Source organism: Haemaphysalis longicornis, unplaced genomic scaffold (genome assembly GCF_048455015.1).
Source record: "Haemaphysalis longicornis isolate Haplotype H1 unplaced genomic scaffold, Haemaphysalis longicornis Haplotype H1 scaffold_88, whole genome shotgun sequence".
Classification (NCBI taxonomy): Eukaryota; Metazoa; Arthropoda; class Arachnida; order Ixodida; family Ixodidae; genus Haemaphysalis; species Haemaphysalis longicornis.
The window spans coordinates 608,785-680,873 of record NW_027526456.1 but is presented as its reverse complement, the minus strand read 5'-3'; the positions used below and the strand labels follow the sequence as shown (position 1 = coordinate 680,873).

At 45.8% G+C, this 72,089-nt stretch overlaps 1 protein-coding gene across 1 annotated transcript; it reads left to right on the top strand.

Annotated features, from left to right (window-relative positions):
* Nucleotides 1–28,886: 28,886 nt before the first annotated feature.
* On the top strand, nucleotides 28,887–55,443 carry LOC144150974 (uncharacterized). The gene is made up of 5 exons (XM_077682274.1): nucleotides 28,887–29,012; nucleotides 31,181–31,307; nucleotides 46,719–46,858; nucleotides 48,758–48,878; nucleotides 54,532–55,443. Exons 1-5 carry the CDS (start codon nucleotides 28,949–28,951, stop codon nucleotides 54,734–54,736), a joined length of 657 nt encoding a protein of 218 aa, XP_077538400.1. The 5' UTR covers nucleotides 28,887–28,948; the 3' UTR covers nucleotides 54,737–55,443.
* The last annotated feature ends 16,646 nt before the right edge of the window (nucleotides 55,444–72,089 follow it).

Here is a 72,089-nt window from a genome sequence, read left to right as displayed (position 1 = left end):
GGAGTATGTCGGGTGCTCCCTGAACACATTCGTGTGGGAGCGTTGATTTTGGTGCTTTTTATCGCCAGATATTATGCTTCCGGCAGTGTTCATATTCCTATAATATACGTAGTCCGCTGTGAGTTTTTAATTTCTCAGTTTATTTCTCCTCGGGATTATCCTGCACTATATTTAATACAGAAAAATCAAATGTAACGTTAAGGTAGCAACCAGTTTAAATGTTGGAAAAATAACTGGAACGCGTTCCTTTCGCAATGTACTGGCAACGGGAACTCGTTTCAAACTTTGGAAGGAGCGAGGAAAGAGCTTTCGTTCCTGTTTGAGAGGAAAGTGTACGACTATTACTGTCAGGGAGGAAATGATACGACACTGCCGCCCCTCCCTTTTTATCGGGCGCCCACTGCCAGGTGCGGCGTCCGCTGCTTTTTGTGATATTCCGGGTCGCCTATGTAGTGTTCCGTGCGGCCGATGTGGTCGTTATAATTTGTATTTCGCACTATAATTTTTTATTGCAAAATACCCGGCTAGGCCGGACGTAACTCAAATCATTCCGTTGAAGTTATGTCGAATGTGACTTTAAATGGCAATTTCGGGTTCCATCGAACGTAACTGTAGACACTGGCTAAAAGATCCATAGGGAAAAAACGTTAATTTTCAATTTGAGATCTTTCGGAGGTAATTCTAGACACTGCGTAGACAAAAAAAGTGGAATAAGAAATGGAGCTTGCTGGTCAGCAGTTGTGGCATCGAATGACACGAATAAGGCGACGCTCATAAATAATGTACACACACAAGAAAACGACCAAGTACGCATGTACACGGTTGTTATCGTTTTTCGCTGCCTTACCGTTAAACGGATTGCTCAGAATATTTATTCATACTTCAAATCTGCACAGTATGCCCACATTTTGTTATCAATGCTAATGATGCATTCAAAAACTTGTTCCTGCAATCACTGTTGTCTCCTAGTAGCATATCATTGACTCTTGTTTCGCCAGTGCTGATGTTCAGCGTGAACAAGTTGTCGAGAAACGCATTTTTTGAGTTTGAAACGCTTTACTTAGATCACTAGTTTATTAATAACACAAATATGAAAAATACTATACACTACACTCTTAGGCAAAAAGGGCTAAAATAGGGACTAAAATACCGCCGTTATTCTTCGCGGGCGACCGTTCATCTTCAAGAGGAGTATCTGCGGCAGAATGCGTGCCGTGTGCATTAGTGCGGACTAACTGTTCGTCCCCGCCGATCTATAAGGAGTAACGGGAAGACGAAACGCATGAAGTTAGTCTCTTTGCTGCGTCGTTAATCCCCTAATGGCGTCGTCGTTACTCCTTCGTGCATATGCCTGCGAACAGTTTTAGATTTCCGAAACACAAGCCAATGCAGTCAGTGGGTTCTTTAGATGGTACAACGGGAGAAAATATCGATGTTAATTATAAGAAAATCACCTCGGGTTAGTAGAGTGGCAGGTAATGGCAAGGAGCGGCAAAGCGCGATTGCCAGACGCTTCTCGGTGAGGTTATGCCGATACGCTGTGTTTCATACGATTCGTGCGAGGTAATAGCGTCCAGGGGCCGAATTCTCTAAAAAACGGGCGTCGCTTTGAAACGACGGGGTAGCCCCATACAAATGCATGTGTTCTGGGGTTGGGGCCGTCGCTTTGAGGAAGCTGGGCCAGGAGTGTGAGCCGCAGAAAAGCACTGTGGCAAGGGCGCGAAGTGACAAGTGAAACGATGGGGGGCAGTGGGTGTCGCTTCGCGCCCTTGCCACAGTGCTTTTCTGCGGCTCACACTCCTGGCCCAGCTTCCTCAAAGCGACGGCCCCAACCCCAGAACACATGCATTTGTATGGGGCTACCCCGTCGTTTCAAAGCGACGCCCCGTCGTTTTAGAGAATTCGGCCCCAGTACAATATTTCAAGCGCGCCAACAGTCACAAAAATTATTGGCAATAGCAAACGTTGATTCCTAAGCGTAATGAATATGTGTATGTTTAACAGAAGAGAAAAAACGCAGCAGGTGCTGATGACAACTGCAAAATAAAAATTGTCGTTGCCAGTAAGCGTCTCGAAGTTATCTTTTGCACTCGGTACATAATTGCCTTGTGCACCAAAGCTATGACAATGCTGCAACTGCTGTAAGACCCGGTTGCATTTCCCAGTCGCAATCGTCTAGCGACGCGAACTTGAAGAATTCAGGCTAAGGAACACCGAATTTGGTTTCGCCGATGCAGGAAAATATGGTCCGCTTCCCTATTCTGACAATCACACAGGCGACCGCTTTCACACACAATACCTAGTGTACTTAACATATTTATTTTCTTTTATTTATTTAATACATACTGCAGACCACAGTTGTGGTCCTGGCAGGACGAGCACTTGAATAGCACAATAATACAAAAAGAGCAAAAGGGACAAAAAATGAAACGGCGGACATTGCATTGTCAATCCAAGACACAAAGAACAATAACAAAAAACAAAAAACGGAGCTATACAGTATCTAATAAGTATGGCTCAGCAATGGAATTCCAATTAGCCACGGTACGCGGGAAAAATGAAAATTTGTAAGTATCAGTGTGCGCTTGGTATGGTGTTAGCAATCTAGGGTGATGGTGCCGCGTGTGTCTTGTGGTCAGGGCGGATATATACAGAGAGGGGTCGATAGCCAATTCTTGGTTAATAAGTGATCACAGGAAATCGAGACGAAATTTTTGTGTTCTTAACTGAAGCGTGGGCATGTTATTGGCAATCAATTATTCTGAGGGAGAATTCATGCGATGAAATTGAAAAAAAATGAACCTAACAGCTTTCCTCTGAATCTTTTCCAATTTATCAATGTGATTTTTGGTATACGGGTCCCATACTACAGCAGCATACTCAAGTTTTGGTCTAACGTATGAATGGTAGCAAAGAAGTTAAACACTTGTAGGCGAATTACGAAGTTTGTGTCTCAAGAAACACAGTTTTCGAAAAGCGGAGGAGCAGATGTTGTCTATGTGCAAGTTCCAGGAAAGATCATTAGTGAACGTTACGCCTAAGTATTTGAAGCTGTTGACTTGGTTCACCGCGCACGATCCCAGTGTGTACTGAAATACGAATGGAGATTTTTTACGCGTTATGCGGAGGGAAACAGTTTTCTTTGCGTTGACAAACATGCCCCATTCCTTGCACCAACTGTATATATTGTCCAGGTTCGTGTTAAGTTCTATTTGATCTTGCATGCTGGAGATTTCATGGAATAAAATACAGTCATCTGCAAACAGCCGGACATGAGTGGTGGGTGTAACTACAGTGACGATATCATTGATGTATAAAAGAAAAAGCAACGGCCCCAGAACACTACCTTGAGGCACTCCCGATGTGACAGGAAGACAGCTCGAGGCATGACCATCAATAAAAACATACTGCTCGAACACTAAGAAATACTGCTCGAACACTGCTCGAAATACTGCGCGAAATACTGCTCGAAATACTGCTCGAAATACTGCTCGAACACTAAGAAATACTGCTCGAACACTGTATCTAACACTAAGAAAACACTTAGTTTGCGCTAATTTGCGCGGAAAAAAATAAGTCGTCCGATCGCCCAGCTCCCTATCTCAACTAGGCGACGACGAGTTGATTGTGTTTTACGAGAAAAAGCTATGGTTCTGAGGCTCTACTTCGAATCGAACTGATCAATAGTCTCTAAACCTAGCAAAGCGCTAAGCGCAAGGCGCAAAACGCGGTCACGTTCGTTTGCACGGATAGAAATTCGGGCAACAGTTGCAATGGATCTGTTGCGTTATCCGTAGAACTACACGCTGTACACTTGATATATCTACCGCAGCTACGACTCGGCGGCGTGTGTTCCCAGCGGATAGCGAGTCGGGTTCCTTGCGTATATTTCTGGGTGCCGGGGGTTCGATTCCTACCGGAGCCGGAGTTTTTTCTTTTTTCTGCACTCTCAGCAGTTCGTCCCTGGGGACTGTCCAAACGGACCATCCGGGGGGGGGGGGGGGGGGGAGGGGGGACTAACCGGTCGTCCCCTCCCAGTTAGTCCCCAACGAGACTAATGGCTGTGGCGGAGGAAGTTAGTCAACCAAAGGACGAACTGTTAGTCCTTTTTGCCTAAGCGTGTATGGCACTCCGTAACAACTAGAGCAGCACTTTTCTTGCTTTCGATAAAGAAAACTGTTCTATGAAGTCATCAAAGTTTATTTGTACAGTATCTTCTCTTTCCAAACTCAGCAGAGCAACATAAGAAAGTCTGTCGTGGGCCCTTGAGTCCCGAAAATAGGAAAGTATTAGTTTTAGCTTGCTGAAGGACTTTCCACAGCCAGCGATATGGAAACGGCTTCGGCTAACTTTATATGAATTGGAAGGTGAAGGTTCGGGAATATGTTGTCTTCCCCATACTGCATGATAAATTTCAGAAGTTCTTCAGTTTTTGTAATCTCCGGTCAACACACCATGAAGACACCAGTGAGCCATCTAAAGTCTCTTCATAGAGGTCCTGTGCGCTACCGTCGGAACAATAAAACTCGTCAAAAGGGAAACAATTTGTTCTTAGTTTGTTCTCGTCGTCACCGTAGCACAGCTTGTTTAAGTCCAGGAGAAAGGCAAACTTGGCACCGGTACCTTGCAGGCGACTAAACCTCTCGTTCATTTCAGAATGAAGACGGTGGAATGTGGATTTCATGACCCTTTGTATTTTCTCCTTAGCCGTTCACGCCTCTCCTTTCGACTTTTCACCAGCCATTTGGTTTTTTGTTGTTGTTTTTTTCGTCTCAAATGCCTTTCAACACTGACATCCCACTACTCACAACATGAAACCCTTCATCGAGTGACTCACTCACCAGCGTTTCCCTTTCGTCTTCAAACTGTTCTGCAAAAGTGTTCATGCCTAAAGCAGCCTCGTAAAAGTTCATTGTTGAGTCTTGCAGCCTTTAAACACGATCTATTCGAACCAGTATCTTGTTCCAAAAGCCGAGCAAAAGAAAAACATCATATCTTAACATCCGCTGGTGCAATAGCGATCACTTCTCGTTTCACTCGTTTCTTTGTCGTTATTTGGCATAACTTGGAAAAATTCAAGTTTGTCTTCAAGGTAATTAATGACTGGCTATACCGCTTTCACCCTCGCACTCCGTCTCCGACTCATACTTCACAACAAAAGGCACCGCGACTTTTAAATACCAGGATCTATACAATTCCCTGAACGTTGTTCACATCGCATTGTAAGAATACCTACAAAGGGGTAATCGAAATATAAGGGCGCAGGTTGTAAGCACACCCCCCCCCCCTCCTCTCGCCGCTGCTGGAATACAGACGAGAACACCTGGAAACACACGCGAGCAGCACGCACGCACGTCCACTAGATATCATCCCGTGAGGCCTCCCGAACTACTTCATCCGGGCGTAGCAAAGTATTCATACACGTGTGCCGAGCTTCCCGACTAGGATAACAGTTTAACTGCTCAAACAGCGGCTTTGTATCACAAGGATAGCTGTGTGGAAGGCGAGTACAAAGAGAGGGAGACACTCCCGGAGCGCTTCGCTGGGATATGCGGGGGGCGCCGGCGCATCGTGTGTGTCCCTTCTCTTCGCCGTCGTCTGCCGCAGGGCTATCCTTGTGTTACAATGCCGGACGAACAACCCTAAACAAGAACTCTCTCCAACAGTGACTTCTGCAGCTGCGCCGCCCTGCTACCGAAAGATAGCACTGCTGACATTTTTGCCCCTCGGCCACAAGTTGGGCAGACTCGGCTCGGCGCCCCCTCGTAAGTGGCGCCCGGGGCACTTGTACCGCCTGCCCCCCCCCCCCCCTCTTAGTTACGCCACTGCTCGGACAGGGATGCAGTCATAAGAAAACCAGGCTATCCACTAGTGTTGCGACTCTTTAGATGCAGTTGGAGAGGGGAGGATGGAGATGCACCTATTTATTAGGTGTAACGCTTCACCGAAGAGTTCAGGCAGCAAGGGTATTGGGACTGCGGGTCACTCAGTCTGGCCTGAGAACACAGGGCACACACCCCGTCATCTACGAAGAACTTGGCTGGCCAACAAGCACGGCACGTGTCCTCCACTCGGTATTGTATACAGCGCGGCGATTACACACACCGTGAGCAGGAAACCGCCGTTTGACTGATACCCCCGCGATAATATGTTTCCCGGCATATCAGGCGAGAAATTGTGGTGCCAAATTTTCTAACAGAAAGCTATTGACATGGTTCAGAAATCACGGCCGTCTTCCCGGTTTTTTTCCTGGTTGGAATTTGATTCAGTGATTGTAGGGTTTAACGCGCCGACGCGACGTATCGCGCCGTAGTGGAGGGCTCTGTATTAATTTGTACCACCTGGGGATATTTAACATTCGCCGAAATCTCGTATACATGGGCGTGTTTGCTTTTCGCCTCCATCAGAAAAGCGGCCGCCACGCCCGGGACCGGAACCCTCATCCTTGGGCTCAGCAGCAAAACGTCTTAGGTATTGAGCCACTGCTTCGGTTTGGTTGGCGCTTGAACACGTTCGGAGCACACATTCATGTGCCGTTTTACGGAAACGTCTGAGCTGTACTGACTTTGCAGCATTTTGGTCGTGATGGTAGTAATAGGGATAATGGCCGGAGTGCGCTTTGGGCAAGAGGCAGGCGCTGAAGCTCCGCAATAGGAGTATATTTCGAGAACTGGTGTAGGTGTTTCGAAATGGCCAGCAGCTTGCGCGCACTTGCCGCGATGTTGCAGGGGCGTGCGTGAGTGAGTGAAAAACGTTTTATTGAGCCGGTGAAGTGGGAGCGGTTCCCTTGTCCAGGAAGCCATTATCTGAGTGGCCAGCCTTCACTCCTGAGGGCAAAAGTGTCTGGACGTCCAGATCGCTGCTTGTCACCAGGTTCTTCCACAGCTCAAGGGTAGGAAGAGGGACGGAAGATAAATGAGGTAGGGGTTGTGCTTACACTCTAATATGATGTGAGGAAAAGAGTACCAGCTCGTAAGCAGAACTTGCATTCGGCCGGATGCCACATGGCACTGGTCGATGGCCATACAAAAATGACACCAGGGCCCGGGACGGACATTTTTCTTTCTTCTATGGATGGTACCTCCGGCTTCTTTCATCGTGAGGGTGCGGTTTATGGTTTTTGTTCCCGAGTATGGCAGTAGCACTTCTGCGGAGTGATTCCATATGTACTTGTTACTTATTGTTTCAACGATTAAAGGGGTCCTGAAATACCTTCCGCCGATGCATGGATGTACATGTAACCAAATAAGACAATGTATTAGCAATCTCCTCCCGCAAGAATTTTGTTAAAGCGATGAGTATTAGCTGAGAAATCGTAAATCAAAAACCGCGCATTATCGTCGCGCCGCGTTTCCTCCTCTTTTCAACTGTTGACGGCGCGGGAGCACTCCCTCCCATGATGCTGCGCTAGTCAGCGGTGACGTACTTCCGCATTACGCTCCTCCGACTGCCGTCTGCTACGGGCAAGTTTTGTTGACACCATGAATTCCGCACTCCGCTCAAGGATGGATAAGCGAACGAAAAATCTGGCCGCATGTGTGCGGTGGCCTGGCCTTGCCCTTTCGCGGTGTTCGTTGCTGCAGTGCAGCACGTGACTTTTAATCGGCGGCGAACTCGCAGCCGCTGGGGAGGATCTTGCGCTCGGTCCCTTTCATGCACCGCGCACTGTTTATCCAAAAAGCGCCGTATCAGATGTGGCCCCGCTGGTGCCGGGTCTTATTTTGCGGTGGTGGTAATTCCTGCCGGCGCCATGTGAAAAAGACATTTTAAACCGATGCAGAACCCGTGCACAAAACGCTTCAATTATGTGACCAGTTTAGCTTGGGGCGACGCGTGGTGGAGAGCGGCAACGTTGGCAAAACATGCTCCGGCGCGGCTCTGAGCTTCCTAGCGCTGGAGCGAGCGCCTTTCTTTGAGGATCTCAAATATCGGTTGCCTTGGCAACAAGGCACAAACCGCCCCAGAGGTCAGTTACGCTTGCGTGATCCCGGTTCAGCTCGGGGCCCCACCTCGCGACATGTGGGCACTGCAGTCGTACCATTCACTCTCATTAGGAAGTGTGAGATGCGTTTGGCATTACAGGAGGCGATGGTGTGTGTGTTGTGGACGCCTTTGTTTCGCGATGAAATGCGACGTTGTGCTTCTGCGGGTGGATAGTGCTTCCCATGGGCTGGATTATCTTTCTCGAGCGACGTACGACTCAACCTCGCATGGGGTATGTGCAGTGTGCGTGGCTAAAAGCCACCTCGGCTTGCGCGCCAGAGTTAAGTGACTTGCTGTTCGTCCCCGCAAACCGCGCGCGAGGTGAGTGCCGAATTTACGACGGGCAGGAGGAGGCAACCCATCGTCTGTCAATCGCGGTTCAGACTTGCAACGCATGGTGTGACGTTGTGTTCGTTCGAAACGCATCTCTGGATTGTTTTGAAGTGGAAAAAAATGTATCCGTCAAACCCGGGCATTCGGCTGAGGGCGTTCTCTGCGATTGCACGATAGAAGTGCCACGGGGCTTCAACGCTTTCTTTATGGAACGTACTCCGGTAAGAGAATATCCATGTCGTGTTATGGCCGTGTTGCATTCAATACGAACGGTTAAGCGTTTGTTTACACTTGTTTCGTTTGTCGTAAAATGTCCAAGCACTCCGGCACTACGCTGGCAGATCAGCCGGCGAGTCGACGCTGAGCAGACGACTCATCTCTTTGCCGGAAGTGCGTGAAAAAGCCGCCCAATAGCAGGATGTCTAGCTCATGACGAACATCGGGGAATCGATTATGTAGACATGTGAAGATGGCGGCGTCCAAAAACACGAAGGAAAGGGTGAGAAAAAAGCGACAAACTTTGCAACAAAAGTGTGAGCTTTGCGCGCGTAAAAGAGTAATACTTGGCCCAGATGACCTTGACGACCCAATCTAACGATTGCGCTACTTCATTTAGTGTGCTCAAAATGCCTTTCAGGGCCCCTTTAAGCCTTTGTCGGATTTTGAAATACGTGAAGCGGAACACACATCCCAGTCGGAAAACGCAACAGAAAAATACGACAGAATGATCCTGTGAGGGAATGGGACATTATGTAGTCGGTAGTAAACCCTGTAATGCAGTCCGTAGTAAATCCTCTCCTGTATTCTGTAGTAAACCCTGTCCTGTAGCCTGTAGTAAACCCTGTCCTGTAGTCTGTCGTAAATCCTGTCCTGTAGGCTGTAGTAAATCCTGCCCTATAGTCTGTAGAAAATCTTGTTTTTTAGTCTGTAGTAAATCCTGTCATGTCTGTTTTCGTAGTAAATCCTGTCATGTCTGGAATTTCAACTTGTTTTGCATAAGAAATTTACTTGCCGTGATGTTGTTTCTGTTAAGTACCTGAAGTATGTAGGATATGGTTAACAATTTCAATATAAATATGACCAACAAACACAAGCATTTGTGGTGATTTTTGCCTTTCTGGTTCAAGCTTAAAATTGTTTTCAGTGAATAACTGATTTCAGAAAGCTGTATCAAAAGGCAACGTAAGCAATGCAACAAGTGGTACATAAATGCATGCAATACAAAAGTTTGAGGTTATGCAGACTGCACATTCCTGATCACAGTGCAGAAAAAAGCAGTTTGCGGTGCTTATCCGTTTTATTTTCCACTTTTTACAACACTGTTCCTGGGCACTGGCATGGCTTCACTTGCCATGGCTTCACTGTTTGTCATGCAGCTCTCTTGTACTGCCCTCTTATGTTGCTGCTACACGCAATCATTTTTATTTCATTGCCAAACATAAAAACAAAATATGGTGCGTCATTTGTATGCGACATGATCTTGCTGACTTTGAAACGGTCAGAAGTATAATTCCTGTTGGTAGAAACAGCTTTCAACCACACGTCATGCGAAACTGCGCCTGCTGCAAATTCACGGGAACCTTGATGCTGGTACATTGCGGACGCGGAAACTCGAGGATCCGGCAGCCGCTGGAACGTAACGCTGGAACACGCCGGAGACCAAGCCGTCTCCAGCGAATAGCGTGGCCGATGCTCGCACTAGGCCTTTTTTCTTTAATAGCCGTGTAATTGCAAACCCACGTAGCTGTTACCACAAAATACAGGAGTCCTTCCTTCACGGAAACCTCAGTAACGCTACAAAATTTAGGCAGACTCATTTGGGTAGTTTTCAGCTAATTTGTCCGTGCTTTGGAAGCAGGGCCAAATCGCGTCCCATTATCGCGTTCCGTCAATGACGCTCAATCTGTTCATAAAAGCAAATTTATTCTCCCGGATGGAAAAAAAAACATTAAAAGAGCATGGACAATAACCGCTCGAAAATTGGTACCTTATATTAGTTAGACTGATTAAACCACAAGTAAGCAAATATTTCTTTTATACAACAAAGCGTCAGAGAACGTGAGAAAATTAAAATTGAAAGTCAATCTTTAGCTGGAATGCTTGCCTTGGTGAACCTTGATCCGTTGACAATGCATTCGGACATCAAGGCGTGGAAGGGTATCCTGTGGGGAAAAGCGCACGTCTCTATGGTGCTGCACTACCTCCAAGAGAACGCACGCACGATACGTGGCGAAGTCACGCAGGGGTAATTGCAAGTTCAGTCGATTGTCGAAGCACATCGCACGTATTCCAAATCACACTGCTTGCGAGATTCGTCGTATTCACTCGCATCAAAGTGCCAATAATCCCAAGCACCATGGTTAGTCGTCGCTAGAGGCGTCCTCGCTTCGAGATGCTTGAAATCCGGACCACTGATCTTGCTTTTACCATAGCTTCCGAAGCTTCAAATGTTGCTGCTGACACTTCGCGGAGACATAAGATGCATGTTTTTACAAAAACGTTACGCCAGAGTCCTTCAATGCTTTTCTGGTCACGAAACTCCGGCCGAAGTTTCATTCAGGGACAAAAACTGCCGCTAGGATCGCCCCTGTTAACGTGAAGGCTTCGCCAGCGGTCGCGGCGCTTGCTGGCCGGCTGTTTCTCCGTCGGCAACGCGCTTGCTTTCATCTGCTCTTCATTTCCACCTGTAAAAACGCGAGCGATGTGTGCATGTTTTTGAGTCAATTGTTGTCGTGTAGCTCAGCTGTGAACTTCAGACAAGACCACGGGTGTTACTGAGGCGTATATGTTGCAGTGTTCGTTCGTTGCGGCAGGCACCGCTACGCTCTCGCTTTGAGAAGGCGGACATCTGGCGTTTTCAATTTTCGATTAGCCTTTGCAGCCGCCTGCATGATTTCAGTTAACTAGCGCCAGAATTAAATCTGTATTCACCCTGGGCGACATGCTGCACTGAGCAAATAGGTGTGCAAACGTACAGCACGTTGGGTTAGCGCTGTGTTTGCGCTATTTGATAGCGCGCTAATAATGTAAAAAAATAATCTAGATTCGGAAAGTGACCGTTGACAGCAGGAAAAAAAAAACGCTCACGAAATGGAAGCAGCCTAATGGGCGCGCGGAGGGGCCTTGGCAGGAGCAATTTCCTTGAGCTCCTTTCTCGGCTGTCCTCATCAGTATAGGGTGTCAGATAAAAATTCGCAGGCTCAGTGCCTGTCACACCCCTCCCACCCAAACGGCAAGTTAAAAAACATTGATTGATTATGAAATTTAACGTGCCGATGCTACACAGACAATGGGACGCGCGCCGTAGTGTAGCGCTCCGCATTAATTTTAACCACTCGGGTATCTAACTCGCGCCGAAATCTCGAACACACAGGCGGTTTCTCTTTTCGCCTACACCAGAAAAGCTACCGGGTACCCGCGTCCTTGGGCTTATCAGCACAACGCCTTAGCCCCTGGGCAAACGCGGAGGGCAAGTTAAAAAAAAAAAAAAACATGCAGGCAAAGATAGCCATGCCCCGCTTTCCAAATTCAAAATATCTGATTGGATAACCAAAATGTGGCCGCCGTGGATTTTGGTTCCGCCACACAGATGACAGGAAGCTGTCTGACCGCTGGCTGATCGTCGCAGGCAGCTGCCAAGCGCATGCAAAGGACTAGAAAACGTGCCGCGGCTGTGTCGTACAAGTGTTTATTCCCACAAGTTTATGGCAATAGCATGGCGGATGCAGGAAAATAAACAACATCATACAAATATGTGTTACTTGCTAACACAAAACACAACAGTTGGCCTTCACATATTGCATGACAAACAGAACAACTGCTATCCACTAGGCTTGTTGCCACCACTTGCTGGGCAGTTAGCTCGCCGCGTTGCTCGCGTCAGCTTGTTTTTTTCCCTGGTGTAGAAGTGCAGGCGGCACCTCAAAAAAAAAATGAACAACCTCTGCTGTGGTACCCACATAGTGCAACCTACAGCCCACACCAGCAGAGGCAGTGCGGCTGTCGAGCAAAACTTGGTCGACAATGTTCGCATACACATCGGCACATGCAACTGTGTCCACAGTCAGTTCTTCAACATGTCCTTCCACAATGCGCAACAGGCTGAAGAGCTGGGATGAGGGCACTTGCAGGAATCCTCTCGACTTCTTCAGGATTAGGTCAGTTGGCTCTCGTGTCTGGCTCTTCAGTGTTCCCACGCAGTCGGTGCAGCTCAGTGTTGAAAACTTCTTCACCACGTAACCGGCAAGATAATCAAGGATGCACTCTTTGGTGGAGAGCGTATCGTCAGGCACGGATGAAGTGTTCGCTGCGTCTCCGGGCTCCTCAAGAACGTCATCAAAGAGGACTGCCAACATGTCAACCTGAAAATACATTCCAAGTTTCAAATAATTCAATGTATAGGCTGAGATTCATAAATTAAAGTAACACATTATGTTTCACTTGGTTATTTGGTCGTTTGTGTAGTGGAACTGCTCCTGAAAAAAAGAAACTAGAGCTAAGACTAACATAACTGCGATTTCTGTGAGTAAAAAACAAACAAGGGGCACTTTACCTGACTGGAGGCAGGTTTTTTCTTGTCAAAGAGGCCCTGGAGCTTCAGCAACAGCTGGGGTCCATCTCCCTCGACCGATGCCCGTTTTGGTGGCCGAACCAGGTTGTTTACGGAGAGCATCCGATAGATGAACAAGAAATGTTGCACAGTTGGCTGCCCTCCGTCACCAGCAACATGCCTGACGATGCCGAAAAATCTCTAGAAAGAAATGATCAATTTATCGCAAAAATGAGAAATTCATAGCACATTTATACACATAAAAGTAATCATGTTTACCTCCAGAGGATCTTGTCCAAAGTTCCCAACGAGTACGTAATGGAACCCAGATGACAGCAAGCTCTCGATGAGGGCAACTGAGCTATGCAGAGTTATTCTGAGAGCTCCACATGTCTGCTTACTGAGAAAGCAGACTTGCCTCTGAGTCGGTAATGTCTGGATGTATTTTTCCCAGTTGTCCAGCCATGCAATGCTGTCCTTCAACACCTGGAATAAAATTATGCTTCATCTATAGTACACAAAGGGTACTTCATAACACACGTAAGATTCTCACAGCAATGTGTTGTGCTTCGTTGAATCGAACATGGTCTGGCCTCCGGGAGTTCAGGCAGTCGAACAGCTTGTTCAGTGTTCTTGTGAATTGGGATGTTGCAGCCGACCCATGGAGCTTCTTGCAGTCTTCCTGCTCGCTATAGAACTCCATGGCCGAAGCTGTACTCTCACTGAACAGCTGCAAAATGTGTGGCAACAAGGTTTTACGTTAACTTTCCAAAACACGTGTGAGCAGATGTTTTTGAAATACACTTTGCACAGTTGCGTGCATGACTTGCCTGGACAGCCAACTTCACACTCATCTTTTGGAACGCATTGGGAAAAATGTGGGCCTTCGTCAACTTCGGTACAGCCCGGAGCCCAGCCTGTTCCTCCTCGTAGTCCAGTAAGTCCTTGTAGTGACAGTGAAACACCTCATGTCCTTGAGGCAGCTGCAACATAAGGACAAGTGACAAATTTGTTTATAACTGAATAATTTATGTGCAGGTCAAGGCATTCATATGCAACTTTTTTTTTTACTTACCAAAAACTTGCCAACTTTCAGCAAGTTGTTCCTGATGCACTTAAATATGTGCGGGGGATCTATCACTACATGGACTTGCTTGGAGGGCTCACACGGGTGTTCAAAACAAGTTTGAAGCTTGAGAATGTCACCGTTGACACCTTGAGAGAAAAACAGTCTAGTAGTACAGTTTTTCTACTAAATCACTAACCACAGCTAAATAAAATTCGAAAAGACGTACCCAGAGATCTCAAGGCTGATTGGTTTGATGTTGAGTTGTCGCACGTCACTGCGTCAACAACAACACCAGCGTTCGTGAGGTGAACAATGCACTGCAAAAGAAGCTTAGCAACGATTGACCCTGGGGAAGCACCGGAAGCACAAAATGTGCCCACAGTTTGCGACCATCCTCCCAGGAAAGGTCGAAACAGAAAGACCAGCACGTGGTCGCCGTCTTTGCCATGGTCCCCTGGTCGTGTGTGCTCGGCGAAATCCACCTTGCCCAGTAGTGCCATGTCCGACTCGCGAATGTGAATGCTTTTTCTGACGCTCATTTCATCGAACATGAGCACGCCTGCAAAGTTTTGGGTAGGTTAACATCTTGTCTCAATGGCGTTGCTAAATATGATACAATTAAAGAAATGAGTACTGCTTCTTACCTCGACGCTCTCTTTCTGGAACTACCTCTAGCTTTTCACGCAGAACCATGAACAAAGTGCTGTCGAAACCAAAATCGGCTTTCAGGTTTCTGAGGTAGCCATAGAGGGTGCGAGGATTCGGAAGAGGCAGAAATTCATTTTCATGAAGAAAAGTGTACACTGCAGTGGACTTTATCTTTAGCAGCAGGCAGTCATAAATCCACTCCTTTCTGTACCTGGAGAGAAAGGATTGCAAATTTGTTTTCCACTATGAGCTTGTTAGAAACTAGCCATGCAAAGCAAAATATAATGAGAGAATGGTGTTATAAAAACTGCAGACACTATATTTGCCCAAGCAAACCTGCATTTTTTCCCGAAATTACAAAGAACACTACACAAAACAAAATGGCCAAACCGATGTCTGCCTCAATAGCATACTGTTTTTCGGTACATTAGACACAAATACGTGATGATTAAATGAAGGCTACACCTTTGATAACATTTTAAAATGCAAAAGTTGTCATCCAGTAGCGATGCAACGTGTGTGATGGAGTATTTGGAACTTACCGCGCAGCTGTTGCAGACTTCGCGTTGGCTTTCATGAGCCAGTGGTCAAAAATGAGCTTCTCGCGAGCCGAAAGCTTCTGGACGTCTTGATGCGATCTTCTGCTCCTATTCGCTTGTACTGTCAATTTCGCAATCTTCACTTGGCACGAACGCAGTTGCTGTTTAGTGCTTCGAAGCTGGTCTTTTACAGCTTGGAGCTCTGAGATGGAGCAGACATTTCCCTCTGTCTGGCATGCAGCCTCTGTGCAGCCTCCAGTGCTTATCGCCCCACCTGTCAAACGAAGAAATATGGATCAATATTGATAATGCGACATCACGCAGCACACAGGCAATACAGGTTTTCAACATAGTGAAACAAGAAAATAAGGCAACGCGAATGGAGGCTTACCATCATCTCCCGCTGGGTCAGGATCGCAGGTGTCTGTGTTGGAGCTCACAGTAGCTGCAGTCCCATCGTTGTTCGGCGACGAAACGCGACGACGTTTTGCAGGCGGATTCACGCGTTGTGAGCGCGACCGCGGCTTGGGCTTCGTAAGATACGCCGGCAGGTTTTCAAATATCCGGGGTATGGCACCGACGCGGAGCTTGGGCTTCTCGCGCTGCAGAAGCACAGATTGTCCACTTATCTTGAACTCATCGGCTCGAATAATGTCCGTGGGGTCGAAATGTTTCTCGCACACACGAACGGCCTTCGACTCGAAGCTGAAAGCGTCCGTCTCCTGTCGTGGAATGGCTCGCTTCCACCTGTCGCGTTGTTCGCGGTCGCTTGGGAGACAGAACAGCGAAGCTTTTTCCGTTGTACTCCGATAGCCAGAGCGGCAACCAGGTACGCAGCACGTCAGAGGCATGGTAGTTCACATAGTTTGCCCTTCGTGATGAGCGTAGAAAGCTATATCACAGAACAAACGCACCAGCAAGCTCGCGCTCCAATGCACTGCAAATGCGGCCGCCGCCGTCCAAGCCGCCTTCACAAGACTCGTAGCGCCACCGCGCGGGAGATTTGGTCCCCGTATGAAGCTCTCCCATAGCGTGACGGAGAAGTTTCGTGACCAGAAAAGCATTGAAGGACTCTGGTTACGCGAAACTTCAACTAGGCAAAGCGCCGATGTGAAATGTGAACGAGCCACTCGGCCACGCAGCCACCGCGAAATTTTCACCGAAAGACGAAAAGCAGGAGGGAACAAAGGAAGGGTAAGGAGGGAACCGGCCGATCACGAGAACTTGTTTCGCGACCCCTCCTTACCCTTCTCATTTCTTCGAATCGTGGTCTCCCCACCTTGTGAGTAGAGTGTGCATCGAGGCACCCTACCCGCGAGTGCTGTCGCGCGACATCCTTTCAGTGGCGACGATGCTTCCCCGAACTTCCTCCGAAGACTCCGGCTAGAGTGAAAGCGCGTTTTCTTTCTTTCTACATTTATTCTTTATTTAACACATCGTGGTAATGCAATGGGTTCACTGCCGCCGTTTATTTTTCTTTTGACACAGGTTGCTGAAACTGGTTTGCTGGTTTTAAAATCTTATTTTAACTATTTAGGCTTGATTGGACTCATGGCTCGCGTTAAAATAAACAAATTGCTCGCTAAAAAAATAAAACAACAGCACACAGATTGAAAAAATGGGGCTCTCAAAGACACCCAGAAATACATGTCAGAATGTGCACAGCAATTATTACACCACGTCTTCAAAAATCACTTCTTGCTTGTCCTTTATGTGTCCGTTTTGCCGACGGGCTACCCTCATTTCCTGATTCTTTTATCAAATATTGTCCACAGTACAATATATGCAATTGCAATTAACTCAAAGAATCCAAGCAATTTGTGAAGTTCTTTATGCATTCATTTTTTTTGGTTATGCAACTACGCTTACATGTTCCAACGTTGGTGTAATTTGTGCTAAGTTGCGTTGTTAATTGCACATTTGCAGCGAAGTTTTTTTCAAACACGGCCGCAATGCTGATGGCAGCAATGCAACAAACGTTCATACAACAGACGCTTGCAATGCAATTGAACGAAATGACGGTCACTCGTACGCAGCATTGTTTCCGTGCAGCGCATGCTAAAAAAGTGGGATTTCGAGCCACCGCACTGGCCGCAAACACCAAATTTCGGAGCATCTGCGTCGATCGCGGAGCTGGAATACAACCAGTACACCCCTTAACCGGCGCGCGGCATTCCCGTGTCCAGCCCAGCAGCGGCACCATACCATGCCGTACTATCCCGTTCGCGCTATCCCGTTCGCCCTGGCTGAAGCCCTGTCCCCAAGGGAATGTCCCCGTGTTATTCGATGCTCTCCAGCTACTTCCCCGCGTTGCTGGCGTTCAGCGTGGCGTTTTCCGGTGTTTTCCGTTGCCTCCTGCGTATTATATCGCTCTTCTAACACTGGAAAATGCGGTCCCCGCGTTTCTGTAGTCAAGCTCGGCGTTTTCCAGTGTATTTCGTTCTTTCTGGCCTATTCCATCGCTCTCCTAATGCTGGAAAACGCGGGGGATTTCCGACCGGGTAAGTAAGAGATTTTGTAGCAATCCTGAACGGTCTGTCATGTGACACTTTTGCAATGAATCTAAAATTCTCTTTCACACGATAAAAACCTGCAGAACTATAAAGTGATAAGTGATCTATCGCATGGCAGATAGTAATAGTAATTACGGAATGCTTGATGTAGTGGCTGAAGGACAGTCTGTGGTGCAACAGAAATTTGTGTAGTGCCTACAGGGTGTTGCACAACAAAAAGTTCTGTAGTACAACAGAAATGTCTCATGCGGCAGACATTTTTTAGCTCTACTACAAAGGTTTTTGTAGTGGGACTATTGAATGTCTTTCGCATGATAGATATGTCTGTTGTACTACATAAATTTCCGTCGTACGACAGACATTCTGTCGTCATTCCGCAGAGATTCCTGTCTCACAAGAGACCATCCTGCATTCCCAAAATAAATTCCTGTTGTGCGACAGAAATGCCTGTCGTACGACAGATTTTCTGTATTTGTACTTCAGAAATTCCCGTGGACCGACAGACCACCCTGTAGTCCCGACAGAAATGCCGGTCCTGCGACAGAAATGCCTGTCGTACGACAGATTTTTTGTAGTTGTACTACAGAAATTGCTGTCGCACGACAGACCATCCTGTAGTCCCAACAGAAATCCCTGTCGTGCGACAGAAATTTCTGTTGTACGACAGAAATTCCTGTTTTGTTTTCTGACTGAGATATAGTGCATTGGAGGGGTCATGCTTCTTTTCCGATAGAGGAGGCAGTGGAAAATATTCAGTTTTCACAAACAAAATATTTGATTCCTTGCTATCGTGTGTGCTATACCAGTTTTGACTTGCCACGGTTCGTGTTGCTTTGAATGTACCGTGTAAGGCTGCAAGGGATCACCAGAAAGTACGAATGTTTGTTTTTGAAGTGCGTTTTTTTGGCTTTGTCTAACTTCCCACATGAGTAGGAATTTGGCGTCACCATCGCGAAATACTCGCTTCTTCTCGGACTTCTTTGGTCGTTTGTTCAGTATGATTGCTCAGTAGCTCTGCTCAACTTGAATATCGTCTGAGTCATCATGTTTATTATAGACGCGCTTTGTGGTTCTGGTTATGCGAAAACTATTTGTAACAACAGTCCTAAGTTCTTTTATAAGTTTTCGTTTGCCATCCTAGACTTCACTGTGACTGTGACGATCTAATCATGACTACCGGAATCTCCCTGCGTGCTTAGCCGGTTTGCCAGTTGGCGTATGTTTTTCCTGAACGGAAGGTCTGGAGGCGTATCCTTGGGAACCCATTCTTCTATTTCTTTTGGCTACACCGAGCCTGAAAACCAGCGAGATGCTTTCCTGCTGTGCATTAGATCATATTTGATTATGTCTCGGTTGTATGTTAGTTGAAAAACCGTGCTAAAACTATCGTGCTCGGTTGGACTAAGTCCACCCCTCTGCAAAAAGGCCCAGCTAATTTCTAGTTGCTGTTGTGGGAAAGACCCCTAATTTACACCAAGAGGCGAACTCACAAGACAAATCATAACGTTGTTACTGACAACGTTTATTTAATACGTCATATTCCACCGAACAGAATTCGTCCCCCAATTGTATAGATGAACAAAATTCCCTCATTGTGTTGCATTTCTCCGAAATACATTTCGAGTTCAAAGTATCTAATTAACGTAGATGCTATTTTGCCGGTACATTTACGTAGCGTATAACCACTGCTTGTGAATTAGAACAATCGCGGAATGCTTTAACTAAAAAATGATTATATCGCACCGGTGCAGAAGCAGTACCACGCTATAAACTCTCAATGACCGGTTTGTCGTGATAGAGTCAAAGAAAGGAATAAAGTGCTTACTTATGCAAGAGTTACAATCAGTTGTCACTATGGTGCAAAATTTGTACACAAGAGTTTGTTATTTACTTTAAGCAATAATAACTGTAGCAGCTGGGCGATAACATGGAATCTACGAGGATATGGTGGTAACAAGTATTTTTACGTTACCGACCCTGAGAAACATTTCAAACTAAGCTATCCTGAAGTAGGTTGCGTAAGGGTGCGTGAAGGTTGCGTAAAGCTTCGCTACCTTCAAGTCTTACGCGTTGGTGTGATCGTCCTGCATTTTTTGTTTACTCTTTAAAGTGGGGCCACTGTCTCGACCGGAACACAATTGTTTCAAGCCCAACGATGGGTTTTCGCACAATACGTCTGTGTTCGACCTGCCGCTGCTTTTTCATTGTGCCGTCCTCTTGCACGATATTACGTTTAAGAAATGTGCACTGAAGGTTTTAAAAATTAAAAATCGGTGTATTATACAGCCGACGCATTAGCCAATGTTCATATATTTTGTTTGGGGGTATTTTCAGAAAAACGACAGCAGCAGACGTTGTCTGTAACAGTATTTTCTGGTTGGCGGCAGTGCAGTGACAGCCAACAGGAATGTCGTCACGTTTTCAACCTCGTGGTGAGCAAATAGCACAAAATAAATGCAACTCGGCGCCATGGTAGAGCTATTTGAGAGGCCAAGTTTGGTATGATTTTTTTATTATTCTTACGTTACACTGTGTACTACAGAGAATTCTCAGGATTTTGAAGAGGAAGAAAATCCTGCGTCATCTGCACTTACACGAAACCCTCAGTTGACCGAAGCATGCCGAGTATAAGTGTATTATCGGCGCCTTCGCATTTTTGCCCCCCACCCCAGAGGTGAAAGCGCAACGCTTATCCTGGGGGGGGGGGGGGGGGGGGCAAAACATGCAGTGTATAAATGTGATCTTGGCGCCCCGCTGTGTTTTCCCTATGAGAGAGATGAAACCCGCTTCGAGCACAAATTATGGAAAAATTACTGCTGCCTTTGCGGCCATTTCTTTATAGAATGACATGCCTCTTTCTGTTAAATCGATGTCTACTTTGTCATTATTTAAAAATTCGCTTGAAAGATTTCTGTGAAACTATTAGTTGCCTGTGTATGGGTTTTTTTGGGTGGCTTTGTGATTTTGGTTTTGCAATTCAGATAATTGTATCTTGATTGACAATGTCCGCCACTAAACTAGATGATATTTTCTTCTTTCTTTCTTTTTTTGTTTTTTTCTTTGTGTTGCTTTTTGTTGCCTGATGTGTCACTTAAATTATAATCATTGCTCACCCCAATATATTGTATAATTGATTGCCATTCACTCGTATTACATCTTGCTTGTTTACTCGATCTAACTTATTGTTTGTTGTAATTCATCGACGGTCCCGTTACAGTTTTTAACTTCGGGATCCTCGTCTGCATATTGCTAATGCATTACTACTTTTTTTGAATGGGTAATAAACTAAAACTGAAACTGATAACGTTATCCTTGCAGCGAGCCGAAGAATTCAGTGTATAGGTGCTTTCTTCGCGCCTTGGTGCTTCGCCAACGGAGATGAAACCGTAAGGAGAAACTGGCGGTGGGGCGAAGCATGAAGTGTATAAGTGTATTCTTTGCGCTTTGGAATTTTTCGCACGGAGAGGAAACGGCTGGGTAGGGAGAGGTATACGGCTTTCCGTAGGTGTCGGGTCTTTGAAGCCCACAGCGTTCTAGCTGTAGGCGTTGGAAAGCGAGTGTCCCCGTGTGTTCTTTTAGCACGTGTTCGTCCCACTTAGATAAAACGTTCTCGGGCGAAGTGTGGCAAAACGAGTGCCCCGGTGTTTTAGTACCGTGACTACATGGTATTGCGACGCCATGACACCCCGAAAGCCCCAGGCCCTAACAAAATGGCCCCTAAAATCATCCGCTCCCATAAAAGCAGGAACAACGATCAAAGGGCGTTCGGGCCTCGTTGACACAACCGCGCTTGTGCATTCCAATGCGACAGGCTGGGTTACCTAAATACATCAAATAAACTTAAAGTGAGAAAACGGAAGAGCAGAGGAAGAGTGCTTAGCTTATTAGATATTGTCTACAATTCTGCACAATGGTTGGGTATCAGGTTCATTTAAAATTGACCCTAAATATGCATGACAGCTACTCCAGCTCGCAATGTTTCATGAAAATTGGAATATTCTATTCGTGGTTCATTTAAAAGATACTGAGCAATGCCTGAAGTATTTTCAATGCCTTAAAGCTGCTCCTCTTATTCCTAGGGAACTCCCCCTCTTTTTCATTCGCACAATTGGGACTAAGAAAAGGTCTTGCTGGAGCAGTATAGAACGACGGGTCTGCACACCTGTCCCTAATAGACACCCAAAGGCCAGCGCCCTGTTTGTTTTAGAGCCCAGATCATCATCTCGACCTCAGTTCATCGTGCCCCTTCCACTTCCCCCAACAGGCATCGAACACTCCGTACCAATACAGGGTTTTCTTTGCCTACCTCCATCGATGCCCCCTCTCTTCCCCTCTCTGCTTGGATCAGTATTATTTCACTTTGTTAAATGTTTCATTTGACAACTTCGGCCCAGCGACAAATCCTAAAGAAAACGCCGCTGCTTCAAATCATGGTGCGAGGGTGGCGAAAAAGCCGGGCTGACGGCCCGTTTCTCGTCGTCAGAGACCTAGCTGTTACACCTACATGGATTTCCGAAGTTGCCGCGGAAAGGTCTCTTTTACTGGTAGGCCCGGATCATACTGCATGGAGCCTTTCACGTCTCTCACAATGTGGACCACATTAGCACGCGCTGGAACCTGCCGCAAACAGCTTGGCGAACTCGGCGCGAACCGGCGAATTGAAGAGAATGCAAGAGATCCCGCCACGACCGCGGGGCGGAGGGTTCTCGAAAGTGGAGTTGGACGATTCCGGGCGCTCTACACGAGGCGCACGCTCCCGTGCCCTGGATATTTTTCTTCTTTCTGCAACCCCCTCACGTGGCGGAAGCCCACGCGCATTCTTGGACGTCGCCGGATGCTACTCACGAGACCCACGCTGATGTGCGCTCGGTATTTCTATTACTGAACGCCGCAACACGGAGCTCATAAACACCTCTGCTGTTTAAAAATCCTCTGCTGTTCAAGCAACCTAGCTACGTTGCTAGTTTTCTTACCTAATTTGGAGACAAACGCACCCGATACTTAGTTACTGCTACTTTGAATTTCCGTCTTTATTCTTTTCTCCGTTTTCTTTGGACACGAATAAGACTGCGATAGTTAGGCTGCTGGCAATTCACGCTTCCTCGCAGCCAGAGCTCACCTCCTCGTGCACCCGTCCTCCGCATGGCGGCGTCTGCAGCGGTGATGGCGCACGCACGAGGCGAATTCTCTCTGCATTCTTGCAGGATGCTGGGTTGGCGCTGTGGTTAGAGCACTTGCCATGGCTGCTGCTCTAGAGACCCCATTGCAAATCCCACACTAAACGAATTTATCTTTATTTTCAGCTGTGCATATTTCGATGCCATTCGTGTTGAAGCCTACGTTGACGACGAGGATTACCTATGGGCGGTATTCAATGAGGTCGGCACCGCACATAGGGTGCCGACCAAGGGATCCGGGCCGCCCAACATAGTAATGAAGTTTGTTGCGAAGCAGGTACGAGACAGCATTCTGACTTCGGCCAAGAAAAACAGGCTGAACGTAGGATTGCGTGGGTTCCAAGGAAGTGAGCCAGTCTATATGAATGCCCACCTATGCCCCGAAAATAAGGTCCTGCTCGGCAAGAGCATTCAGGCCAAAAAAGAAAAGAACTGGGAGTTCGCCTGGTTTGCAGACGACAAAGTATTAATGCGGAAATCAGAAAACTCGAAAGTCGTGCAGATTACATGTGAAGATGACCTGTCCAAAATTGTGTGATCGTCGGCACTTAACAACCTAAAGTACCCTAAACTAAAGTCGGCACTTAACAACCCTAAAAAAGTACCTCGGCCATATGGCGGTTCGACAAACTGCGCATGACAACCACAAGCCAAACGATAGTACATCCATCTTTCACAGCAACATTCGTAGCTTAAATAAAAACGCCAACTTGCTTATCGCCTATCTGTCGCAGCACACTACTTCTTTTGATATTATTGCTACATCTGAAACCTGGTTAAAAAAAGCGAGAACATTACGATCCCCGGATACGCTGCCGTGTCAAATCCACGGCTTTCCAGATCAAGGGGAGGGGGTGTAGCCCTCTTTGTTCAAAATCGCCACACGTACCTACAGCTATCGCCGATCATATGCAGTTTCCCAGAAATTGAATCTTTATTTATCAGACTCGGCTGTTCTCTTGTTGTTGGTGTACTTTATCGGCCTCCCAACTCACCCATAGCTGCCTTCTTCGATAAACTTGAAGCTATCTTTCTTTACTTAGCGAATTACAATGACCAAGTAGTTATCGTTGGTGATGTAAACATTTACACCGTTATTACAACTCATAATGAATACACATATCTGCTAGAGTCTCATAATTACTTGAACCTAATTACCATTCCTACGAGACAAACGGCTAAATCTGGAACCTTAATAGACCATGTTTTAACAAATGTACCATCACATGCCAAGGCTGACGTGTATAATGTGCCAATTTCTGATCACCTCCCTATTTCCATGACTATCAAAGACCTGATCCAACCAAAACAACAGAAAACAGCACCTTCAACTAGAGTCGACTATGCTGTAGCACGGAACAAGCTTTTGTCATTAGACACTAATTTAATATACAACGAAGACGTTAACGTCGAATTATGTAACTTGATTGAAAGTCTCACTAGCATCATTGTCAACAGCAGCAAAACTATATCTACTAGGTCTTACCAGGAACCACTGTGCCCATGGATGACTGATTACATCCTCTCCACCCTAAAACAAAAAGACTGCTGGTATCATAAATAAAGAAGAATAAACACAATGGGTATTACCTGCGCAATTATAAAATGTTGCGTAATAAATCAGTGTCGGTTATTAGAATACGCAAAAAAGAATATTATAGCCGTCTTATACAGCACGCAAATGGTAATACTGAAAAAATATGGGAAATAGTTAAAGAAGTTACTGGCAACAGCCCAAAACAGCAGGTTCTGCCGACTTCATAGACATAAGTATTGTTGACAGCTTTAATCTATATTTCACGAGCGTCGGCCGTGCCTTGGCAGCAAAATTTCACAATTCGACTGAGTACCCCTTTCAAGGACACCGTTTAACCAACACTTTTTATGTGTATGACATTGAATCCAAGGATATTTGAAGCTGTTGTATTAAACATGTCTACGAATAAGGCTGCCGGACCAGACCACATCACGGTGCGGTTTCTTAAGGAAAACATAGATATCCTGTGCTTTATCTTATGTAATATTTTCAATCATTCTCTGCATGCTTCTACGTACCCATGTCCTCTAAAAAAAGCTAGGGTCGCACCGATCTATAAAGACGGAGACCCCACTAACCCATCTAGGTATCGGCCAATATCCGTGCTAAGCGTCCTTAACAATCTATATGAGAAAATTCTTGCAACCCGAATACATAAATTCCTAGATAAATACCACATAATTTGCCCACAACAGCACGGTTTTCGTTCCGAGTGCTCAACATCAACCGCGGTGCTGTCTTTAACACAAGCAATTAACTCGGCCCTAAACAATAACAAACTGGTAGCTGTCGTGTACTTAGACTTAAAAAAAGCATTCGACACCGTAGATCACTCCATCCTCTTAGGCAGATTGAAGCACTACGGTTTTAGAGGTACATCTTTCGACCTATTCTCAAGTTATTTTCATGACCGGTACCAGATAGTTCGCATTAACAATGTATGTTCTTTTCCGCAGCCTATAGAAACTGGAGTTCCACAGGGATCAGTCCTTGGGCCCTTATTCTTCTCTTTGTACATAAACGATCTGCCATTATCCTTACACTGCTCTGACTTTTTGATGTACGCTGATGACACAGCTATAATTATTACAGGTAACAATATCGAGGAAATTGAATCTAGAACAAACTCAGAGTTATCAAGAATTTCCAGATGATTTTGTGCCAACAAACTAACAATTAATACCAAGAAAACTAAATCTACAATTTTTCATTCTTGTAACAAGACCGTAAACATTAACTCCATCAATACAGCTATCGACAACCACTCTCTTCTTCACGCAACCTCTTACAAGTACCTTGGCGTTTATTTCGATAACCACTTAAACTGGCAAAACCACGTAACGGAAGTTTGTACTAGGTTGGCGTCCGGATGTTATGCTTTACTGCAGGCCCGTAACTACTTCGATAGAGACATTTTACGAACATTATACTACGCATTCATCCATTCTCACATTACATATTGCATTGAATCTTGGGGATGGACTTATAAGACTTACCTAGAACCTATTCGAAAATTACAGAAACGATCTCTCAAAACAATACCATACTCTAAGCATGATCATCCGAGTAAACCACTGTTTAATGATATGCAAAGTTTACCTTTTGATGCATTGCGTCAAGCAAAGACAGCCAGCTGTGTAAATAATATCATACGGCACAACAACCCTTTCGATGCATCCTTGTTCTACACTACTTCTCGGCCCACTAGAAATGCTGCGTCTGGTAATTTCAATCTGCCCTCCACAAACAACGCGTATGGAGAACGTCAGTTGCCGTTTATTGGAGCAAAAATATGGAACAGCTTGCCATCTGAAATAAAGAAAGCCCAAAATTTTAACATTTCTATAAAAACATTTTTCTAAGCTTGAATGATGCGAGCTAACTTTGCGTTTTTTTGTTTCCTGGCATGTCGTGTTGCAGTCACAGAAATATCATACGTGCTGGATGGTTATTTGGTTTGTGCATTCTTCAAAATCTGTGCCGCTATTCTGGATTGTGAATCTTGTTCTGGCCTAGCAATGAATGTTGTATTTGTTTTGTATTTGGGAATACCGGTACTGGTATTGTTGGCGACCTAAATGTTTCTTAGTTGTTTTTTATGTTATTATGTACACTTTAGAGATTTGCCTGCATTGGTGCACCTTTTGACACTATCGCGATTATAAATTTTATTGTTGTTGGGCACGAAGATTGCATGTTAAAAAAATGCTTGTACTAGTACTGTACAACAGCCTGTGTTTTGGAGTGTTAGTTTCTTTTTTTCTGTAGAAGAAAGCCTGCATCACATACATTTTCTTTTTGGACCCAGAACTAGCCATTGGCTATGGGTTCAAGGAGTCTGATGATCATTTGTATTGTATGATTTGACAAATAAAAAAAAATTAGCGGGAGGTTTCTCCGCCTGACAACATTGAAAACCGCCATGTCGATGGCCACCATTCCAGCGCATGCGCTTTGCGCCCGTGCCTCGAAGAAAAAAAAAACACCAGCGTACATCGTCTGCTGCGTTTCAGCCCGATGGTCGGGGGTGGCTTCAACAGATATAAAATAATCGCAAGTGGTGGCGCTCTAGCTACCCTCGAGCACTTCGAATCCACGGGGGATGAAACCGCGGCTGCGAGCGCCGCGCATCAGCAGCATATGTCCGACACTGCAGTTGGCTGCCTGCCCCGCGATGTCAACGCAAGTGTACTCGCACGGCAACGACGACATTATGTCTGATAAGTGCCCTCAAATACGTGGTTGATTACAAAATCCGAAAAATTTCCTTGGAGGAATTGTTCACACGTACACCGACCTAGCGCTGGCTTTCTCATGAGCTAAATATTTCACACTCAGCCAAACAACTCACGTCGGAAGTTAGAGCGTGGCGGATGACAATCAGGTGATCTTGTGCGGCTACGTCATACGCGTCGGCGGATAGGTATATCGCACTGTGCGGTACTCTACAGCACTTGGCGTCGAGGTATTACTTTGCGTTCAGTGGGCAACGGTTTGAAAATAATGCAGTTCCGGCTGTCAAATGGACCACTGCGCTCAAGGACAAAGCTTTGGGCCACGACTGACTCGCACCTGCAGGTAGGTGTGCGCGGAACCTGGGGTTGCATTGCAGAAAAGGTTGTCACACTCATGAGCGCAATAGTGACTTTTCGCGTAACCATGCTATCGCGGTACAACTGACTATCGAATATCTCGCACACGCCTTACACGGAAATAAAAGGTCACGTCGCGGCCCGCGGTCTGCCTGGCCGCCATGAAAGCATGGAGGAGAGACGCGTGCCTGATCTGGGGGCCGTGTGCACAACGTCGCCTTGGCCACAGACGCTTGGCCACAGATATTGCAGCGCACTCGCATAGTTGCCTGCATAAATTCCACGCCATTGAACACCGGCTATACGATTACGGCTACGGTAACGTTCCATATTTAATAAAACAGCCAGGCCTTGCTTCTTAATGTCTACAAACCCAATTAGCATGTCTACGAACCCAACGCACATCGAAGGCAGCGCTTACAAGACTGTGATATGACGGTAGGCGACCTTCGACAAGACGCACGGTCCGGAAGCTGCACCATGGAAGGCTTTCGCATCCGCTGTCGGAAGCCGATCAGCTTTCGACAGCGGGCACCAAGCACCCTCGACCAGGAACTAGGTCACAGGACATCCGTATACTCTTCAACGTTGCCCCAATCTAGCGCAGCCATCCCAGGTTACGCCGTGTTCACGTCCCACAAACGTTAAGTCGCGTTCGAAAGCCACAGAGTAGTCACAGCGTCAGTAGGCTATTACGCCTCATTAAATTACTGCGGTGTGCTTGCCGTAGCAGTGTAAACAAGGACAATGTGTTCAAAAACACAGATTGAAGGCGGGCCAGTTGGTACATAACTGAGTTATAAAACAGCGCTAGAAACAAGACTACAGAAAGGGCACACAGACAGGGCGCTGATTTCTTGGCGATACTGTAGATAAGGCATGCTAGGTGCTACGATTGTGGTAGTAATGAAGAATACTGTACTTTTTGGAACTGATTGATTGTTTTTTTGTATTCGTTCTTTGTTATATCTTTCTTCACGTGTCACTTTCTTTCTGTATTTATTGCCCGTTCAGTGACAATAAACTCAGTTGTTAGTGAGCACCCTATCTGTGTGCCCTTTCTGTAGTCCTGTTTCTAGCACTGTTTTATAACTGTATTCGAAAAATTAAGGCGAACACGATTATCAGTGAGGCCGCCAGGCACGTTCCTTGTGTAGCACCTATTGCAATTACCGGCTTCTTCGCGGAACCAATGACAGATTTCAGCCGTGTTGCACCTCGAGAAATATTTGATAGCGCTTCTAGGAGCGGTGAGAATTACTCCGTAGGCAGACACCCGGGTTTACCGATCAGGCAGGACGTTGCAACCGCGTACCGGAAGTTCCCGACGCCTGGGTTCCTTTAGGCGTGTGATGTATTGCGCTTCCAGCTGCCTGTCACAGTGTCTTGTCAGTTCACAAGTAGATTGGCATCCGTTAAAGATTACGCACTGAAGGTCGGGCATCCTGTCTGGCAGCTTATATTCCTGTGCGTGCAGGTCAGGGCTGTCGTCGTTACAAGAAATCGGTATGGCGTGTTGCAACGTTCGCGTTACAGCGCTCGTCGTTTTATTCGTCGTCTGCGTAACAACAGGTAGGACTTAGGAAATTTTCATTGCAATTCCTGTATACCACCACTGTATTTTCACGCAAGCATTGTGGTTATTTCCGGATTCAAAATAGGGAAAATGAATTTAGTGGAAACAACATCATTTTTCCAAGAAAGTATCAAAATCATACTCCCTTTCTACCAAAAAATATCGTTAAAACACGACGCTTTCCCCCACGCCACTTGAAGGAAAGCCACAGTCTAAAATCCAACCTCTCCATATCTAAACTCCCAACTGGCCAATTTAAAAGCCAGACAGTCACATTCAAAAGCCAACATAAAACTCCACACCACCAACGAATTTATTTCAACACAATCACCGTTAAGGTATTACCAAACTATATTTTGCGTGCTACTGGAGGTCTGTAAAGTATGCAAAACAATCTCACTCTTGTGTTTTGTCGTGCAGGATTGATGCACGCTTTGTGAAATCCATCGCGTGAAGTTGACTTTTCTGCAGTGTGTTTTACTCAGACGCAAATGCCATCAGTGAGGCATAAGAAGCTATGCTTGAAAAAGTTCCTCATGCCGTTGTGTTTCAAACGTTCGAGCGAACCTTCGACACCATTAGTTCGATGAAAAGTGGCCGATTAATTGAACGAACGGGGAGTGCTGTGGCATGGTGGCGGTTGCAATGTGTCCCTCCGTGCAAGTTTCGGCGTCTGTGTGCGACAGTGGTCACAGCATTTTGGATGAAGTTAACTGCTCAGTACGCAATCCTATGCGGCAAAACTGAACCTTGGCTATGAGGTGAGCCGTATGTGAAAGATTCGGGTCAACAATTACGGATTACTGATGGTTTTAACGCGTCCCAATATCTCTAAGTATGGAACATAATCTAGAAACAAAACACTAAAGGCCCGGGGGCCATATCTCCTCACGCATAAGAAAGCCACGGGCCATCGAAAATGATTTGCAGGCCACCTCCAGAGGGCGCCTTTTTAGCTGTGGCGTGGACAATACCCGGCCGTTTTGGCGAGGCCTGGCTCGCCAAACTGCAAAAGAAATGTCAGAGTGCTGTCCTCGGCGGATCTTTTGTGTAGTTTCTTTTTTGAACGTGCATTAGCCTCATCGTGAGAGCATGAACGCTGGAAAAGTTCATTGGCAAGAGGGCGACAAACGAAAGCATTTTTCCCCTAATTCAAAAATTGCGCATATTTAGAACAAAGCATAAGCTTACAGAGCATACTGGCAGACACAGGGTAGTTACAGCATACATTGAATACCCTTTCACGATAATGTGACTCTAAAACAGTTATGTTGCTGCGGAAACTGGTTCTGGCAATATGGATAAAAATGGGCACATTGCTTCAAAAAAAACATTTTGTCACGAATGCGTACTGATCACGAGGGGCATTGTGACCTCACCTTTAGCAATTTTTCTGGGATATTCGGCCATGACCCGGCTGTAAAAGTGTAGAGAATTGCGGATCTGAAAATGAAAGCTTCGGGGTTTGTTGTTCAGGTATCAGTGCATTAGCGCTAATACTTCTAAACATATTTCACCATAACTTATCGCCAGAAATACTTCATGATTAGAGTAAATATGATTACTCGTACTTTGTTTAAACGTTTTTGTGCCATTATGTGAGGGCGTTATGTATGCATGGTTTCTTTGGCCCCGTACGGTGACATTGCATAGCGAGAACTTTATTTCTCGGCCACGTTTGTATTCCCGATTCATTATACACCAGTTGGATGGTCCCCATGGTATAAACATTCCCGCATCACGCATTTCTGTAAACTGCAAACCTTACAGCTCTATAACAGCATTGCATCGTGAAAAAATGAATTCCGAGGACATGGGTACAGATGCTAGTTTACTACCATAGGGGTCAGGGACTGGCTTGGCACGCCGACACGTGATGTCCGTCCACTCAAAGCAGGGCAGGAGAATCAGAAACACGCAAGTTTGCGGCTAATTATTACAAAGAGTTGAGCTAATTTTGTTACCAATTCAGGCTTGTACACCAGGTTGTAATGACCCTTTAGTTGTTATAAACTGATACAAATTTCTACGTTGCAGGTGCATGATAAACACCGTTATTTTTCCTGTGTTGTCGGTGTAGTTTGCATTGTACGTAAAACAGAAGCTTCGACAGACTTCAGCAACTCGCCGCAATTTAGATTAATCGCTACTACCATTTCTCCAGATGGCGCTGTTACCCACACCAACAGCTCATGCAATGAGCTTGATGTTTGGAGCTGTCTGGGAGAACAAGCTAAGTCCATCGTCAAGAAGGGGAACAACTTGACTGCTCTTGTTACGCAAGTCTGCCCGTAAGTAATTTTATTGGTGAGCGTTTGGCTCGTGAAGCGCTTATTGTGCTACTGCTGCAGCTATACTAAAGGGAACACCTTGGCGTGTTGGTGGCAAATGATCAATTGATCAACTCGTTTTCGTTGTTTTGACCGTTTGAAGCGCACCTGTGATGTCGCTTTATACCTTTGTGGTATATTGCTACTTAGCGGCGACATAGAAGAAATCCCGGGACCTATGACCAAGGCCCAAGAAGACAAGTTAAACTTCGTGTCTGATGCAGTTACGCGACTCGAATCAAACCATACAATACATCCCTCCTCGAATCTCCTAATAAAATCTTGCAGAATCGTATCACTTTGAAGAATGACATAGAATTACTAAGCAAGCGGGTTCTGGCGCTCGAGTCAAGAACTGGAGCAGATACGTCCGCCCATCAAACTCAAAACTATGACCAAAACCTTTCCTTTATGCAATCTAAAATTGATAACTGGGAAAACCGGTCACGGCGCGCTAATGTTTTATTCTTTGGCATTGATGACACTGGCAAAGCTGAATCTTGGGATGTGTTTGAAGAACTCGTTAAAACTGTTTGTGCTGACAAACTGGAAGTCACCGTAACATCCGTCGTCAGAGCGCACAGGTAGGGAAAGTTTTCTGCAGACAATAAGCGTCAAATTTAGCGAAAGTTTTCAACGAGAAAGACGTGGAAACTGTTTTAAGCCGTGGTATTAAGTTAAAGGACGCAACTTTTGGAATCTCGCGTGAATATTCTGTAGCCGTTCGTGACGTACGCCGTAAGCTTCTACAGTTTTCAAAAACAGTTAAGAAGCAGGGTGACCGTGTTCGACTCGTATTCACCAAACTTTGGATTAACGACGACGCCTATGTTTGAGATGCTGGTAAAGACCAGACTGTTTGTTAGACCAAAATGAAAAGCGTGAAGTAAACTCCGAAGCATCTCCGCCCACGGGGGAATGACGTGACAACCTCGCTAGTTCTGTTCCAACTCATGCACAGGAGTTATCAACACAAAATCTCCTGTCTTTAAGTACCGGTGTTTCTTTTCTGTACACTAACATTCGGAGTGTCTTATCAAAAAATGTCGCTCTTTCTTCTCTTCTTGATTCCTGTTGCGCAGCTGTACTAGTATTAACTGAAAGGTGGTCGAACGACACGGTTCCTGAGAGCAGCATTCTTGGCAGTGGATCCGACTTCAGCTTTTTTCGCTGCGACAGACTAAACCGTAGGGAAGGGGGTTTTCTCATAGCTGTCAAAAGAGAAATATCTTTGCCGCTTATATCATATTCAATTCTTTTCTTGAATGTGTTTTTGTTTCCATAAAATGTAACGCGTTTCATGTCATAATTGCAGTTTTTTACCGCCCTCCCCATATGTCACCCTCGATCACAGCCGAATTCGTAAAATCCTCGATGAAGCTACCATGCGTTTTCCTAATTCAGTTTTATTAATTTTTGGCTATTTCAACTTCCCGAGCGTTCACTGGTCTTCACTATCCGTAGCATCCAATGAAATCCGGGCAAACTCTTTTCTTCAAACCTGCCTTGACTTCTCCTTAACTCAACTAATCAACTCCCCAACTCGTCGTTCAGCTACGTCTGCAAATATCCTTGACCTAATACTTACTAATCATCCCGACCTTTGTTCCAATATTACTATCTTAGACGGCCTCTCGAATCATGCCATTATAACTGGTAGCATTATTCGTCCCTTTAATTCCAGAAAAACCACTAGTAAAAACATTAGGTGCTACGACAGAGCCGATTTTGATGCCATGAACACTCAACTGTCTTGTTTCTCAGACCAGTTCTTGAATACTTACCATTCACGCTCCACTGAAGAAAATTGGCTCACCTTTAAAAAAAGCATTTATTAATGCGATTGTGTCATGCATTCCGGTCTTAACCATTAAAACAGTTGTGCAGTGCCTTGGTTCACTCGCACACTTCGCCGCTTAAACAATAAGAAAAAGCGTCTTTACCGGCAAGCAGATAAAATCAGACACTCGGTTTCTTGGCTGCGCTATAAAGAGTGTGATAAACAGTATCAATCCCTCCTTAAATCTACTCGTCGCAATTTCTACTCTAACGACTTAACATCCATGATAAGTAACAACCCTCGGAAATTCTGGCGCTTAATCAATCCTGAAAGCCACCCTCACATATCTATTGCAGAACATAACGGCCAAACTGTTCCGGAATCAGAATGCGCGCAGATACTTAACAACTCATTTGTGTCAGTTTTTACTTGCGAAGACGTATCTTCATTACCGATCACACCTGGTTTAATAGAGGGCATGATGCCTGAAATCGTCATTACTGAGGGGGGAATCTTATCTTTACTCAATAAACTTAAAATGTCATCAACATGTGATCATGTGGGCATTAACAATACAGTTCTAAAAAATACTTCCTTAAGCATTGCTCCAGTATTAGCAGCGCTTTTCACTCAGTCCTTATCTGAGGGTTCAGTCCCGCATGACTGGCGTATAGGAAAAATTACACCCTTCTTCAAATCTGGTGGCCGCTCTTCACCACTAAACTACCGACCCATCTCTCTGACTAGCACCATTTGTAAAATTATTGAGCTTATCATACATTCTCAAGTTATTAAGTACCTCGAAGATCATTACGCAATTTTTAAATTCCAACACGGTTTCCGTAAAGGTTACTCGTGTGAGACCCAATTGGCCGGATTTACTAACGATTTATATACTTCAGTAGACTCCCGGTTGCAAGTTGATGCAGTCTTCCTTGATTTCTCTAAAGCCTTCGATCGCGTTCCTCACCATACACACTCCTCAAGCCATCTAAATGTAATCTACATTCTGACGTTCTAGCTTAGATTAAAAATTTACTTACTTCTAGTCTTCAGTTTACATTTGTTAACAATCACGCATCTGCTTCCGCTCAAGTAACATCAGGGGTCCCTCAAGGTAGCGTATTAGGCCCATTACTTTTTCTAGTCTACATTAACGACCTTCCCTCTTGTGTATCATCCCGTGTTCGCCTATTTGCCGATGACCTTGTAATTTACCGTACCATTTCTTCTGATACCGACCGTTGCAGTCTCCAATCTGGCCTTGATACTATTAACGCTTGGTGCTTAAGATGGTTGATGCCCCTAATTTATCTAAAACAAAGCAAATGTCATTTTCCGGTGGAACCCTCCATTTTTCAACTTGTTATACTATAAGTCATAATGCAATATAGGTAACAAACACGTACAAATATCTTGGTCTTCACATCAGAAATGATTTAACATGGCAGCACCATATTAGCGTCATTTTTGCCTCAGCAAACAGCTCTTTAGGACTACTCAGGCGTAATCTGAAACAAGCCCCATCTCATGTAAAAAGACTTGCATACGTCACCCTCCTTCGTCCAAAAATCGAATATGCCTCTGCAATCTGGGATCCTCATCAAACATATCTCACAAAATAACCTCGAGTCATTACAGAATCGTGCTGTTCGCTTCATCTTTTCTGATTATTCTACATTGTCAAGCGTCACAGCAGTAAAACAGCTTGCTGAACTGGATAAGTTATGCGTTCGTCGCACATATTCTCGCCTGTCCCTTTACCATAAAATCTACTTCCACCCAACACTTCACAGCGATTTCTTTCAGCCTCCACCAGCCATTTTTCCACGCAGGGATCATCCCAACAAAGTTACACGACCACTATGTGGCTCGTTCTTGCACGCAAATTCATTCCTGCCCCACACCATATCTGACTGGAACAATTTACCCCCATATTAGCAACTCAAACTGACATAACTAAATTTCAAGCATTGCTTCGCCAATTGTGACGATTTGATTTGTCTTGTTCCTTGAACTGTATTATTGCGCAACCACCGCTCTTCTCTTTTTTTGCCCTTCAACGTTTTTGTGTTTATCACTGTATTTATCTAGTTCCGTTGACTAATTTCCTTGTCATCGGTCAGTGCCTCTTTGCGCAAGCGCAATCCACTTGTGTTATTTTTCCTAAAACACATTGCATTCCTGCCATATATTGTATTACGTAAATTTTCTTTTTTCGTTCTTTTCTATCTGTCTTCTTCTTTTGCACCGAAGTTTTCTTGTTTCCTTCTTCACTATTTCTTCTCCCATTTTTTTCTATTTTTTTACATGTGTATTTTCATTGTCTGGATGCCCCCCCCCCCCCTTATGTAATACCCTCCATTGAATTCCTTTAGGGGTACTGTGAAATAAATAAATAATAAAAGACCGCGTAGCTGAAACACAACGATATATATATATATATATATATATATATATATATATATATATATATATATATATATAGTATAAGTAAAGAGTCGGATACACAGCAACAACAATAACAAAGAATGTTTACTTACGTAGCGGCAACGGGACTTGCCTTCATCAGAGTACAGTTACATGATTTTCCTGTCACAGACATTTGGAACACATTTCATATATATATTTGCAGAAAACTGTGAGAAGTTTAACTCTTTAAGTTTAAGTTTAACTGTGAGAAGTCTAACTGTGAGAAGGAAGATGTTTCGAAAACGGAGAGTATGCATACAGTCGGGCTAAGCCTGTGTTACAACAATAACAACAACAACAAAAAGAGAGAAAGGAGAGAGGGAGGGAGACAGAGAGGAAGGGGTCGTATTTACAAGGCCGCGGTCAAGGTTGCTCCAGGACGGGGCAACGTACCTGGCATGGGCTGCAAGTGCGGAAGACTAAACAATCCCGGTTTCAAAAGGAAGGGAAACGTGTACAATAGGGTATTCAGTGGTTGCAGAGACTGGTTCCGAGGGATCCATACAGGCATGAATGAAGAATGTGTTTTGGGTGTGCCTCTCGCGGATGGACAGAATAGACACAGTACACAAAAGAGCATTGCACAAGAGCTAGCAACTGAACAGGAAATAGGTAGGGTCCATAGATAACAAAGGGTTAAATATTTCTAAGTGGTGGGGGGAACGCGGCCTCCTTCCCAAGGACAAATCGCATTGTTAAGTCTCATTAGGCTAATAGAGCCAAACTTATAAATGAGATAAGATTCCCGAACATCGCGGTCGTGGTGGGTTTTCAAAGCGGATTCTAAAATTGTTGCTTTATGATGTACAAATGCATGACCGGGACCGTTAACATGTCTTGACAGGGCAAATAAGGGCAACTTTTTGCATGAGAGCGGTTATTATTGAATCGTATTGGGAAGGGCGTTTCAGTTTGGCCGATATATTGCTGCCTACAAACAGTGCACTCTAGAAGGTATACGACATTAGCAGAGTCACAGTTGAAGTTACCCTCTATATATACAAAGTAGTCTCAAGCCGTGCTGGTGGCACACTGTGTGGTGGTCATGTGTGGGCATACTTTACATCGAGGTTTTTTACAGGGCATGCAACCAGTAGTTTCCGGTCTGCTGATACGAGAGTTAGTAAGAAAGCCGCCTAAATTGTTATTACGCCGGTAGACAATGCGTGGTGGTTCGGAGAATATGCCTTTTAAGCGTTCGCTTTGAATTAGAATATTGTTATCACAATATCTTCAAGCAACTATTAAAGTATCGTCAGAAAAACATCTTAAGGCAACAATTTTAGAAGCCGCTTTCAAAACCCACAACGACCGCGAGGTTCAGGACTCTTATCTTATTTATAAGTTTGGGTCAGCGAAGCTTCGTATTAATGAAAGTTAAGTGAAGCTAACGTGCTTATCCCTCGATTAAAATTAGCGACTTCATAATTTTTATCACATTCTTTATTAACCCTACCTTTGTTTCCTTCGTGGGTTTGGATCCCACCTGGCGGGCACTTTTTCTCCACTTTCTTTCTTTCTTTCTTTCCAAATTTTTTTATCTGCTTCAGTGACCTACCACATCCTCCCCTTTGCTTTCCGAGGTTTTCTTGACTGCCAACTATTATTTCTGCGTTATTTTTAACCAGCCCCTCATTTCCTATTCTGATTCGCTACATATATATATATATATATATATATATATATATATATATATATATATATATATATATATATATATATATATATATATATATATATATATATATATATATATATACGTGTAATGGAAATAAGAAATAAGGGATAAGGGTTGGCAGTCAGGAATGCCAAGGAAAACAAAGGGGGAAAATGTGATAGATCACTTTATTAAGCTCGAAACGGGTGCAGAGTTTTGAAAGAAAAAGAAACAGGAGAAAAACATGCCCGTTGGGTGTGATCTGAAAACAAGACGTCTAAAATACGCGTCTGGTGGGATGACCACTTCATTCGCTACACGCATAGTAGGGGTCTCGATTCTGGCAGTCTTGGTGCCATAGGTAGCTTAAGAGTGTTCAACGCTGGTCGACCACTCTCGGCATGTCCTAGACACTCGAGTCACGGCCCGGGGGTTAAAATTAACTTCCCCTTCACCCGGAGATGAATGAATGAAGCCACGTTTATTCCACATTTTAATGTGCCGAGGGCACTGCGGTGGAAAGGACAACCGTGTAATAGCAGAGGGAAAGGGTAGGGCTGCCTCCGTTTTATTAACGGACGTTTAGGAGGCAACTAAGTGTGGACCGCTTGAATCTTGTGGCGGTCGAAGAGCCGATCCCCAAACGGTTGAGCCGTCGGGTCTTCAAGGAACAGAAGGAGTGCTCGCCAGAGCTCGGTCACTAGATCCAGAGGCTTGGGATCCGGACAGCCCATGTCCGGAGAGAAGGCCAGGGTCCCCGTTTTATGGTGGCCAGGCCACGAAGCCTAGCTGGAATGTAGAAGGGGCACTCCAAACACAGGTGATCGAGATCAGCACAGCAGTTGCACGAGGATCAGGTTTCAGTTACGGGCGGTGGTGTGTCACCGTTGTGAAAACGGTTCAGCAAAAAAGAAGTAAGGAGTGTGCCTGTCTGAATTCTCCGAAGGAGAACGAACTCTCTTCCCGGAGCCTATTCCCGGTGAATATTCCCGGTGATATTCACCGGGAATACAGCATTAGGCATTTTCGTGCATATACCTCATCCAAAGACTATGACTGTTCACTCTGCTCTGTACCTGGTCACCTAATTGCTTTTTTTTTATTCCTTAGCGTCTAGCTTAATACTCGCCCTCATCCCTCCAACCTTTGCTTTTTGAATTCAATTTTATTTATTTTATTTCTCTCTTTTTTTTTATTTTTACTTTGCGTGGTCTTGTGCCCCGTACGTCACTCTAACTTTATCTTTTCGTTTTTGAGTTTCAGGACAGGCCTGTTCCAGGAATGTTGCCGTGGGTGACACGTGCCATTTCAGTTGCCGGGTCATTGCTTTTTCTTTTGTGTGTAGGTTTATGTGGTTTCCCTACCTGATTTTGTTCTCCCTTTGTTTTCTTTTTTCCTTGACCTAGTTAGTTTTCCCCCCGTCTCTATCTTTTCTTTTGACCGGAGGCTTGCAGATAGTTTCTGATAAGGACCCCACCCTCACCACCTGGTCTGCTTCCAGCGGTTCTGAGATCCTTTCCCTAAACCCCGCGGAGGGTCAATAAACACCCTCTCATCCTCTCTCCAAAAATTCCACGAATATCAACCACCAGCTGACTTCCGTGTGACCTACTTCACGGCTTAAACTAGACAACCTTCTTGGCCCCTCAATCTCTCCCCCGACACACTCCCAAACAAATCAGCTTGCTCAATCTCCCTTCCATCTTTCCCTCTCCTTTCACCTGGGGTCCTACCCCTATATAAACCGTGCCTGCCAGGCGAGAGATTGCCCTGAGGAAAGCAAGTTCTCTTTGCTGAAACGTAGGCCACAATCGTGCTTTTACCTTGTTCGAAGTTTTTCTTCTCTTATATATATATATATGTATATATATATATATATATATATATATATATATATATATATATATATATATATATATATATATATATATATATATATATATATATATATATATATATATATATATATATATATATATATATATATTGTAAGACCAGTGGTAGCCTCGTTTTTGGAAGTTCGGAGCGCTGAATGCAGTGTCCCAGTGGAAGGCAATCATCACTAGCGCCCGGTTGCGGCCACAGCTTCTTCATCTCTGTATATACTCATCATCACCGATTCTTCTACCTTCTCGAACTATCATCATCGGTAACCTGGTTCGGTCGCCATCTTGCCGCCTTGCAGCTCGGTCTGCGAATAAAGCGGTTTGCGCGTACTGGTCTGCCTTCGCCTACCATCGGCCTTACAAGTGGTGGAAGGTGCGTTTCGGTCCCGTAATCCACCTCTCAAGCTGCCTCACTGGAGCTCCGCTCGGGTCGCCGCCTAATGCCGGAAACTACAGCGATGATGCTGGAATCGGCGAACGCCACGGCTCCACCAACCCCCCAGTGCATCATAACCAGCCCCCAGCGTGACCCTCCTTTCTTCGCTGGCCTTCGTGACGATGATGGCGGCGAGTGGCTGGACAACTACGACAGGGTGAGCGCATTCAACCCCTGGGACGATAACCTCAAGCGGCAATATGTTCCGTTCTCCTTGACCAAGGTTGCCGAGACGTGGTATTTAAATAACCGGCATACCATCACCGACTGGGCCGATTTCGTTGCTCAGTTCCGCCGGATTTTCGGCTCTTCTAAAGCTCGGAGCGACAGCGCGAAAAAGAAACTCGAGACCCGTGTGCAACATGCGCATGAAACGTACACCTCATACATCGAGGACGTTCTGGCGCTGTGTCGTCGCGCCGACAATAACATGCCGGAAGCTGACCGTGTACGCCACGTCCTGAAAGGAATCGGTGAGTTCGCGTTCACCACACTGGCAACGCAGAACCCCACAACCGTCTCGGACGTGATCTCCACTTGTAAGCGTCTCGACGAACTACAGTCAATCCGCCTTCGTCAAGACACGGCTCCTACCCACCATCTGGGAAATGAAGACCTGCGTGCGTTGATACGCTCTATAATTCGCGAGGAGATGCACGCCAATATGTCTCAGTGCACAGACTGTGTTCGCGAAGCTCCTTCTGTGCCTGGCCTACGGGATATCGTTAAGGAGGAGCTCGCGGCTATGCCCGTACTTCCGCCTCCCGCCCAACCTGTTTCTGTGGCAACGCCATCTTACTCGGATGTGGCTGGTCGGCATCCTCTACCGCTCACTCCTATTTCGACACAGGCCCCGCCCGGCTATGTGGCCGCCATGCCTCGGTTGCAAACCACGCCGACTTATTTCCCGCCACACCACGACCCCAACGTTGGCCGGCCAGTATGCTATTATTGTGGCATCCGGGGCCACATCTCCCGATTTTGTCGAAGGCGCCAACGTGACGAACGACGCGGCTACGCAGCCTACGAACGCGATTATGTACGCCCGAATTACTTCGACTACGTGCAGCGTACGCAGCCGTCTTTCTCACGCCGTTCACCATCGCCACCCGAGCCACCAACCGACCTTCCTCGTAGGCCGCGCGATACGCGACGCCGCTCACCATCGCCAGGCCGTCGGGCGCTGTCGCCCCTTCGGCCTGCGACCTACGTCACCGACCAGCACTCGGAAAACTAGTTAATGCAGTTTCGGGAGGGGAAACTGCATCACGTGGGAAACTTACAATGCCTCCGGAGCGTCCATCGAACATGTTGTCAGTTTTGGTTGAAGGTGTTTGTGTAGATGCCCTTATTGACACTGGTGCCAGTATTTCGGTGATAAGCATGGAATTGTGTGCACGACTACGCAAGGTCCGAACACCCTACAGTGGACCTTCTTTACATGGCGCCAATAGCAGCATTATCAAGCCATCCGGAGAGTGCACGGTACGAATTTCAGTCGGTCAACTTCGTCATCACGTTCAGTGTGCAGTGTTGTCCCCGTGTGCGCATCACCTTATCTTGGGCTGGGACTTTTTGTCATCCGCATCCGCCGTCATTTCGTGCCAGCAACCGCAAATTGAACTCGCAGATACGGAGGACACCAACATTCTGGAAGAAAAGCCACAACTGAATTTGACAGCAAGTGCCGATTACGTTTTATACCCGGGCCACGATACAATCCTTTCAGTTCACTCAACCCAAATTCGTGATGGTGATGCGTTAATCGTTCCGTCTGCGCGTTTTATTCCCCAAGGAATCATTATCGCGACCTGTTTTGTCCGTTTTGCACGTGGGTCTGCGCCGCTCGTCACTACAAATTCCACTTCTGAGACAGTACTCCTCCCTGAAGGCACCACGCTCGCTTCCGTTGTGGCTGATGACAGTCTGTCTCTGGTTCCCCTCTGCTCTGTGTCTTCCGTTCCCCTGTCTTCAGATTCCGGCCCCTCACGTCCCACCCTGGCAGCCACGATTAGCGAAGACCTCACGGTGTTCGAAACGAGACTCCTACTTGAGCTGCTCGAAAAACACGAAAACTCATTTGACTGCATTTCCGCCAACCTTGGACAGACGTCTGTGGCAGAGCATCGTATTGAGACAGATGGGACTCACATTGTTCGCCGTCGCCCGTACCGTGTGTCGTCGTCGGAACGGGAAGTCATATGAAAACGTCGCGGACATGCTTCAACGAAACGTTATTCGACCTTCCTCGAGCCCGTGGTCTTCTCCTGTTGTTCTGGTGAGAAAAAAAGACGGTTCCGTACGCTTTTGCGTGGACTATCGGGCTTTGAATAAGATTACCCGGAAGGATGTATATCCGATGCCGCGCATAGATGACGCACTGGACCGTCTACAAGGGGCTGAATACTTCTCTAGTCTGGACCTGCGATCTGGCTACTGGCCGATCCCCATGCGCGAGTCTGACAAAGAGAAAACGGCGTTTGCGACTCCAGACGGCTTGTACGAATTTAACGTAATGCCTTTTGGCTTATGCAACGCCCCAGCCACATTCGAGCGCATGATAGATACGGTCCTTCGCGGCCTTAAATGGAAAACATGCCTGTGTTACCTTGACGACATCGTCATCTTTTCGTCAAGTTTCGCGGAACATCTGCAGCGTCTGGACAAGGTGTTGACTTGCCTGGCAAAGGCTGGTCTGACCCTGAACACCAAGAAATGTCGTTTTGCTACCAAATCGATAAAGGTTCTTGGTCACGTCGTCAGCAAAGATGGCATACGCCCCGACCCAGACAAAATTTCTGCTGTAGCCGATTTTCCTCGACCTCAGCAACAAAAGGCGCTGCGTAGTTTTCTCGGCCTGGCGTCCTATTTTCGCCGTTTTGTCCGCAATTTTGCTACTCTCGCTGCACCTCTGAACCAGCTATTAACTTCTGATACCCCCTTCGACTGGAGTGATGGCTGCGAAAAGGCGTTCCAAGACCTCAAGCAAGCGCTTACTTCCGCACCTGTATTATGCCACTTTGATGACTCGAGACCGGCGATCCTCCACACCGACGCTAGTGGGCATGGCATTGGCGCCGTTCTGTTGCAGCGCGATGTTCACCACCGTGAGAGGGTTGTTGCTTATGCCAGCCGCTCTCTAACACGAGCGGAGAATAATTATACGATAACGGAACAGGAGTGTCTGGCCGTCGTGTGGTCTGTGCAAAAGTTTCGGCCATATCTCTACGGCCGACATTTCACCGTCGTCACAGACCATCACGCTCTGTGCTGGCTGTCTTCATTGAAAAACTTGTCGGGATGCCTGGGACGCTGGATTCTGCGATTGCAAGAGTACGACTTTACGGTTACCTACAAGTCCGGACTCAAGCATGTAGACGCAGACGCACTCTCGCGGTGCCCGCTCATGCCGTCTTCAAACGACATGGCGTCACTTTCTCATACACCGCCTTCATCAGTTGCACCTGTCGACTATGCACCGGCTGACGACCGCCGCGACTTGGTCGACCATCAACGAGCAGACAGTTACTGCCGGAAAATAATGGATCAACTCGCTGGTTCGACACGTCCGCCGAATAGCCGCCTACGTCGCCAACTGCGGCAGTTCCAGCTCATAGACGGTGCACTGTATCGCAGAAACCACCACCCAAATGGCGCCACATGGGTCCCAGTTGTGCCTCGTTTTCTCCGGAGTCGCGTCTTGCAAGCTTTTCATGACGACGCCACCGCCGGCCACCTTGGCTTTCAAAAGACGTACGACCGCATTCGAAGTCGCTTCTTTTGGCCAGGACTCTCGTCCAGTGTGGTGAAGTACGTCGCATCTTGTTCACCCTGTCAGCACCGAAAACGCTCTACGGCACCCCCTGTCGGTCTCCTCCAGCCTGTTCCGTGTCCAACTACGCCGTTTGAAGTGGTAGGTATTGATTTGTATGGGCCCTTACCGACGACATCCACTGGTCACCGCTGGATCGCCACGGCCGTTGATCACTTGACTCGCTACGCGGAGACAGCGCCACTTCCCTCGGCTAGCGCTGGCGACGTCGCTGCCTTCTTTTTGAGACACATACTGCTACGACATGGAGCCCCTCGCGTACTGTTAAGTGACCGCGGCAAGATGTTTCTATCTGAGATCCTTGCCGAAGTGCTTCGTGCCTCTAATACCGCCCACAAAATGACATCAAGCTACCATCCACAAACGAACGGGCTCACCGAACGTTTTCACCGCACGCTCTCTGACATGATATCAATGTACATACGCCCTGACCACCGAAATTGGGACACTATATTACCTTCAGTCACCTGTGCCTATAACACGGCAGTTCAAACCACTACAGGGTACGCGCCTTTCTACCTTGTCTACGGCCGTCATCCATCGCACGTGCTTGATACCTGTATCTTTACCGCTCCTGTGTCCGCTTCTGCATCGTTCCCGGAACAATTCGTGTCTCGGATCGACCACTGCCGGCGACTGGCTCGCATGCGCACAGAAGCAAGCCAACAAGACCGCAAAGAACGCTACGACGCTGTTCGCCGGTCCGTTTCTTTCCGACCTGGTGACGAAGTCTTGGTCTGGACACCGGTTCGCTCTCCAGGCCTCTGCGAAAAATTCCTACACCGGTTCCTTGGTCCTTACAAGGTTCTTGAGGCTACCTCTCCGGTGAACTATCGCGTCACCCCCGTTTGTGGAAGTTCGGACCGCCGTCATCGTGGCACGGAGATTGTCCACGTATCCCGCCTCAAGGCTTTCCACCGGCGTAATCCGCAGTAAAACGCGACCAGGCGGCCGCTCCCGCCCCGGGGGGGGGAAAATAGTGTAAGACCAGTGGTAGCCTCGTTTTTGGAAGTTCGGAGCGCTGAATGCAGTGTCCCAGTGGAAGGCAATCATCACTAGCGCCCGGTTGCGGCCACAGCTTCTTCATCTCTGTATATACTCATCATCACCGATTCTTCTACCTTCTCGAACTATCATCATCGGTAACCTGGTTCGGTCGCCATCTTGCCGCCTTGCAGCTCGGTCTGCGAATAAAGCGGTTTGCGCGTACTGGTCTGCCTTCGCCTACCATCGGCCATACAATATATATATATATATATATATATATATATATATATATATATATATATATATATATATATATATATATATATATATATATATTTATATATATATATATATATATATATATTTATATATATATATATATATATATATATATATATATATATATATATATATATATATATATATATATATATATATATATATACACTGAAAGAGAAGACTAATGGGTAACGAACGAAAATTTTCGTTCGTTACCCATTAGTCTTCTCTTTCACTGTATATTTTTTACCGGCCCCATCGTACTTCATTCATACGCTATATATATATATATATATATATATATATATATATATATATATATATATATATATTGTAAGCGCTGGTTAGTGCCCCGACACCAGAGGAATGTGCGTCCGGACAATCCCCCGGTAGTTGTACACAAACGGTATGTGCGAAGTACTAGCAGAAGGGTATGCGCCAGTGGACTCGTACTCCGGAGGCCTGTCTTCCACATGCAATCATGCTTCATCGTCGTCATCGGTTGTCTATCATCATCAACGCCCGTCTTGGTTGTTCTCTGGGGCTCGCTCCCTGTCACGTAGGACAAGGCTCGCCTAATAAAGACGTTCCCCAAGACTACTGGTGCCCGCCTTACAAGATATATATATATATATATATATATATATATATATATATATATATATATATATATATATATATATATATATATATACATACACATATATATATATATAGATATACAAAAAAGGAAGTCCTTTTCCTGAAACGTCAGTAACCTTTTATTTTTATTTTTAATGTCTTTCTTGTGTGTCTCTGTACCTACTTACCTCATTTTTTCGCGCTCTGTGTGAGTTTTTTGTTTCCAAACCATTTATATATATATATATATATATATATATGTATATATATATGGACAGAATACGGGTTGGCAGTCAAGAAAACCTCGGAATGCAAAGGGGAGGTTGTGGTGGGTCATAGAAACAGATGAAGAATTTTTTGAGTCAGAAAGAAAGTGGTGAAACAATGCCCGCCGGGTGGGATCCGAACCCACGACCTCCAGAATACCGGTCTGGTGTGATAACCACTACGCTACCGGCGGGGCTGTTCCCCCACCACTTTCTTGGGTATTTATGTTAGGTATTTTTTGTTTCCTGTACTTGGGGGTGGTGGCCAGCGCCACTCGGACTACTCGGGGTGAAGGGGACCTGCTTTTTAACCCCCGGGCCATGACTCGAGTGCCTACGACATGTACAACATATATATATATATATATATATATATATATATATATATATATATATATATATATATATATATATATACATACACCAGTGTCCTGAACAGAAATAAATACCGGTTTGCAGACCGATTCGGTAGCTTGAACTGCCACGGGTTCAATGATTTTAATATCAGCTGCGACAGACACAAAGATTTAGTAGTTTGTAACGACCACAACAAAAAATACAAACGAAAGAACAGCTCCAATTTCCCTATAACTGTGCTGAAATTTCGAAGTAACCTTTACCCTGTTGGACAATGTATTAGAAAAACACATGAAGTAGTGACGATTCACCAGCTACTTTCTCGCCACTACCATATGTTGTCCTGCGGACTACATAAAGTCACCGCCAAGACAGCGCAGGGTGGGATACATTTTCTGCCGTGTTGTGTCCGCTACATTGCGGAATTTTATAAGAGTTTGCGGCAACGTCACCGGCGCCCATTGAAACTTTAAAAGTTGCCATCGGAGTTTCTTACGTTAAATGTAAAATTCCTCGTGAGTTCAAAATTGTACGAATTATTCTGCGACGTTCCTGAAATTTTTGTCAACAGGGTGCCCGTATAATAACCTTGCAGAGTGTGTAGGATAGAAATATTCTTTCAGTTTACAAGCTAACTTGTTACTAATGAAGTTTTGAAAAAGAGTTACTTTGGGATATTATGAGCAAATGATGAACCAGAAGTAGGTGCCGACATCACTACTCTTGACTAAACTGAAGGCGTTTTGCGTCTCCTTGCAAACAGAGCGTGAGGCAATATTCAAAATGTTTACTTTTTCAGCGGGAACATGACGACTTGCACCCAGATCCAGCCTCTTTCTAATTGCTCGGAAGAATATAGAACAGGTATACTCGCCTTGGAAAACTCCCATAAGAAGGCGGCTGACGCGCTGTGCGAGAATAATGCAGCCCCTTTCAAAGGTAAGAGACATTTGCCTTTGCACGGAGTGGGTATTTATTAACCACGTTCTTTATAAATTACGTGTCAACTTTTTCCGTGGTGCATCCAATTTGACAGATTTGTAAGTTTGTGTGGAACGCCTCAACACCCAGATTTCCACTTTTTAAGATTCCATGGAGCGCGGACAAATTCCAAGCCATTTTCGTCGGCTTTTCGATGTCAAAGCTATGCTGCCGCCAACCGATAGGGGTGCAGTACGAGCAAACGAAATGGGGTGCTTAAGAGGGCAGGCAGGGTAGTTCAATGGTTTCTGTGGTTGCTGTTCTAGGGCCGCCATACACGTGGCGAGAGGAATACGCGGGACTGTTGAAGTCGGCTTGGCGGGCAGAAATGGCGCATAATATTTCTCTGCTTTCAGGCTTTTTCAAGTAAATACTACTTTATGGAACAGACCAACGGTAAAACGTGTGTTCAAGCGAAACTTTCATCCGCCGATAGGTGATGTCTGTGCGCGGAAATGCCCTACAGAATAGGCAACTTTCTCTGACGATGACGATGATCGCTTTGGAAGTGTTGAAAAATTAAAACGCTTCCCTGCGAAGCTTGGCGACAGCTCCGTTAGGCCCCCATCTTCTAATAGTTAATTTGAAGCAAAGGGATGAGGGGCGAACGTGCGATGTATATAGGTTAACTTCATGTCCTGAGGTGAACATCGACAGCCGTAACCTATATCTCGACGTACGATGAGAAGAACGTTGCTCGGTACGCCATATGGCTTTCAGCCACAGGACGCTAGGTTTAGCACGAAATTTTGACGTTCAGCACCTTAGTGATAACGTCACATTTCAAGGTTCAACACTTTGAACCGGTACCTACTCGTAAAATTGCTCACTGTACGCCAAACACCAGGTCTACTGTTAGGCAAAAAGGACCAAAAGTTCGTCTTCTCGATACTGTCTTTGTCACAATCTCTACACCCTTTCTAACTAAATATGAGCGGACGAACGGTTAGTCCGCCACCCTGTTGGTCCGTTCCGATACCCCCCAAGGACGAACTGCTGAAAGGCAGTCGCCGAAAGAATTACAAACAGCTCCAGCCGGGATGAAACCAGCGACTCCCGCAACAGTACCCGAGAAACCCAATACGCTACCTCAAGGCCACGCGGCCAGGCAGCAGATTTGGTAGAAAATATATATTCAAGTGTAAAGCATGCAGTACTTTGCACAGCGTGACGATTCATAGCTGCTAGTGCCCGAAATTCCGGGATTGCATGTATATAAGAAAGAATATCACGAGGCAGACGTCAGTGCTCGAGGCCCGGAGCATGCAGCACATTCTTTTGTAAGGGCACGGATTAACGTGATTCTCTGCAGTGCAAGTGACGGGCAACACGAAAAAGGCTGTACATATCTTCAGTTTCTCAAAAAAGAAAAATAGCTGTACTCGGGTATGGGTAGTGTAAGAGTTACGTATATCGAACCTTTTAATCAAAGAAAAATTTATGCCAATAAGACATTATATTTCACCAGTTCATTTCAAGTTCAAAGCGTCCAGCATTTCAGTTTCGTAAGAGGTGTTCGATGGGAAGTGCGCACAAGGTTCATTCACCCTTATAGCGATACATGGTAGTGTCTTATGATATATTGTACAAGCACCACCTCATATGGATGGAAGAATATGTATTATGGTATCCTTTCTTGCAGACTCAATAGTTTCACCACTTCATAGGAACCGAATGGTGTACAGTTGCTTCTGATTTTAGGCGCTAGAAATGCATGAGCCTCAAAGTAAAAAGTAGAAAATAAAGAACACATTTTGTGTCGTCCTTTTATGTCTACGTGGACTTCAGGGGTGCGCTCAGGAACATTGTTTCCGCTTCTTCTTCAACCGGAACTTGTTTCTTTACTCCTTGGCGCAGATGTGATCCTTACACTGAACTGCTGGAAAATTGAAGACCTCAGAAGCTGCGTTGAGGCAATAAACATTACTACTCCGATACTCGACCTCCTGACTCACAGGCGGAGACAACAGGACTGGGAGTAAGAATAGCTTTTTTTCTTTTGTTATCCCCTTGTCACGGGTATTTTTTGTTGTGGGTGGTGGGGGACGAAATGGTTATTTTAAAGACTTTCTTTTGGTGACTATATATGCAGGGGACTTCGTTTCTGTTACAGTGCTCTCCTATTAATAATGAAAATAGACTGCGTAGGTAACCTAACACTGCACGTGGATCTTAGCCCCATTGTTTTTCCTTTCGTTGAAATGGAAAGGTTTTTAGCTCGGCAACTTATGTTAGCTGGCTTTTCACCACGAGGACTTTGTGACGCTACGACTTTGCGAAACCTAATATTTCTCTTTTTTTCCTAATCAACTATCTTCCATAGTTTGTGTAGCGGTCATATAATACAATGCAATGCAGTGGGTCCTCGCGGGTAGCATGCTGTTTCATAAGAACATTGTGAACAAACAAGTACCACAAGTTTTTAGCAGTTCCAGTGGTGGAATTTATTGAGAAAGCTAGGACACTGGAGATTTATTTTCTGTCAAAAGTAAAAAATGGGATTTCGAGGGGCTTTAACATTCTCCTCTGTGCCTACCTAGGTAATGATAAGTACAGACGTACGAGGAGAGAATGCGGAAATATACTTCCAGGCGAAGCCACAACAGCAGATAACCGACCTTTCTTGTCCACAATGTCAGCCCCGTTCGGAACCAATGTGGCAGCACGTTCACCCTTCATCTTCTGCAATAACTTCCCTGTCTGAACGTGTTGAATATAAACGCGATTATTGTAGTGACTGGAGCTTGCCGTCAAATACACTGTGAGCTCTTCTACCTTCCTTTGGTGTAGCGGTATCAACTACCACTTCTTTACCAGATTGGCAGAACCCGGCTTGTTTGAAAGTTCCGTTAGAAATCTATCTGGCGATGGGAGAGCTTCATGTTATAGCAATGGACAAGATCCCACTGACATTTAGTAGCTTTGCTCGCCTTTAGTATGTTGGCCCTAAAACTGCCATGTCAATATAATTGAAGTCTGTCTCAAGCAGCAGCATGCATCAATCAATCTTGCTTAAATATCAGGATTACCGTTAATTGAAGTGAAGTGGAGCCATGACACAACTTCAAAGGGAAAAACCTAGCATGATGTTTATTCCGGTGCCAGATTTTAAGCCAGCACAGGACATTTCAGATAATGTGAACCAGATCGATCATGACTAAAAACATTTTAAAACTTAGTAAAAGTGAAAACCTGCCCGGGCAGCGAAAACATTCTTTAGGCATTGCATATTACTTCTGGCTTAATGCTTCACTAATTGACACTGAATAATTGTGCGCTCTTGCCAAGGGTTACTAAGTTTACTGCTGCTGCTTGATGTTTACGAAGGTAATTATGTTTCCAATCAGGTCGTTAAAACGCAGTACAGAGAGCAGCTTGCGAATTCCTCGTAATGGTCAGCGAGCCAGCACCATGATTTGTGTATCAGATTTAGACTACGCTCCTTGTGCAGAACTGTCATCTGTTGAATAGGCGGCGAGGCAGCGCCAATGAAGGCCGATTGATAATGAATAACTTCATGGCAGCAAAATTGTGTGGTGTTTTAATACGAACGCGGTGAACGGCCCATTGGGTGAAAAAGGCAACGTTTGTGTTGGTTCTGGCGGAGGCGTTGGAAACGAAGAAAATGTATCGACGCGGCTGAGAAGAGTCGCACGGTTCGATGTTCGTAATATAAAAACACAATGAAAAAAGATTGCACTGCTAGCACCACATGGGTCCCCGCCGAGCCACGTGGAAATCAGAGCGTTCAGCTTCGCGTGTGAGTGCGGGGATCGGTGGCAGCGGTACGTCATATCAAGCATTTGCCACGCTGAGCCCACACGGAGACGTAATAATAGCAGCGGAAAGGTGGAAGGGGTATGCAGAGGCGTTGGAACGTTTAAAGCTATTTCGCATTTTGCAGCTGGTAAGAACTGCCGTCTACAATGTACTTACCAAGGTAATCGCTAACCGAATTTCTGCAACCTTAGATTTCAGTCCACCTAAAGAACAAGCAGGGTACCGAAAATGCTATTCAACAATGAACCATATTCACACGATAAATCAGGTGACAGAGGAGTGGGCTACGGATACTGAACCCCTAAATATAGCCTTCTTAGATTAGGAGAAAGCATTTGACTCGGTCAGAACCTCAGGCAGTCATTCAGGCATTACGGAACCAGGGGGTAAATGAGCATTATGTAAGAATACTAAAGGATATCTACAGTAGGTCCACGGCTACCATCATCCTCCATAGGGAGAGCAGTAAAATACCTATAGGGAAGGGCGTCACACAAGGGGATACAATCTCTGCAATGTTTTTCACAGCATGTTTACAAAAAGTATTCAGAACTTTGGATTGGGAACAGTTGGGATAAGGGTTAATAAAGAATACCTCAGTAACCTCAGATTCGCTGATGACGTTTCCTTGCTAAGTAACTCGGGGGACGAATTGCGAAGCATGCTTTCCGCACTAGGCAAACAGAGTAGAACCGTTTACCTGAAAATTATTACGCAGAAAACCAAAGTAATGATCAATAACCTCGGGACAGCACAGCGGTTTGAGATAGGTGGCGAGGCAGTGGAAGTCGTAAGCGAATATATCTACTTAGGCCAAGTTGTGACCTCGGATCCGAACCATGAGGCAGCGATAATTAAAAGGATAAGAAAGGGGTGGAGTGCATACGGAAGACATTCTCAGATAATGGATGGCAGCCTACCATAGTCCTTGAAGAAAAAAGTGTATATGACAGCTGCATCTTACCGGTACTCACCTACGGGGCAGAAACTTGGAGGCTCACTAAGAGGGTTCAACTTAAATTGAAAACGACTCAGTGGACAGTGGAGCGGAAGATGATAGGTGTAATATTAAAGGACAAGAAGAGAGCGAAGTGGGTCAGGGAACAAACATATTATTAGAAATTAAGAAGAAATGGATGTGGGCAGGGCATGTAATGCGAAGGAAAGATAACCGCTGGTCAGTAAGGGTAACGGAGTGGATCCCTAGAGTTGGCAAGCGTTGCAGGGGCCGGCAGGAAGTTAGAAGGGCAGATGAGATAAAGAAGTTTGCAGGGATAAATTGGCCGCTGTTAGCACAGGACTGGGTTAACTGGAAATTAATGGGAGAAGCCTTTGCACAGAAGTGGGTGTAGATAGGCTGGTGATTATAATTAAGTGCCTGCCGAGATTCCCTTTTCGATAGCAGCTTCCCCATGGTGGCGGAGTTTTCGAACAAAGAGCGGAGTACTTCTTTTTGCAGAATAAAAAGCCAAAAAGTTTCGCCCGATGGCGTGATCTTCTAGCTAGCCATGCGTTGTGAGAAGTAATGAAATGAATATACTAGACCTATTTTACGTGCCCGTGGACGGCGTAGTGCTAGGGCCACAACAGTTTTATCACATTTTTTGAAGAGCTAACTGGACATAAAAAAGCTCACATTGTTCTTTTTTGAGGCCGCTGCCCCAAACTATTGCAAGGATTGCGAGAGAACTGTGTGGCTTCCTTGACGCTCCGACCTAGGGATTGGCCAGGTTCATGCCGGAAAAACACGCGCTTAAGGTGTGTACGAAACAGGAAGCGTTAACATTTAAAAGCACCTTGCGTCCTGCTGTGGGAATCCAATTTATCCTATAGTGCACTATAGTCCAATTTATCCTCTAGGCCGTGGCGCTACATACGGTCTCTTATGACAAGAAGTTCATGCTTTCAACCCGGTAAGGCAAGCTTCATTACAAAGGTTCATGTGCGAACACCACGTCCTAACGATGAGTTTAGCACTCTGTGTTTACCCGATGTGGCAAACCATGGAGTAAATGGGGCTTTCCCACGCAATGGGATTACTTCATAACGAACTCTGAAAGGAAAGCACCTGCCTGCAACATTTCGTTAAGTTTTTATAACGAATACAACCACATAGAAATATATCTAAAAATATGGTCACAATAACATAAGTGGCCTTCACACACAGAGAAAAGTGTCTTCAATGTTCAGCAGTGGACTTACCCCATAACGATGTGGAACGTATCCAGAGGTGTTCTTGAACACGTGTTTGGTGTAGGTAGTGAACCAGAACTGTGGGCACTAAAAGTGCTAAACTATGTGTAACAGAATGCTACAAAGTAGAAATTGCGATAGCCGGGAATGCAATGTAATTCAAGTGAATAAGTTATTGAACTACTGGAAACCATGGTTTATAACTGGCGATAAGTGCCGCCGGAAAAAGGCGTTGCCCACATCCAGTACTTGTTGGAAAGGTACTTTCTAACGAGTACAGTACAGCCGCATCACCTTTCCCGAGATCCTGATGTGAGAAAGTCCCTATAGGTCGCCATCTGTGTAAACGCTTACGGGAAAACAGAAGGGAATATCGTGCACGCGCTCCAAAAAAGAGTTGTATACCACGGCCATTTGTAGGTACAACGTAATTGCAGGCAGCTTTTATCTGCGAATATGGTCCTTTAATGCGAACTATTGGTTGGAAAGGAGTGATTGGTCTCAGAGTCTGATGTAAATACCCACAATCGCCTGGAACTACTTTACATTAGTTGTCTTCACTTCGTTCACATTACCTAAGATAAGCTAGCCTTCCAACCAGGCTTTGATACCGGCATTATTCACAGGTATAAATGAGAGCGCCAGCGCGTGTGTGTGTCACTTCAGGCACCACGGAAACAACGAACAGGGTCTGTGAAGAAGTAGAATTGGAGCGTATTGCAAACACACTCTAGGGAGCAGACACACCACATACTACATCTTATAAAACCACACTTGGAATGATACAGAACTGACTGACACAACAGACACACTGAAGTGACCTTATCAAGCTTATGGATATGTCACACACATGTAACACAGTCGCACCTGCTCCCTGAATCACCAGAGGGCCTATCCGTAATCCACATACTTAGTAAATGCAAGGCACTTGACACAACACGACGCAAACACTTTCCGCAACTATACCCACGACAGATTCTAGGATACCCGACGTACTCTAGAAAGAAAAGTTTTCTAGCTCTACTTGCCAACCACTCGTTCGTGGAGTGCAGACCACAAACCCCCAACGCGTCGGAGGCGGAAGCGCGGGGAGCGAGGGGGGGGGGGGGGGGTGTCATTCACGGGGCACACTAGTGATGGCACCGCGAATTTGAAGCGCTCCCCGCGCGGAAGTGCCTGCTTCGCGGCGTTGAGAGCGGCGTCGGCGGCGTCTGAGGTACGGCTTTGTCGTCTGCTTTAGCGACGGTTCTTTTGGGACAGTTTTGGTGCAGCTTCGCGTTCATTGCGCGGTGCCTTCACACGGCTTTAATAACTTGTTCGACAGCACCTCCAGGGAAACACGCACCCGACGTAATTAAGTGGTCGTGCGGCAAACATACGTTAAGGATTGCTTTGCAGTGCGGGAGAACACACACACACACGCGCGTGCACACACACACCATCATCATCATCGCTATCTTCATCATCATCATCATCAGAATTTGAGACCAGCTGATAGGTGACCAGAAAGGGAGGGCTCTTAGGCAGACGTGAATAGGCACGACAGGATTCGTATTTATATGCCACAAACATTCAACAGGCACTGTCTGCGTTTGTTTACGTTGTTAGAGACAACTTACAGGCGTTAAGTTTCACAATGTGCATTACGACTACCGCAGTCTCTTCAACACCGAGCTTTCCAAGTGCATCGAGGGATCCCGTGAAAACACGACGGATTGCAAGGCTGCTGACTTCGGGCCAGTGAAGAAGGTCATCGACATTTTCTTCACTCAATCCCCACCGCCCAGTAGCGGAAGTGGAGTGACGTCAACAGCTTCCATTTTGACAGCATTTGTCTCCCTTCTCGTGTCGTTAGCCCTTTAACAATGGCACACTTACAGCAGGAGCAAAACTTCCAGAAGCGTCGCCTTCTCTCAAAGTGCGGGTTCCAGGACTGCCACACTGTGATAAGAAACTCAATTGTGCGACAATTCTAACTTGTGTGGGACTTCGGGAGCGCACATAGCTCGGAAGTGCGCGAATTGGGGGAACAAAACCACAATTTACAAAGACTACTTTTCAATGTCTCTTTAGGGACCTAATTCACGGTCATAACGCTCCGATTAGGGGTTTGAAAGGCTAATAATATCTGTCAAGCAATCACAACTACATCATGATTGTTTGAAAGGTACTCTTGCTTGAAAAGCGTCTTTTTTGACAAGGTAGTCTTGCTTGAAAGGCCTCGGGAGAATCGTCTCAGGGCCCCTGGCTGCAGACAGGTAAAACACGCAGGAGCGCATATTTTGATCCGAGCAGAGAATTTTGTGTGGCTGTGTATAAGACACAATACTATTGAAAGGGAACTGCATACATCCCGCTGCCCTCTTTTTGTTGTGTGCTGTTGTCTAGAGTGCTTGGGTAACAGGCAAAACCAAGGAACGTGTGTATCTTTCCGTTAGGACGCGCGAATTATAGTATAAAACGGAGGCAATAATGTGTATGGCCCTGGAGGGGTCGTACGCACGTAAATCACGTATGACGACTCTAACTGCATGCCTGAATTTCATGATATTGGGCTTGAGTTATCACCAGAGATACCGTAATTACCCGATTCTAACGCGCACTTTTTTTCCGGAAAAATAGTTCGAAAAATCGCATGCGCGTTAGAATCGGATACGAAACCGAAACTGCCGAAACAACAGACATTTCGTCCCGCCCATCGCCATCGCCATCTCAAGCAGGCGCCAAAGCTTTTAGCAACGATTTTTCAGACGCAGGAAGCATAGGCATAGTGCCTAGAATATTCTAGGCACTATAGCATAGGCGCCTAAGCTTTTCTATCGGCGTTCACACAAATCGTCAAATCGTTCCACTTGCGCGCTTGATAACAGCATAGGTGGCAGCGGCTCTCACGCGTTCAAAACGAGCGGTCGGCTGAAGCGTGCGCCTCTGGAGAATCTCGCAGGATGGGCGTGCGAGGCATGGGCCACGATCCCATCGATCATGGTTGAACGTTCGTTATGAAGTGTGGCATCGCGAACGCGCTTGGCGGCACCAAGAACGAGATGTTGTGGTCAGCGGAGAGCGACGAGGAGTGAGATGAGTGAGATTATTTCGAAAAATAAATCGCCCGTTTCTCTCGCATTCGTTTTTCTTGCTCACAAAGTTCCGTGCGCGTTACAATCGGAGGTGCAAATTTTTTCGTTTCTTTTGCCAGGAAAATTGCGTGCGCGTTAGAATCGGGTAATTACGGTAATACTGTGTAATTGCGGCTGTATGCCAATATGTTCTTTCTTAGTGACTCAATGTAAAAAAATATTTTGCTTTTGTGCGCTTTGCTGCATCAAAAATTCATGTTACCTCCAGTGGCTGCTTTTAACCGCCTATAGGTTTGTTGTACACACATGTGAATTATTATTGTTTATCTGCAATTTCGATTTATAAAAATGTGAATAAATTATTCATTATACACCTGCGTAGAAGCTGGTCTGTCTTGTTTGTTTCCATAGTGTGTGAGTGGCAAAAAAGTTCATTCGTGTTAAAAGGTAACGGGGTGGCCTTTCTGACTGCGTTCCAGTTGAAACCAGTAGAGCAGCCTTAAACCAGTCTTCTAGTCTCCGAACCTTTCGGTGAGTCAATAGCGCACTGTTTCACCATTAGTAGTAAGGTGGGCGCATTAAAAAATGCTGCTCTACAATTGGCATCAATTTTGGTGTTCCCGATCGCAAATCGCATCATGAATCTTCATAAAAAATTAGGTTGGTATCCTGAAAATTTATTTGGTAATGGTGATCAATCATGGAAACATTCCAGGGGAAAATATTCAAGCTGGGAGAGGTGGTGGTATGTGAGGTGTGTTCGGCGGTTATACTGGGCTGTAGTGCCGGGCTTGGTGGTGAACGTCACCCACCAGAAGCATGCCGGAGTTAATAGGGTTTACTTCTGCCTCTTGGAAGCCGTCGTTTTTGTGCTAGGCGATGCCAATGGAAGTTTGCCAATATAAAAAGCGCCCTCAGTAAAGCCCATTAATGAGCGTTCGAAAAGAGCTGTGAAGAGATCGACTGCAACCATATGCAATCCATTATGATCGGATTGAAGAAAAAATTACACTGCCTTCCCCCGCTGCTCACAAAACATGCCAGCAAGAAGGAGATCAGAAAAGAAAAAAAAATGCATTCTACTCCCAGGCCTGTGTCCTCAGCATGGATGTCAATAGGTCGAGCTCAGGAATAGCTACGTCTGATGCACTAAAGCAGTTTTCAAGGGCGGCGAATCTCCACCAGTGCGGTGTCACAATCACATATGCACCAAGAAGTCAAGAAAAAAATTTCGGCTGAAGAACAAGCGGAAATAGTGTTCTTGGGGGCAGCCCTAAATTACACGTAGATATAAAAATTACGCCCACCTGCCCTCGCGGGAACCCTGGTGGGATGCGACGCTGAAGGGGGTTACATTGTGCGTTTCCGTTGGGTCGATTACTCGAATTGCGTGAGCAATCGTCGGGTAATGCGAGAGAGAGAGAGTGAGAGAGAGAGAGCAACCGTAGCGCGGACGACCGTCGACTGAGAGACCAGCCGGAGCGCGGTACTCCGCTTATATGCGCAGCGCACCCGAAGGAGAGGAGACCGCGGAGAGAGAGGGCGCTGCACATGCGCACAGTGCGCTTGCGCCGCGCGCAGAGCCACCCACCGGCGGAGTGAGAGAGCTGCGCTGCACTGCGCGCGCCACGGATGTTGGGAAGAGAGGGCGCGCTATCATGGCGAGAGGAGAGGGGGTGAGCGGAGGAGAGACGCAGCTGTGCGGACGCGGACAACGACGACGCGGGAAGGACAGGGCCGACGGCAAGAGATGCGCCTCTCAGCGTCGCATCTAAAAAGGCAACGCATACTGCGTTCGTTAGCGGGTACTTCATACGAAAGAACTCTTACATTGCAACCGCCCAAAAACCAGAAAACCCTTAACACAACTCTGTGCCTACGCAGTGATGACACAATCGAGTCTGCTAAGCAACGATAATATTGTACAAAAGTCCTCGTCTCTATAAGATGGTACTTGTGCAATATCTCATCAGACGCGGCAAGATATCCATATAAGGGTTTCGCCCATTTTTCGGCTCAACCTTTGCACTGCGAACGGCGCAATGTGCACTGCGAAAGGCGTTTGGCCACGTTCGCAGTGCACATTCCAGTGCCGTGTTAGGGTCTCGTCAGCGTTCTCATTCCCGTTTCGTACACTTTGTACAGAATGGCGGTATCAAGGACAAGCTTTAAAACGTGCAAGCTTGAGCACTGCCAGTTCACGCGAATTTCCGGCGAAGTTTCAGGGGATGTCGCGCGACCCTGGTGGTTCGCCATAAAAAAAACACATCTGGAAATGAGACGCAGCTTTTTCGGAGATTCCGTAAGGATGATACCTCTTGATTTTTCCTACCCGAGGGAGTGGTCTATGGTTTTGTTTTCTTGTCTTGAGTATGGCAGCAGCACTTCTGCCGAGTGATTCTATATGCATTTGTTACTTATTTTTTCAGCAATTAGGCCTTTGTCGGAGCATCCAAATCTGTGAAGCAGAACACACATGTTGTGCCTTAAGTGGTCTGGCTGCCTTCCGGGTGAAGGAGGCAGTGTAAAATATTCAGTTTCCACAATACCAATATTTTAGTCCTGGTTATCGCATGCACTAACCTAGTTTTGCCTCTTGCCTTGTTTCTGGTAGCTTTGAACGTCCCGATTAAGGCTACAATGCACCGCAAGAAATTCCGAATTTTTGTTTCTGAAGTACGTAAAGCCTGAAGCTAAGCAAAGCGTGAAAACGGGTTGTTTAGCCTCCCACTTGAGTAGGAATTTGGCATCACCAATGGGAATATCCGCTTCTTCTGGGTTTGGTTTGGTCGTTTGCTACGTATCCCTTCTCAGTTGCTCTGCTCACCTTGAATATCGTCTATGTCACCTGTACGGGGGACATCATTTTTTTCAGGTTCTGGTCGTGCGAAAGCTATTTGTTACTTTAGGCCTAAGTTCTTTTTTGTGTTCATTTTGCGATCCTAGACTTCATTGTTATTGTGATGATCTAATCATGACTACCTGAGTTTCCCTGCGTGTTTAGCCACTTAACGTCTTGGTGTTTCCTTTTCGTGAAGTAAGATCCGAAGCCTTATTCATTCGAACCCTCTTTTGCATTCGGTTGCTCTGCACCGAGTCTGAAAACCAGGGGGATGCCCTCATGCTGGGCAGTAAACCAGGCGTCCCGCGCTTGATCGTATCTGGCTTGCATTACCACTCTGGGCGCTGTTCGTTGATATCTCACACTAAACCTATCGTGCTCCGTTGGACTATGTCCGGCACTCGGCAAAAAGGGCGGATGAATTTCTAGTTGCTGTAGTCGGGAAAGAACTGCACAAGTATTGCACCAATTGGTGCACGTTGCGGCGTGGGTAACACTCGAAGGATCCTCGACACAGGGCAGCCGTGGCAACGGCGCCGGAAAGAGCGGCAGGTTAGAGGCAAGGACTACGGGCGGTAATCCTCAGGGGTGGTTTACTACCAAGACAACCCTAGCCCTCCTGTCTTCTGCATCGTCGACGGGTAGTTACCAAGACCATCCTAGCGCTCCCGTCTTCTGTGTCGTGGACGGGCTTCGCGTTGCTTAAAGGGACAGACAACCGATTTTTGTCGGGTATATATTCTCTATCCCAAATCAAAGGGCATCACTTAAAGCACCTTGACGAGAAACGGTTTTGCTGATAACGCTCTAGAACTTCTTAAATCGAATTTTCTGATATACGAGCCGTATGTGTCCCTCCCAAAACTAATGCTGGCAACCATGATATAGAGTAGCTCGGCAACATACTTTTGTCCGTATGCGAAATAAAAAACGATATCTAAAAACTTGTTCCCAGGTAAAAAAGTGTAAATCGCAGGCTTTCCTGTTCCTTTAGGTGTTTTTTTAAAGGTTAAGTCTCCTGCCACGCGCGTGGCACGAGCTGCGCCCCCCTGGCAACAGCTGCTGCCACGCAGAAGTGACGTCAAGCTAAAGTAATCACGTGACTTCCTGTGACGTCACAAAACAAACGTCATATTTACGTCATTTGATCATGCCAGTTGACGACGGCAGCCGGGTGTTCGCGTCTTGTGTCCCGATGTTCTCCGCCCGTGGTTCGAATGGCAGGCCTGACGCATCGTTACGTCGTTATCTCCCTGTACAGCAGCTGCCTCGCGGCGCTTTTTTCTTGTTGGGAGGTGTGCTTGTAATTATTTAGATTGGGTATTTTTTGTGAACTTGCTGTTGCACGTCTTGGTAAGCCTAACGCATTTTTTCTGCACGCTGCTTCGCCCCGCTTTTTACATGCTCCTAGAACTGTACTGTTGTCGTTTAATATTTTGTAAGCTTCACGTTGTTTTGCAGTTCGCGTGCTATTTGCTTTACGCGCCTGCATTTGTTGTCTACTTGTGCCTCGCTTCTTCCATGCCAAGCCTTGTGTTCTGATTCTGGAGTGGTGGCTCAATTATAAAAGTAGGGATCAGTATTTTCCATCGCGTCGCGCCGTAGCGAGCGACGTAGTGTCAGCGTGTGCACGAATCGAGTGTCGTCAGGTAGCGCACGGCATCATCGAACGCAATCCGATCTCGCATGTAGCTTCTGCAATTTTTCCCCCGGGGCAGTAGTACTGTCGCCGAGAAATGTATCCTGACTATTCCACAGAAACGATCTGTGCACGTAGCGCTGCAGAATCCGTGCAGGGAGCGCAGTTGCACTTCCGTGGGTGGAGCCCAACTGCCCGTCCAAAGATATATCTATTCAAGATACCACTGAAACCATTCGCTGACTGGTTGGCTTCTTGTGCAAGGAGGCTCAAGCTCCAACTGTGCAAGCATGGGAGAAGTGCAGCCGATAAGATCGCCGTGTGAGCCAAGTTTGGAACTTCTGCTAATAGTCCTTTAAAAGTCTGGTGTGCATAAGGTTAACAAGTGACAATTCAGTTATTGTTCATCTATGCTCAGATTTGTTGCTTAGTACCATTGTGCTTTCAACTTAGGAAGTCTTAATGAAATGATAGGCAAGGCTTAAAATTACTGCTTGGCTCTTATTTCCCTTTCCTTCGCTCCAGTACCTTTCGCCTCCTCTAACCTGGTTAGGCAACAGAACTTCCTCCTGCGTCTGCTTTGAGTATGTATTTTGATAGGCTCGTTCCTTCTTTACTCTTGTGTTTGGCTTGGTTGGAATTGAACATAACCAGGCACAGTATTTTCATTCACTCTCAGCAGGATGGGCTAATGATGATGAGAGCTTATCTCGGAGGCTTGCAGTCTTTGCACAAATTCCAAGTGGCTGTGACATCTATATGCCCATCCCAAGCACTCTGCGGAGTTCAACTTGACACTAATGCTTGTATTCGCAACTGGTGAAGCGTGCTTAAGCGTCTACTGTCAAAGCCTTTGGGGTAGTGAACAGGAAGAGTTTCCAATTGTGAGGGGACGTTTCACATTCTATTGCTTTTTAACTCCGCACTGTGTAAACTGTTTTGGAAAATTGCTCAAGTGAATTTACTTAGTGGTAAGGGGCTTTATAAAATGTCCCAACAATGATGCAAGTCTCGTCAGAAGCCAGCTGCTAGAAAACACATTCACGGGTTGTGTGTTGTGTGCTCATTAGCTGTTTCTTTTTCTTCCACAAAACGGGCACTTAAACAATCCTTTAAGCCAACAGGCTTAAAAAATAGTTTATCAAGTACAACTTCGGGGTAATGGTTGGTGTCGAGCGTGACATTGCCCACTCCCGAGAGTACTTCTTAATACCTTGTGCAAGAACTGGAGCCAAGGCCACGTGCATGGATGTGAATGTCTGTCGGTGTTTGTGAAAGTTGCAGTACAGCTGGAAGGTGTATGGATCATGGGTGGCTTTAACAATAAAATGACTGCTGAACGTACTTTTGCTCTGGTATCAATGAGCAGCATGTGAGCATTGATAAGTGCTTCACTGTTGACATTTTTGTTACACAAAAGCAGGCCATGTTAAGGCCCCCTGGCAAATATTCATGAAAAACACTGGACCAAAAAGCTGCCAACACATGGAAACCATGTTGATCACGGCACCTTTCCTAGTACTTCAGTACCGTTTATCAGTGCTGTGTTTTTTCCCCCCAGCTAGTAAACTATCCCAGCGTTGCACCTTAAGCCAGAAATCAAACACTTGCTTGTCAATGACAAGTGATCTGCCAAACTTCCGTGTCTATGCAAAAAGTGAGTAGCTCTACTTTCTCTGCACTGTTTGTGCTGTGAAGTTCCATTTCTAAACAAAATGCCAGGGTTCTTCTGGAAGATGCACAGCATTAAAACCCCAACAAAAAAGGAATAAGCACGCGATACTTTCTTGCACTACACTAGAGCCCTGCGGGAAAGCCAAACCAGCAAGTGATCTTTTTCTACAAAGCGCTGCAGAGGAGCCAAGAAATGAATGAATGAATGACATTTATTAAGATGGGGGAGGCCACATGGCCGTAGTTGGGGAAGGGGAAGAAGGGAGGAGGGGGAGGTGATCACTCAAGCGTTAGAGATTACTTGTCGGAGATAGATGATCAGTGATTTCTTTGGGAGGGGGATTGTAAACCCCATCTCACACTACCCTTGCCAGGCCACTCTTAATAGAAAACACACCTAGAGCATGAAAAAGATTCCTTTTTGCGGACACCAAAGCTACGCTGGAAAGCCAAAATGTGTGGTGTCTGTTAATGCAGATTAGCTGCAAGACGGGCATGTTCACGCAAAGATTTATGAACCAGGCTGGCGGGGTAACAAAATCATTGAATGAGGTTACAACAAAATGTGTTATGAAAAATGATATAATACTGTTTGCTATAAATAGCAATTAAAGGTATAAAATGGTTCTGACACCAATTAAATGGCCTGTTGGAAATCATTGGCAAAACCTAGAGAGCAACATTTCATACAGCTGCAATTGAGAAATAGTAAAGCGTGGTTGGGGCCTGAATTCAGCAGGCATGCTCCAGCTGAGAATGTATAATTGCAGAGCAAAACAATTATAAAGGCCTAGGGAAAAGGTGAGCTTAGTTGAGTTTACCACCAAGGCATTTGGTAGAGAGAATAGTTACAAAAATAAAGAAGCAACATGGGAAGCTTTATTTTCCCTGATTTAAGTTTATCAGCACTGAGCTTCATGTTCTGCATGTCCCATTGAAGAATGTTACACCTGCATGCACTCGGCACATCACATTTTACGGTATAACACAGTTTACTTCGAACATAGGTAAATAAGAGAATATTGCATAAGCAGTTCATTTATACGTGAAATAGAAACAGCAGGGTTTTTAAAACGAAGCCCGGAAGTGTGCTGAATGAAAGGGACCAATGATGAGTTTATGTTGTCACTAATAACAAATTTCAACGACCATGTCAGAAACAAACCCCTTCCATGGAGGGACTGTGTGTAATCAAGATTTTTTTGATAAAAGGTTGTAAATGCCCTGTAAATGTATGTCAAAAGGTATTTTAACGCCCTAGTCGTGGCCTGTGAGTCATCGGCGCTTTTTTCTGGTTTAGATGATCAAGGGCTGTTGTACGGGATCCACCTTCTCTTCTCACTTTGGTCACCATCTTTCTTAGTCACTGCATTCATGTGCTTGGTCAGGGAGCTAGCAAGCGAGGACGACAGTCGGCACCAACTATCAGCTGAGTTCCTTCAGGCTGGGACAATTGCTGGAGAGGCTAAACAATGTTTTCAAAATCCCTGAGAGCTTTCACTTTTTGTTTTGTTAAAGAACATTTAGGCAACCCTTCAACTGTCCGAAATAACAAAAATGACTATTGTGCCCGTTAAATAGTTAATCTACGCACAGTGAACGATGGCACAAAATCTATCAATGTGAACCTACCCTTTGAACCTGCTTAATATTTAGCAGAGACTCACTCCATTCATTAGCTGTTTTATGGCGCTGTGGGTGGGCTACTGGTTTCCACCTATGGAGCCTGTGGGCCGCACTAGTTTCCAGTCGTCCTGGCAAATGTTTTTGGAGACTAGCACTACCCTGCAGTGTACGAGCCATGGATTCCTTGGGTTGGCCATGTGAAATTCTAGTGAATCGTTACAAGCCACCAAAGAAAGTGAGCATGTTTATCGACCACTGTTTTGTGGCCATGAAAAGTTTCGTTCATTAATTAAAAAGACTAACAAATGAGATCAATTTTATTGCAAACTTCAAACAAATAACTGGTATTACAGAAAATGTGTAAAGCAGCTGGAGCTCCATAGCCACTTTCCAGCTATTTCTCCATGCCATCAGAGAATCTTGTTTGTGCGACTAACAGATACCGACCTATTCCACTGCAAAGAAACATAACTTGGCGATTGCAGTGGGGCCTCTAGTTCCGTTTGATCATATCACTTGAGTGTTTACGTACAGTTAACATACTGATGACTGTGTTTATAGTGCATGCACATATAACATCAATGTAGTTTGAAATTGGGATCTTTTGCACCATTTCTTTTTGTTAAATTCGCCCCATGATAGCCTTGACGTTTGCCTATCAATTACATTTGCAGCATGCTCGCTGCTTATACCTGTTTACACAAACAATCCGTAGATGCTTTCACATTCCAGGCACATCTTAAGATTCTCTTTGACGTTGCTTATTGAGCCTGTGCAAAACCCATAGGTTTTCATATGCTGGAGTGCATGTAGGTGTATTAAACATGATGGCCGGCCAAGCGTATACCCTTCCTATTGCCGTCTCTACAGCCTCTTCTCTGACCCTATCGTCTGGGTGTGTGTCCTGAATTAACTTCCTTTGCATGAGGGACTCAGTCAAGTCTGGCCAACATAGCGTACACCACGGTACAGTGAGACGTGAAAGTTATACCAGTGCAGTGGCTATGAGATGAAGCGTCTAGCTAGTCTACCTTTTGAAGGTCGCAGGTCCTAAACTGTTGTAGAATCATGTATCCTACTACGAAATATTTGGTTTCTACTAGGAAATCTTTTTAAGCGCTGGATATCACGCAATTATGATCCTTGTGGCGCATGCTCACAAGACTTTTCTACTCATAAAACGTATCGTGGGTGTAAAACAAATTTTAAGCTACAATTTCGCCCACTAGAAAATAAGAACTTCCCGATTTTCGAGTTTTCCTTGCTAATATTTCAGAAGAGGAGATCTACTGTAGTGGTACGTACGTGGTACATGTGTGGGGACACCAAAGATTACCTTTCCTATTCTCGGCGCAATTGTCTGTAATTGTAATGCGCACATGTGCCTAGTAAAAAACGGTTGCCGCCACTACCCTTCGTCCTCGGCACTGTAAATTCTGATTATCTTTTGGCGCTGCTAAGTTGTCTTCATTTCGAGAACACACACCGCGATTTCAGGTCGCCCATTTAAGCATTCTGGACTTGCCGTGGTGCAAACTGTTGATAGCAGATGCCGCCGCGCCGACATGCGTCGGAAGGTTCACAGAATTACGCTCGGACGGTGTCTTTTCTTGAGTGGAACGTAGCTTGTTCGAACGAGGCCAGTCGGCTGTGCGATGTCGTCTCACGTACGCTGAAACTGTACGCAGGTACCATCGGCGTACACCAAGCATAACCAAGCGGTCACAGGTCAACATTACTCGAGAGCGGCTATTTTGCTGCGGTCTGGAAAGGCTGGCTGGGTCCCCACGCAATACATAATCACAAGCAACTTTCTCACGTTTTCAGATAGTGCTTCTAACAATATGAACTCCGGTTTATCTACGTTGTCGGCCCGAGATATTCGGAGCTTCGTCACGCTTTCGGATACGCGACTCCATGTGCGCGATACGGCAGCTGGCAGCAGCAGCAGCAGCATCGCCGGCTGCTCCCGCAAGAACAAAAATTGTTTGTTTAGAAAAGTTTTAGCAGTTCAATGGTGCGTTATTTTGTACTGCAAATAAAAAAAATGTGTATTTCGGACTACACTACACAAAATAATGACAATTATTAGTGTTATGACGTCATTATGACGTCACGCGTGGCAGCAGCCGTTGCCAGGGGGGCGTGGCTGCTGCCACGCGCGTGGCAGGAGACGCTGCCTTTTTTAAATGCAAGGGTCTATTTTGCACGAATGCGCCATCTGTTGGGGTAGACGATAGGTAGAATCTGGCTTCACGTTGTGGAGGCGGGAAGTTCGATTCTCCCCGGGCGCGACTTTTTCTTTTTTTTTTATGCTGCCGTTGGCGTATTTGGAGACTAAAATCAAATATTTTGGCAGAACAAACGCCCCTGACTCAGGCAGAATCGTCAAAGCTCCTTCGCTGGGTCTGTTTACTGAACGCTGCCGTTGATTCTGGGCATGGTGGCTCAGTTAGCCACACTGAGAGCAACCCAGCGGCGGCGGGCGGCGTGTCTTCAGAATTTTCTAAGTAATGTTTAGAAATACATATACTATTTAAGCTTGTACAAATACTTGTATTAAAAGGTTTTCAATGCGTAAATAAAAGTTTCAGCAGTTACAGTAGCTGCTAGGTTTGCAGGTCACGTGACAGGGACACATATTGTAGTGTCAAGTTTCGACACTACGAACCGCCACCCTTCCGATTTCAGGAAGTTTGCTGCCAAATTAAAATTATTTCCGCCAGTTTGTTTAAAAATTGCTTGTTGTTACCCGGCTATATAAAACGCCGGCTTTCATATGAGCTAGAGAACATATACGCGACAAAAATCGGTTGTCTGTCCCTTTAAGCGGCCAGAGTCCTTCGACTCCGGCGCTACCGGCGAACGATTTTTGTCGAGGCTAGTTTAGACGAGCCCGGTTCCTTCACTCCTGTTCCTCTCGTCGTCGATTCGCTGAGTCCCGCGTCGTTCGCTTCGGACGTCAGTTGCCACCTCTTTTAATGACGTCGTGTCGCTGGCTCCGCCGTCCCCTTTTACGGCAAAGGCGTGGTTAAGCGGGCTTGTTGCTGCATAATTAACATTTGAATAACAGCGCTTAAATGGGACAAAAGATTGACAGTATAGAGTGCTCTGTCCTGTCGGTCTTCTGTTCCGTTTAAGCGCTCTTGTTCAAATGCTAAAACTATTGGACGGCCGGGTTTCCGCGTGACCCATGACGTAATGCACATCTGGCTGCTGAACGAGAGTGACGGCACCTCCTCCCCGGCCGCTCGTGTTGTTCAGCGGTTCCCCCTCTCACCAACGTACAAGCAAAATCTTAACGTTGTTACTCCGACACATAATAATGCCTTCATATTCTACCGAATATTATTCGTCCCCCAAAATGTATACATGCCCAAAATTCCCTGATTGTTCTTGCATTTATCTGATATACATTTGCAATTCAAAGTTTGTGATTAACATGCATGTTACTTTTCTTGTAGATTTTACGTAATGTTACACCACTTTCTCTACATTGAACAATGCTCCACCTGAAAAATTTTATATCACACCCGTCCAGAAGCACTACCACGCTTTAAAATCTCAATGGCTGGTCTTTTTGTACTGAAAAACAAGGAAATAAATACAGTTATACAATCGTAAAAACCAGTTGTGTTCAGTACAGTTGAAAATTTATAGGAAAGAATTATTTATTTTCTTAAGGCAATATATAACTGTACCAGCTGAGAGATAATTTGGCATGTACGAGGGAATAGCGAAAACCATTGCTTTTGCGTTACGGAACCTGAAAAACATTCCAAACTAAGCTATCCTAAAATACTTAACAGTACTCAACTGCATAGAAATATAGAGAAATAAAGTCGTCTGAACATCGTGTGAGGCTTACGTATTAGGTTGCTGGGAAACAGTCTTCATTTTTGTGCCACAAAACAAAATTTTTGAAGAAACTAGGCATTTAAACCAGTCACCAGTAGTTGCTGTTTATTGTTTGAGTGTATTTATGCGAACATTGCATGTTGAAAGATTGTTTGCAAATATTTATGCGAGAATTTGTCTGCGATGACTCAATGCAGATACACATTTGCGTTATGAGAAAAATTCACATTTTATTGTCAGACTGAGCATATTCCCTGGGGAGGTATTGAGCTGAGGTGTCTAACCCGCCATACGGCCTCTACGCCACTTGGCGTTTCTTCACAGGCCGCTTGGTGATAGGCTGGTTCGTTACAGAAGAAAATTACTTGTAGGCCGGTTAGATAAATGGGAATGTTCGTCATGCGCGCGACAAAATACTTGCCCACAAGTTGTTTACGGACATACGGGCCTCGGCGAAGCAGATAATATGGCTAATGACCTAAAGGACATAAGCGATCTAGGCAGGTAGCGCGATAAAGGAAATGTAGTGGAAGAGGGGCTGTGAAGAAGAACCTGCGCCTCGCTGTTCGTTATTGCGGCCGCTTTGTGCGTCCTTAAGCCCTCCATAAAACCGGAAAGATATAGTGCGCAACTTTGACACTGCAGGCTACCCAGAATAGATTGTGAGAATCACCTGGTTCCAAGATAAGATGTGTGCTTTTTTTATCCCCGTTCGGCTGTATCGGCTGAACATATCAAGTACTTCAAGATTCAATTCTAATCAGAATGGACAAGTGCGGTGAAGTGGATCGAACCAATATATATGTACAAGAATGACGTCTCTAGAGAGAAAATTGAAGCACGGGCATAACACAACTAAAAACATGATCAAAGCTGGGTAACGAAGATATACCAACGCTTGTCTTTTCGTTGTTCAGTTGTTCAGCGCTGCTTCTGCGTACTTGAGCGTTGCCTAGAGCTCCCTATTAGGACTCTAAAAGACTTAAACGAACGCAACGATCACAAAAGCATGCTCCCTTCAAGAAGTACTTCTCGCTGCGGTCAGACGCAGCGACAAATTAAATAGCTTGGCAATGTTGAGGGTGGCCACCCGGAGTTTATTACGTTGTGTTGCAGAAAGTTACACTAGTAAATGTTCTTATAGCGAAGCTTTCTTACTCTCACTGATGATACATGTTGCGCGAAAACGCCGGTGAAGTAAAGAAAAGTAAAACATGCACGAACGTGTATGACTTGAAGGTAGCGAAGCGGTACGTAAACTTAACGACAATCAAGAAGGTTTAAGTCCACGATTGCAGCCGATTTGCTTTTTCTTCGCTGCCGGAACGGCCTTTACTCCATTATTTTGCTATGAAGTGAGAGTTTCTTTCATTTTTTGAAGATATAATTATTTGACATTACCTCGGAAGGGCACACGCTATGACGTGTCTTTCTCATTTCGAGAAAGTGTTGCCACGATTACAGTGAACGTTGGAGCTTTCTGGCAAATATTGGCCAATCTCCTTAAATAGGTATGCTTGGCTTGACAAACTTGCTCCAGGGATTCTGTGCGGTCGCCGCGGTGCACGCAAACATGACCTTTCGGCATTTTCTTGGCTTTTTGAACTTCTGGGCGGTCGCCGCAACGTTGGACACTCTTCATAAATGGTTATGCTTGGCTTCACAAACGTACTTACGCACGGGCGCTTGGCATTTTTTTGGTTTAGTTAACGGCCGGTCGGTCGCCGCGAGGCCCTCGCTCGCGTTCGCTCACTCGGGACTCTGTTGGTATTTTTAACTGCGGACACGAAATATAACGATTTGCTAAACATCTTTGCTGTTAAAAAATTTGCCGGGAATCTTTCGACGAAACGCGATAGTCGTCTGGCGCCCCTGCCAAGTAAATGCCTCCCTTACTTTTTAGATGCAACGCATCTCTTTAACTCGCCTTGTCCCGCGTTGTTTTCGCGGCGTAGTCCGCATCCCTCCCCTATTCTCCTCGCCGCGGCAGCTGCGCGCTCCACCGCTCTCTCCGCAGCGCCATCTGTGCATCAGCGTTGTCAGCGCGCAGCTTGCGCTCGGCTGCGCTCGCTCCCATCACCGTGCCAGCTGTGCGTTAGCGCGCAGCTTGCGCTCGGTTAAAAATTTACACCATCTTCCCCCGAGGGTAACCATGGGGTAGATGCGACGCATCGGGGGTGAACATGCTGCGTAAATAGGATACACAACAACAGCAATCCACACGCTGACATCGCTAACATAACGGAAACGCAACGGCAACCCCCGATGCGTTGCATCTACCCCATAGTTCCCCTCGCGAAAAGATGGTGTAAACTTTTCTCCTCATCTCATGCTCTACCTCTCCCATTTCGCTCCTCCCAAGATAAACACTCTTTCTGGAAGATATCCACTATCTGTGTCTGGCATATTTCTAGAGTTCCACGGGCTAATGTGCCCACTTCGCAAAATTCACAATTCTATGAGTTAGAAACGTGACCATTGAAGAGAAATCCACGACACCTTAACAATATGCCACCTGAATAGAACAGCTAAACTTGATACACGTAATTCGCCTCAAACAACAAAAAGGCGAACGCGATAAAATATACGCAAATGCGATAAACAGTAACGAAGTTGTTAGTAGGTGTCGCCAGCCTGTCAGCTTCAAAGCTTGTGAGAAGACTACGTGGTCAGAGAAAATTGTTTTTGCAAAGTTCGCTGGTCAGACTCAGATTCTCTGCGGGAAAAAATGAACCGCTTGCTAATATGTCATTTGCTGCACTGTTGCACTAATCTGACAGTAAAAGGAGGCCGCTAAACGTTTGAAACTAACATTTTCATGGTAAAAGACTTATTTCCTATGCGGCTGAGGTGCTGCTGAGAAGCACGAGACGTCTTCACCTGGGAGTCGCCCTCACGCCAGCTGTAACGAGGTACTGGACTCCTCAATACCATGCCCCATACAACTCCACTTGACCCTTTTGCCCCGCTCCAGTTGACCAGGCCACAGCAGAGCACCTGGTGTGGAGTTGCCTTGCTCTGCAAAGCCTATGCGCTGTGCACATCGCCACCTGCGGCCCGCGCCCCGGACGTCCGCCACACTTCATGGCGTGGATACAAGGACCACATCATGGCCCCCTGCTCCGATTCTTTCGGGAATCCAGGTTGTATCTGTACATTTAATTTCCCCTTATGCGAAATAGCAAACTTCCGCAATAAAAAAAAGAAGCACGACTTCAGTTTTTTTTTTTCTGGAGGCTTTACTAACCGTTTTTCCATACCCTGCCTTGTTGTTTAAATGAAAAACATGCAAATGAAAAACAAATAGCAGGCGTGAGCTGCATGCTGCTATTTGTCGTAAGTTCTCTCGATACCTTTTATTAGGGGTCCTATACCAAACGGCGTGGATATCCCTGCGAAAATGGGGGTCAAATGTGTTTGCGTGCGTGCGGCAGATGCAGTTTGTCCATAGCATTTACTCCTTGCATTACCCGAATTCGTTGTGCTCCAAAAGAAAACAGATTGCTCCTAGAGAGAAATATTTTTCGGACATTTGGGATAGTACGCTTCCTGGATAGTATGGCAGGACGCGAACGTCTTTGTAAACAAAATTCTCACATAACTCCAAAGCTCGTTTGGCAACCAAGCAATGAGCATGGTTGTCAAAGACAATTTTTTATTTAAATTTCGGGACGATGTAGGCAGGTAGAGCCTTAAAAGTTGTGTACGTATCACTCCAGCGGAAGACACTAGCTTGGGATAATCAGCTTTATTCAGTTACGGCAATCGCCTTCTGGACTGAGCTCCTGTGAAAGCCGAAGCCTTTTACCTCCGCCTGTTGACGCGGTTCAGTCCAACGTAGAAGCTCCTGTGAAATGAAGGGAAGGCATGATAAAATTTCAAAAAACAGCACAGAAATGATTGCCTGCAAAAAGTACGGCCTGTCCCTTAAATTTTGTGGGCCATTATCAGGATCCGACACTGACCCAAAACGTGTGCGCCTATGTAGCACCTGCCCCTCATAATACAACATGAAGTATGCGTCATCATCATAGACATGATCATCATATCATCATCATCACAAAGAACACCATCATCATCATCATCAGAAGCAGCCTACTCAGCTAACTGCAGGACGAGGGACTCCAAGTTGACCTTCAACCGCTCCTGTCCTGCGCACCTCGATTCCACTGTGTGCCGCTGGATTCATATATTTCACCCCTCAATCGAGTTAACCGCATTTCCCTCCTTCTATATCTCTCTCTTTGTATTCACGCAGTCACCCTAAATCTCCACCGGTTGTCGGTTCGTCTGACTACATGTCCAGCCCAACTCCATTTCTTTTTCTTTATAGCAGCTATGTTATCTTCTACTCTAAATTGCCTAGGGTGCTCGTTCCCTGTACGTGAATGTTACTCCTAACATAATTCGTTTCATGGCATGTTGACCCGACCAAAATTTGGTTTAAAATTGTTTAGCATGGCGCCATGTTTCAGCTTCGCATGTCATGACCAGCAGTAT

Excerpts from the sequence above, each read along its gene's own strand:
- LOC144150974 (XM_077682274.1), top strand. The coding sequence starts at position 28,949 with ATGGCGTGTTGCAACGTTCGCGTTACAGCGCTCGTCGTTTTATTCGTC. Across the intron at positions 29,013-31,180 it reads CGTCGTCTGCGTAACAACAG|ATGGCGCTGTTACCCACACC; the intron begins GTAGGACTTAGG and ends CCATTTCTCCAG. Across the intron at positions 48,879-54,531 it reads CGGAGACAACAGGACTGGGA|TCTCTTCAACACCGAGCTTT; the intron begins GTAAGAATAGCT and ends CGACTACCGCAG.